This window comes from Equus quagga, chromosome 14 (genome assembly GCF_021613505.1).
Source record: "Equus quagga isolate Etosha38 chromosome 14, UCLA_HA_Equagga_1.0, whole genome shotgun sequence".
NCBI lineage: Eukaryota > Metazoa > Chordata > Mammalia > Perissodactyla > Equidae > Equus > Equus quagga.
In genome coordinates, this window is record NC_060280.1 from 91,078,894 (window position 1) to 91,149,282 (window position 70,389).

At 41.7% G+C, this 70,389-nt stretch overlaps 2 protein-coding genes across 2 annotated transcripts in view; one reads left to right on the forward strand and one right to left on the reverse strand.

Moving 5' to 3' along the window:
* The window catches only part of ZNF558 (zinc finger protein 558), an 18,619-nt gene extending 15,989 nt beyond the window's left edge, over positions 1-2,630 (reverse strand). Inside the window, exons 1-2 of the mRNA XM_046637733.1 lie at positions 2,510-2,630; positions 1,664-1,754 (exon numbers count right to left, since the gene is read on the reverse strand). The gene's annotated coding sequence lies outside the window, so the exon portion shown is untranslated. The remainder of the gene's footprint in view (positions 1-1,663; positions 1,755-2,509) is intronic.
* Positions 2,631-16,151: 13,521 nt separating this feature from the next.
* Positions 16,152-48,293, forward strand: LOC124225675 (adhesion G protein-coupled receptor E3-like). Its single transcript, XM_046638307.1, has 16 exons — positions 16,152-16,159; positions 16,952-17,145; positions 22,805-22,951; positions 25,458-25,598; positions 26,471-26,532; positions 28,391-28,568; positions 31,442-31,561; positions 34,298-34,506; positions 35,913-36,071; positions 36,821-37,015; positions 40,099-40,334; positions 41,890-41,956; positions 43,455-43,546; positions 45,238-45,418; positions 46,366-46,458; positions 48,264-48,293. Exons 1-16 carry the CDS (start codon positions 16,152-16,154, stop codon positions 48,291-48,293), a joined length of 2,112 nt encoding a protein of 703 aa, XP_046494263.1.
* Positions 48,294-70,389: the final 22,096 nt, after the last annotated feature.

Genomic DNA, 70,389 nt, shown 5'->3' on the forward strand with positions numbered 1-70,389 from the left:
AGCACAGTCAGTGCCCTGTGCCATCTGACAAATGCACCCATTAAAGTACTGTTACCTTCTCTCAGTGCTAAACGCCAAGGTCTTTTTTTTCTAGCTCTTTCCTACTCCACAGCCATCATCCAGGCCTAGGGAACAATCACTTTATTTCTAATCTTCTTCCCAACCCCTCCCATCTTGCCTCTTAAGTCTTCATTCTTAACCCTAAAGTCCATTTTAACCCACGTGCTTTGACCAAATGCTAGTCACGTCATCCTTCTGCTCCCCGCTCTCCAGCGTCTTCCCACTGGTCTTAGAGCAGAGTCCACGGCCATGCCTGATCTGGTCCTGCCTGCCCCCCTCGCCTGTCTGACTCACACCCCTCCCCTGTGTTGACTCCCTTCAATCATCCCTCTTCTCAGGGCATGGACACACCAGGCTCTCTGCTTCAGAGTTGTTGTCACATAGGTCCCTCTGCCTGAAAGGCTCTCTTGAACACACTTCCACACCCTCACTCCAGGCTAACCCTCCAACTACCTAAATCCAGTCCCAAATCTAGCTCTCAAGCCAAATGTCAGTCCTTCTCAAGAGGGCTTTTCTGTCCCCTCAGGCTGCGTCCTCTTGTGCCAAGCTCCACATCACCTGGCAGTTGGCCCAGGGCCTGGCTCATGGAGATGATGAGCCATCCTGGTTTGTCTAGGACTGTCCTGGTTTGAACACTAAATGTCCTGTGTCTCAGCAAACCCCTCAGTCCTGAATAAACGAGGACGGTTGGTCACCATAAATTGTGCACTCAAAGAATATCAATTACATGACAAGCACACATTCCCCTCAAGAATGTCCCAGGAAAGCTAGAATGAGAAAGACACACACACCCACACTCACAATTAGTAGAAGCCAACAATTAAATACAAAATTACTTAACATCATTCCCTGCAATGTCAATCACCAGACTGTCATTTCAGAAAAGTTTCAAGAAACAAAGTCAATTCCCTGTAGAAGGCAAGGTGCAGCGGACACTCTGTTTACAGACTAGTCCCGACCCTTCAATCTACAAGGTGTCGCTTAACATTCCTCCAGAAGATGCAAAATCTCACAAAGAATAAAAAACTACTTGCTCAAAATACATCTGGTTGCTGGGCAATTCCATTTTAAAGTTCTGTTACTAATATAAAGAAGTTAAAAATCATCTTTTTCCTCCGGTGCCCCTCTATTTTGAATCTTTGTGGAAGATTGAAAGGGCTTTAGAAGTCAAGCTGAATGAGCCTGAGGAATGCTGCTCAGTATTCCTGCCAATATTTAACGGGTTGTCTTGTAACACTACATAAACACAGAAAGCATTTACATATTTATATTACATATAAAATCCTGACATTTTGAATATGATGGAATGCAAGTACATCTATATTTCTCTACTGCACACGTATTTGCAGTTATTTGCATGTTTGTTTAACATGTTATCTGCATATAACTGTATTTTCTGAATTGTTGACACAGACAGAACCACACACACTTTACTATCTTTCCCCTGAATATGATCCATCAAACATCAAGAACTTTTCCTAAGACACCCTCCCTCTTAGTGACTCCTCGTGTTGACACCCCGAGCCCAGGAAAGCCCACAGGCAGCTCTTCTGCACAGCGGGGGCTGCTGGAACCTGCTGGAACGAGTCCACGCGGCGCTCACCTGTTCACACAGAAATCCACGATCAGCGAGGACAGGCGGACCTTGAGCCTGGTTTCAACTCAAACCTGAGCTCCATGGATGCTTTTCTTGTCTGAGGGGAAAAAGTACAAAGAGTGCTTTTGAGGCCTTTTATAGGGTGATGACAGTTGCTAGAGGGAGAGAACACCCCATTCACTTTTCGTGTTTGTATTTACTGATTTAACGGTAACTGTTGGCTGTGACTGGCTTTCCCTGACTCCTATCCAGCCCCATGCTCCCCCAGACGGCAGAAAGCAGCCCCGTGCTGTGTGCATTTCCCTTCTCACCTCACTAGGCTTGACAGAGAGTTTTTGGTGTCTCCAGACCCTTGAAACAAGCTTGTCACTTAGGGGCCCTGTAAGTGACTCGGCTGACTTGTGAACAGTTTTCACAGTTCGTTCACGGCTCGGGAGAGTCTAAGGCCCTGGGGCAGGGTTTCCCACCCTCGGCACTGCTGACATTTGGGCCAGATAATTCTGCGTCGTGGGCCGTCCTGTGCCGTGGAGGATGCGGAGCAGCATCCCCGGCCTCCGCCCTCCAGGTGCCAGGAGTCCCGATTTGTAACAACCCAAACAACGCCTCCAGACGAGGCTAAAAGCCCCCGGGGCAAATCCCACGGAGGACGGGGACGGGGACGGTGAGGAGGGGATGGTGGCGCCCGGAGGAAACAGCAGCTCCGGCGACCTGAGCGAACAGCCCGGGGGAAACGGGGCTCCGGGGCGACGGAGGACGCCGGGCCCTGACGGAGGCCGCCGGGCCCTGACGGGGCTGCCCCGGCCCAGACCCCTCCCTGGACCCCGATCAGAGCCCAGCCCGGCCGCCACTCACCGCGTCCCGCCCCTTATGCCGCACGTCCACGGGAATCCCGTCCGTGCCGAGAAAACGGCAGACACCGAGCAGAACCACCCGGGTCCTCCCACGGCTTCCGCTTCCGGTCTCGGGCGAGCGGCACTCCGCTTCAGGTTCCGGTCTCGGGCGGGCCTACCCGGGAGAGGCGTTTGGGGGTTCCGGGTTGAGGCGGCGGGGCGGGGCGGGACGGGGCTACGCACCGCAGCCTGGAGGCGGTGTCCAGTTTCCTTAGTGAGTGGAAGGGTCGGTCTCGGGCTAGGTCCGCACTAGTGACGGGGACCAGCTCTAGGGTCTGTGGGTGGAAACCAGCTCTGAGGGTGGGGATCATTGTATGGGCGACACCACGTCTGGAGGGCTGGGTTGTGGGAAGGGCTCAGTTCCATGGGCGGGGCTGTGGGAGAAGGGTAGCTTTAGGGGCGTGGCTGTGGGCGGGGACCCGGCTTGAGGGCGGGGCCTGCAGGTAGGCTGTGCTGTGGCGGGAGAATTGTGGCGGGGGTGGGACCGTGGGCGGAGATTCGGTCTAGGGGCAGGGCTGTGTGAGGGGACCTGTTTCGGGGCTGGGACTGTGGTCCTTACAGGGCCTGGGGGCGCGGCTAGAGTCGAACGGGAGACGGTGGGCGGAGACCAAGCCAGCGGCGGTGATAAGGCGGGGGTGGGGCTGGAATAGAGTATTGGGTGGGAGAGTGGGAGGGAATCAGCTCGAGGGCCGGGGCTGGAGGCGGGGCTTTCCGGGTACCCCCCCCCCCCCCCCCCCCCGCCAGACTGTACAGCGGGCAGGATGCTTAACAACTTTGCTTCAGTCTTTTCTCCGCGTTCACTCAGCCTGACACAGCCCAACAGAACCCCATGTCCATATTTGGAATTTTAAAATTTTTGTGCATGTTTGCTCTTCTTAATTTCTTTAAAAAATTGGTTCCATATATTCACATTTCTCTACCACTTGCTGACCCAAGCCAGTAAATAAGGATCTTACGCTATTTAATTTAAAAATTTTGGAGGGGAGGGGACTACATTATAGATAAAACATATAAGAAAACTTCAAAAAGTAATACAAAGTCAGCAAAATATTCTCACTCCCACCTCTGTCTCCTAGTCTTTTCCCCCAGAGATAAACACCCTTTTCGCCTCTAACCTCCTATATACAGTATGTATATGTATGCGTATATGTGTTCAAGCCCAAGAGGGGCGTCCCCAAGCAAAAACTGAAGCCAATAAATTGTCTCATGCATCTGAACATACTGAAAGATTTAAATTTATGGTGGAGAGGGATGAACCAGTGATGAATTGATAGGAAGAAAAGAAAGCAACAATGGATTTTACCATTTAAAAGGTCAAAAAAAGGTGAGAAAGAAAATTTATGCATAATATCCTATGTGGCACATCTCTGATAAGATTCATGTCATAAAATGGTAAACATTTATGTAATAAAACAATAGGCATTGAATTTTGATTTATCCTAATTCATTAAACAATTATATTGAATGAGGGATGATGTTTTAAGGTATGTAAGAGAACTATATGCTAATTCTTTCAGAAAAGAAAGTAATTAGAAAAAGTCAAAAGTTTCATAAGGAGTTAAGTTAGGAATATAGAGTTTCAACCAGAAAAAATAAAGAAGTTGTTTCTGAAAATCAGAGTAAATAGTGGAGAAGGTAGCTTTTCACTGTAAGGCTTGAAGTATTATTTGAGATATATGTGTATAGACACACAGACACAAGCCTGAATTTGTATTCCAAAGGGATCATCAAACGCTACAAAGAACTTATAAAAATCATCACTTTGCAACAATGGAATGTATTTTGAAAACTGCAGAGTTCAAGCATTAAAAAAATATATAATCATCCTGGTGGAAAAATGAATGGGGCGTTCCTTTCCAACCTACATGATGATAAGCATTTTACATACATTACTCTTGAGTATTTTCACAGGAACCCATACAGAAGATGCTATTATCTATCTCCATTTCACAGATGAGGAAACTGATCGCAGCATGTTGCTAAAACTTTCATATTTCATACAAGTTCTCAGTGGATATTTTATTTTAAAATTGTTTATTGAATTTTCTTTTCATTAATAAAATGTGTCATTCTAATAAATAAGCAAGGAGTATGTAAGAACAATTAAATAAAACGACAGTTTTCTTTTGATGTAGTTAAATATATCAATCACTTTATTATTTTTCTGTTCTCTGCCTCACATCTAGGAAGAGATTTCCTATCCTAAAAGTTTACTAGAAAACTCTACTAAATATTCAAGAATCAGGGGATCCTCATATTATGCAAGCTTCCTGAACACACACAAAAAGTCATTATGACAAAGCACTTGATGCAAAATTCTTACATTATTAATATACTGATATCAATACAATATGTAGTTAGACAAGGTTTATCTGTAGAGTGACAAATATTTAAATATCCTCCCTGTGTTGTTACATTGTCTTCCCTCTGTCCATGTCATGTGTCCAATTATCCTCCTCTTAGACATTTAGAAGGGTGATTTATCACATTTCAGTCTCACTAAGGGCCAGGAGAACATTTGAGAAAATGCATTGCAGCGTTATTCACAATAACTAAGAGGTGGAAATGATCTAAATGTGCACTGATGGATGATGGGATAAAGAAAAGGTGATACAGGCATACAATGGACTATTATTCAGCCTTAAAAAGGAAGGAAATCTTGTCATATGCTGCAACATGTATGAACCTTGAGGGTATTATGGTAAATGAAATAAACCAGTCACCAAAGGACAAATGCTGCACGATTCCACTGAAATCACGGATGTAAAGTAGTGAACCTCACAGAAGCCACGTAGAATAGTGGATCCCAAGGGCTGGGGGTCAGAGGAGGTGGGGAGTGGTTTGCTGTGTGTAGAGATTCAGTCATGCAGGATGGGGGCATCTGAGGATCTGTCGCACAACCATGTCCATGTGGTCAACACTGTTGTAATGTACACCTGGAAATTGTTGGCAGAGTGAATTTAATATTGTCAGTCTTTTTTCCACAATAAAAAAAATTGAGAAAATAGAATACTCATTTGTAATATATAACTCACAGAAGGGAAAGACCTCCCCTAACTTGGAAAACATTACAAGGGCATTAAACCCTGTATTAATTACGAGGGCTGCCATAACAAAGTACCACACAATGGATGGCTTAAACCACAGAATTTTTTTTCTCACAGTTCTAGAGGCTAGACATCTGAGCTCAAACTGTTGGCAGGGTTGGCTCCTTCTGAGAGGAAGGAAGGATCTGTTCCAGGCCTCTCTTTCTGGCTGGTAGGCGGCCATCTTCTTCCTGCGTTGTTAGATTGTCTTCCGTCTGTCCATGTCTGTGTCCAAATGACCTCTTCTTATAAGGACAGCAGTCTTATTGGATTAGGGTCTGCCCTAATTGACGCCATTTTAACTTAATCACCCTATAAAGACCTTGTCTTCAAATACTGAGCTATGGGGTTTAGGACTCCAACATATGAGGCTGAGTCCAGCTCTGACACCACCTTCCGCAGCTCTGCAGTCAGGCAGCTCTGAGCTCCCCCAGCCCAGGGAGCCTGGAGGGGGGATTATGCAGAGCCTTCATTCCCGCATCTCAAAGATGGGCCTGAGGCCCCAGCTCCCAGGGGCAACCATGAGGCTCTCTGGAGAGGAGCTTTTCCAAATGCTGAGAGCTCAGGACCCAGTGCGGGACTCTCGCCTCCCAAACCTCAGGATCCTGTTCCCTGTTCCCACCTCCATGCTCACGCTCCTTCAGATAATCCTCCATCTCAGTGTCCAGAAGCTGCAGGTAATCGAGGAGTGAGCCCAGGAAGGGGAGGACACCCTGTGCCAGCAGAATGGGAGTGATGATGAGTCCAGATTTTCAGATACCCCCATGGACCCTCCCCCAAAACCCCTCACCCCAGCCTCCTGCCCTCCCAGACTCCCACAAAAAGCAGCCCAGGACCCTCAGCAGTCTCCCCAAAGTAGCCCCCTCCAGGAACACCAATCTCCCCCGTCACCTCCCAGGGTCGGCTTTTGCCAAATCCCAGGGAATGTGGTCCCTGCTCCTCCCCACCCCAAGTCCCTCCTGGGCCCAGCCCTGCCAGGCCTCCTCCTGCTCACTTCCAATGCAGGCGTTTCAGGCTCTGTGGGGCCAGGAGCTGGGCCCAAGGAGGAGGGACCCCTCTCTGAGTGGAGGCCTCCAGCTGTGAGGGCGGAGCCCCCTCTCCTCTGACACATGGACCCTTCCCCACAGGCACACTTACCTGCTGCTGCTGCCTCACCTGGGCTCCCTAGGCATTTATGTCTAGGGTTTCCAACAAAGAGGTCGCTTCCTGCAGGGTCAAGGACAAGGTCAGGGAGGCCATGCTCCCTTCCACATGTCTCCCAGGCCCCTGATCCTGTACCCTGGACATCTGGTGTGTGTGGTTGCTCCCTTTTCCAGAGTGCTCTGATTCTCGATCAGTCCCAGCTCCAACACTCGCTCCTCTGTGGCCTCCGGCCTGCCCAGGCCCCTCAGCCTCTCTCCTCATCTGGAAAGTGTGAGGAGAACTCCACCTGCCTCCCAGGGCCTCCTGAGGACTCAGTGTCATCTGACTGTCATCACTGCTCTCCCCTCACCCCTCGAGGAGGAGGCAGCACACAGCTCCTGCACATTCCTCTCCTCCCCTCTCTTGGGGCCTGCACCACAGATCACCTCCCTCCCCGCCCCAGATGAGGACACCGAAGCTCACAGAGGGGCAGTGACTTGCTCAGAGGCCCACAGAGGAGAGACCCCTTCCCCTCCCAGCCAGAGGCCCTGTCCCCCTGCCTTCACCACACCTACAGACACACCTCTGAACGAGGTCACGTCCTCTGGACTCTCAGAGTATGAACAGGCCCTCAGCCAGGCTGAGTGATGTATGGGGAGGGGGGAAGGTTGTCGTGGGGGACCTGTCCAAGTGGCATCTACCTGTCCCAAGGCCTGGGATTCTCTGACCCCAGGATGTACCTGAGGCCATGCCAAAGGCCTCAGCTCCCTAGGATCCCCTCAGGACGTTCCCCTGAACGGAACTCTGTTTTTCATCCATTCAGGAAGGGGACCCGTAGTGCCACATCTGAGTGACAGTTATGGGGTGACCAGGCCACTGGGTGATGCTGACATTTGCTTCCGTTTGTTCTTGGAAACTTCTAACGTCCACTCAGGAAGGTCCATGAAGTATCTATTGGATCCCCCGATACTCTCACTGCCATCTGGGGCACGTGCCCTGCCAACACGGCACTAGGTGAGAATCCCACTGGGTGTGTCAGCAGTGACCACTATCAGGGCACAGTGGGGAGTCCCAGAGAGCACACAGTTCTGTCCCAGGTCCACCATTCATCCCAAGGCTGGGCAGCACCCACGTCCACCTGACCCATGAGACCCCGCAGTGCCCATCCCTGGGGCAGGCAGGGTGCCCTGTCCTTCGAGGTGCAGTGGTGACAGAAGGAGCAGCAGGAGCCTGGCTTCCTGAGGACAGACTGGGCTGCTTTAGGAAGAAAAGAGTCCCCACTCCCTCCATCCACCCACAGCCTGGAGAGAATCAAATGCTGGCTGATGGACCCGCATGGAAGCCAGAGACCTGCTCATCCTGCCGGCTCCTCGCCCTCCTGGAACAGTCCAGCCAGCACCCCTGGGCCCCCTGACCAAGGCCTCCTGTCCCTAACTGCCCCCACCTGCCGACACAGCTAACACCCCCTCTTCCTGTCATTCAGAACAATATTGATGGTTATTCCTCAGAGAAACTTTAAGGGAAAAGCTCAGCAAAGCACATCCTGCCTGCTCCCTCCTCCCATCACCCCTCCGCTCCTTCCAGATCTGCACCCTCCACTCACCTCCATGAGCAGCTTCCATGAGCAGAGAGGATGGCATGGAAAAGCTTCTCAGGCCTTGGCACTCCTAGGGAAGGGAAGAGAGTGAGCTGGTGAGGGGAGCTGGAGCCCTGCTGCCTCTGGCTTCTGTCCCCCAATGGACGTCTCCCGTCATCGATGAGACAGATGCTCAGGGAACCCGGGGAGGGCACCCCCGGGACCTGATGAGTAGCATTCCCAGGTTGGAGGATTTGAGCTCAACCCAAGTCAGGAGACCAGGAAGAAGTGAGCTTCCCACACTGGGCCCAGAGTCAAGGTCAGTGAGGCCCCAGCAGGAAGAGCCTAGGGACTGTGCAAGGGCTCAGACGACAGACTTCAATCCTGAGAGCTGAGAAAGGAGAAGGGGCAGTTTCCACGACTCCAGAGAGGGGCTCCCTGGGCCTCCCACAACTTACCTTGGCCACCTGGATCCAGAGCTCCACAACTCTGGCCCTGTCCTGGGCCATCATGCTTGGGTCTCCGAGGCAGGTGCTGATGACACAGTTTGCTACAGTGCTAAATTGGCTGATGGCGGCACAGATGGTAGGTGCCAGGTGCTCGTTGCCCCTGTTGTCCCACCAGGACTAGGTGGATTCCAGACAGTGGCTGGGTCTCACTTTCTTGAACAACTCCTGGTGAGGATGAGGATGGTCAGCAGGCCCTGCCATAGCCCAGCCCACCATCCCAGGCAGGGTCAGTGACCAGATCTGGAGCTCAGGAAGCTCAGAATGTGGCGTGGGGCTTGTGGGGGTCCCTGGGTTTTGTCTACGTCCACTGAGGGCACCCAGCACAGGACGACTCTGGACAAATACTGTGGGGAAGGAAAGTGCATTTGCTGCCAACCCAGTCTCACATTCTCCAAGCACCAGAATGCAGCTCACACCAGCCATTTTCAAGTGGCATCTTCCACACATTCTGATTACCCTGGGCTCCAATTCCCCATTCAGATGTACATTGCCCTAAGGCCTTGACAACCATGGGTTTTGTTTGTCTGTCTCCTATGTAGTCATGTACCTATGAGGTGCCTACTAAGTTCTGAGGCTATGAGGCCTCGTGGGCATATGTATGATCAACCCATGGACCCAGCAGCACTTCAGTGAGCTCCCCTTCCGCACCAAAGGACCAGACTCTTCCCAGCATCCTGTGTACTACTTCATTCATCTGCATAGCTACTCTGTGTTGCAGGTGCTCTCAGTGTCCATCTCTTTGTCCATGTGGGGACAGCAAAGGCCTGGGAGTTACAGAGGTTGCGCAGGTCACATGAGGGTAAGTGGGGAAGCTGGGCCTTGGACTAGGTCATGGGATTCCGAATCAGGAAAGGGCAGGTCTTGGACCTCTGATGGCACAGGGAAGGCCGGCCCCACCTGCCCTGAGAGCCCGGCTGCTCACCGCATCCATCAGTGTAAGTTGCTCTGCAATCAGCTGGGGAGGGAACCCCAGGAAGTCAGGCTTCTGCTCCCACAGCAGGCTCTTGGTGGTCACTGCACAGGGGCAGGTGGGCTCTGGGGCTGGATCCGGCTCTGATGTAATCTCTCCAGATGGAGGAAGTGTTCTCCCTGGAGACAAGGGTCCAGCGGGCTCCAGCTGGAGCTGGCCCTGGGGCTGGAGCTGATGTTGGCACTGGCTCTGGCCCTGGAAGGGCTGATGGAGGTGAGACTTGCTCCAGCTGTAGCACAGGTGGTGGAACTAGAGCTGGAGCTGGCCTGGGCCATGGAGCTGGCCCTTGCTGTGGCTCTGGAGCTGGTGGGAGCTCTGGAAATCGTACTGGAGCAGGATAAAGCAAAAGTATCATCAAGTAGCTGACTTCCCCTGTGTCTTTCCAAAGACAGCAAAGACCCCCACTGCCTTAAAGGAACCCAGCCCATGAACCCCCTGCAAATTGTCTTCCCAGACTGCAGGGCCCTCACCTTCCAGCTCTGCCTCCACGGGCTCTGGAGCCTCCAGCTGGACTGGGAGGAGGGAGGCGTGGCCCTCCAGCTCTGAGGCAGGCGAGCTCACATGCACATGGGCCAGCTTCATCCTGAAGTAGGGAAAGTGCAGGGGCTTCCAGAAATCCTGCACTGGGTCCAGGCAGGTTCCCACTGGAGTATAGACGGCACTGGGGAGAGGCAATTAGGCAGGAGAATGGGAGGCCTTGTCATTCCCGCCACACTCCCCTCCCAACGTACCCTTGTTTGGGTCTGGGCCCCTATGCCCGCCCATTCCCATCCAGAGGAGAGCCCCATTCCAGTTCCAACCCCTGTGTGGCTGTCCTGGTAGTGGCAGGACTGCTCACTGAGCAAGTTCAACACAGAGGCAGTGTAAGTCTGTTCTTCCCACTGACACTCTCCTCCCGAAGGCCCTGGACAAGGCCCACCCAGCCTTCCATGCACTTGTGCAACTGGACTAAGGACTGAGGCAGATTCATGAGCAGACTGCTCACACACCTCCTGTTCTGGACCTGGTGGTGGTTACCATAATTGGTGGATGCAACGAATGGGAGGCAGATTAAAATGGGAATGTAGTGGGGATGGATCTCTAGGGGCCAACTCAGCCCAGCCTCCCCTCTGGTTCACAGGGGTCCTGAGATCCCCTCCATGGCTCTTTGACTCCTGTCCTCCGGGATTGGAAGCCACCAGGCCTCAGCCTTCCCATGGGAATCAAAAGATGTGTGAGATGCAGGGTTCTGCCAGGCCCGCTCCCACTACTGCCCCCATCTTCTCCTCCACCCTGTTCTATAGAGACAGGAAGCCCTCCTTCTGGGCCCAAAGATCACTCACTTTTTTAGGTGGTCCTGTTAGAATATGAGAAGATGCCTCCAGATGTAAAGGAGGCTACGAGAGCATCACACGTAATGTACGTTGGAGGACAGGACCTACAAATGATGTCTAACGTCACTGTTTGACTCTCAGACTACAACTGAGTCCCAGAGGTTGTGTCTGCTTCATTCACTGAGTTGTGCTGTGTCTCCAAAAGTCCTTCATGGAGTAGGTGCTCAATATAAACGGCTGAATGAATGAAGTCCAACCAGAACCATCTCAGATATCTGAGTGGGCCTGGGGCCCCTCTGCCGTCCCAGGCATCCTTAATTGGCTCCACCAAGCCCAAGGACCAGGACCAACTGGATGGGATCTGAAACTCCTCAACAGGGTGATCCCCACGTGCTGAGTCCAAACTCAAAAGACCCCTTCACAGAGGTGGGTGAGGCAGACTGCTTTTCACAGGCAAGAACCAATACTAACCATGAACAACCAAAGCACGCCCCACAGCCCCATCTGCAGAGCCAGGCACCAGGTAAGCACCTCCCATGGCTGATCCCATTAGTCCCTATGAGAACCCCATGAAGTTTAATCTCTCCCACCCCACTTTTCAGAGGAGCAAGCTGAGGCTCAGAGAGATGTGGTGCATTCCCATGATGAACAGCTAGCAGTAGAGAGAGTCACCACTGTGCTGAGGAGGGGACAGGCACTCATCTAGTAAACAGCTGGTCCAAGACTTGGCGGGATGTATTGAAGGCTGAGTAGTTGAACATGAATGTGGTGACGGTGGAGATATTTCTACCCAGGAAGTCTGGTACCATGGACTCTGTCAGCTTCTCCATCATGCGTGCCTGTAAGGCATGCATCCTGCAGGGCTCATTTAATTTCACAGTGGGGTCATCTTCACACTGGGCAGGACAATGAGGAACGCATAGTCAGTGTCATCACCGTGAACCACCAGGAGGATGGAGGTGACTTTCTACCCTCTTACGTAGCTGGTGGGGAGGTGAGGAGGACCAAATTCCTTTGGGAGAGAGAATGTGGAAGACTCCAGTGGGAAAACCATGAGAAAGTCTCAGGGGAGTCTCAGATTTGAATGTGGATTCTGAGGCCACCTTGGATCCATCTCGGGATCCTGCTTATAGAGACCCCTCTGCACTCACTCTCCCTCACACCAGCTGTGGTCATTGTTGGTGGTGTGGTACACCTGCCCCCTGTCCAGGGAGATGGCATAGTTGAAACCATCTGCCAGCTCCTCAACCATCTCCTGGGTGCAGCTCTTTAAAGACAGTGTCTGGTCTTTGGGCCAAGAGGTATCAGGGGCCTGCCTGGACTTGGCCACAGGGGTAACCCCAACCACAGCTCAGGCACAGAGGAGCATCTGCATAGACCCCCAGCCAGGGAGGGAATGAGATGACACCTCAAGGGCTTGGGATTCACATAACAAAGGAGCTTGGTCCCCAGTATTCACCTTCCTATCCTGCCAGGCACGATCTGGGGTATGAACATGCCACCCTATCAGGCTTCTGACACCTAACAACATGCTCCTGCCCTGGAGTGGCCTGCCCTGTGTTACCTGAGGGTTCCTCCTGCCAAAAGGCCAGAGGCGTTGGAGGTGAGGGCTGAGCCAATATCTACAGTGACTGAAGAGGCTCTCAATCGCAGATTTCCAAGAGCCAAAGATTCAGAAAGTCGGGGTACAAAATGAGAACATCCTGCTGTGTTGAGTGTCTCCATTCCAATGAGGTGGACACGAGGCTGTGTCTAGAACATGTGTGCCTGGGAACCAGAGCTCTAAGTTCTGTTTGGGTCTGTCACCAAGGAAGTGAGGTCGCCTCTCCAAGATTCCATTACCTGGGCCCCTTCCTTCAATGAGACCTGCCAAAAGCCCCCTCTGGGCTGTTGACTGCTCTCCCTCTCTGCCCATGACATCTCCATAACTGTACACAAACATCCATCAGAGTCCTTCCCATAGCACCTTGGGAATGGAAACAAGGTCCCAGCTTTGAGGAGACACAACTGAGTTCAGACCTCTTTTTTCCTACCAGTTCTGTGTCCTGCAAAAGCCACTGTGCCTCTCAGGGCCTCCCCAGTCTCCCAACCTGCACAATGGAGATGGTGCTAAAACAGCTTCCTAGGGACATTGTCAGGTGTTTATGAGCTAATACTTACAATACTTGTGGGCTGCTGTCTCCTGTGTCTGATGCTGGCTCTCGCATCTATGTCAGTTCCATCTGTGCAGCCTCGACAAACTCCCACACCATACTTCTGGCCACGCATCGTTGGCCTGAACTTGGTCTGGTCACTCTTAGCTGCAAGAGAGGTTAGGAACTTTATCTTTGAGTTTGTTGAATTGCCACCCCAAATAAAACTGATTCTCTAATCTTAAGATTAAGGAAGAATGTGAAGTGTGGAAACTACCAGGGCTCTCTCCCTACACTAACCTCCTCCTGAGAGGAACAGATGATGTTCTTCTCAGATGAATCAAGTATTTGTTTACCTACCACAGCCTCTCTCTCTTGGTGTTTATTCATTCACGGAGAGAACAAAGTCTTGCTTCCAAACCAGAATGTATGAGAGGGATCCCTGCCCTCTTTTCCCAGCAGAATGACCAGAACCAATTTGTTGGCTTTTATCTGCCTGGACCTTGTAAGTAGATCTAAGAATATTCTTTCTATGTCCTTCATTGTGTGGGTCTGGGAGGGTCTGGGATTGTACAGAATTTTAGGCAGACAGTAGGCTCCTAAAAATCTGAGTCAAATTTGAGTCTTTGTAAATCAGCGAAGGAGAGTAATATCAGCATCACGGTGGAATAAGACATGTCTCGTTTTTCTCCTCCTCCACCAACAATAATTTGTCATTCATCCACAGATAAAAGTGTCTTTGTGGGAGAAGTGGGATCCAGCGCCATATGCCAAGGGACCCGGGAGGAGTCTCACCCACCCATGCATCTGATAATAGGCTGACAGACCTCGGTCCCATCTGTGGGCCCTGCAGTGGCCCATGAATCTGCTCAAGCCCCTTTCATCTGCTATATGGAAGCCCCTGGAAAACACTGTCTTAGACCAAGACACACAGATGAGAGGGGATTTGTGAAAGTCCAGGGTTCAAGAGAAGTTCCAGCACTCTCTCAGAACGCAAAAATGTGTTCTGATGGGTTGAAGAGTTCGGATGCACTGACAGGTGATTACTCGTGGAGGGCTTTAAAGGGATGTGGGTCCTCTAACTGCATTGAGGACTCCATCAAGAAGCCTTCCCATGAGTCACTGGGAATGCCTCATTCATGGATCTCCCCAACTGGCCCTTGGGCACCCCCACTGCTCCGTGTGCCTCACATACACACATGCCCCCGCTTTATGGCTTGTTCTTCGTGTGTGCTCCCAACAGTGGTGGTCAGAGTGAGCTCTGGAGGACAGCTACTGAGCATGTGCAGAAACTTGGTCCAAATCTGCAGGCCAGAGAGAGACCACAAGCTTAAGCTTTCACACAACCTCTGGAGAAACAAAAGGCAGGCTGTAAGCACCTGGCTTAGTACATTGCAGCATCAAGACAATGCGTAAAAGCTGGCAAATTCTGCCATTAATTAATAAAGTAAAACTGCTGAGATCATATTGGTATAACACATTTAAGAATAAATATATTTTTGTAAAAATAGAAAGTTTAAAAAAATGACATTTCAAATGTTGGAAAAATTAAGCTTGAGAAACCTTGTAGGTATTTGATAAATGTCTGTTCCTGCCTTCCTTCTCCAGAGCAGATATATATATACACACATATACATATATATATTCCCCCATAAGTGATATAGATACATACATATGTGCATACATACATGCATATATAATGTGTACATATGTATATTATATACATGTATGTATGCATGTTTGAATACACACATGCCCACGTATATCTCTACAATTTTACCTTCAGTAAGGCAAATTTCCAGTTTGTATCGACTATAAATAACTCTGTGCTTCAATCTGTTAGGTTTGTTTTGTTTCGTTTTTTTCCACAAACATTTTTGTTAGACCTCTGGGCACTTTTCAATTGAATAACCATTGTATTTTTCATTCATTCTTGCGCTTTCATGTTCTCTTTTTAATAAACATATTTGTTGGAATATGACATACAATCAGAATAGAGAATAGATCAGAAGTGTAAAGATGATGAATTATCAGAAAGTGTACATGTGTGTTAACACCACTCAGGCCAAGAAACGGAACACAGCCAGTTCTTTTTATAAAAGATTACATATAATATATATAATAGATAATAACAGAAGTTACTGGGATTATTATTTCTCCTTTTTCAGGAACTATTGCACTGAACTGCATTGCACAAACCAAATGGTATGGTCTCCTTATAAAATACAGCTAGATTTTGAATGTTAATTGTTTTTAGGAATGCATGAATTTAGTACAGGAAACAGTGACCTACAAATTTCCTTTCCTGTAATAACTCTGTTAGATTTTTGTAGCAAAGTTAAGCTATTCTCATAAAATGAAATGAAAAGTTTTCCCATTTTCCCTGTTCTCTGGTAGAGCTGGAGTAAATGCGTGTTATTCCTCTCTTGAATGTTTGGTAGAATTTATCAGCGAAGGTGTTAGCCACAATAAAATGCTGTTGGAATGTTTTAAACTATGGATTTGATTTCTTTCATAGATATGGGATTATTCAGATTTTTCATTTCTTTTTGAGACAGTTTTGGTAACTTTTATTTTCCTGGGAATTTGTGAATTTTACCTAAATTTTCGAATGTACTGACATGTGATTTATAATAACATTGGTGATTGTTTCTTAGCCAGTGCCAGGGCTCCAGGCTCTGCAGGCTCTTGAATCAGGGAGGGTCTGGCCTGAATCTCCTGGGGGCAAAAGTCAAGCTCAACTGACACGTCTCTGTGGCTTCAGGCACCTGGATGGCGTAGGGAGAGTTTGTTTCTTGTCAGAGGATGAGAGGCTACATGCTTTTCTTCTTGCCCTCTGCTCTTCACTCACACCAGCTCAGCAGACCTTGTACCTGGGCAAGTTGTCACCCACGCAATGGCCATGTAAATTCATCTAGGTCTGGTGGACATTTGGAATCTTATTTCTTAAATGCTCTCTTGAAACCATATAGCAACATTTGTATAATTTTCTCTATTTTATATTTGAGTCAGTTTTGGTAATCACATTTTCATGTTTTACACCTTACAAGGCTGTGTCTCTTAGATTCATGCATTTCCGCTCCCACGGCCCTTCATGCTTCTTCCACATGTTCCTGCCTTTTGATGTTTCCTCCCTTATTGGAACTCTCAAGTTCATCCTAGTTTCCTGGTTGTTGATGGTGGCAAATACTCAAGTGTGATGGGGCAGAAGCTTAGGCAATTTGATTGCCAGCCTTCTCCCACACCATTCTCAACCCACAGATATCATGCTTCTCTGCATGACTCGTACCCTTCAGTCGGAATTCCTCTTCCTTCCCAGGCCTATCTCCAATCTCCTGTTAATATTACTGCTGTTCTCCAAAGCATTTAATGATGTGTTCATATGAACAAACAGTTTGGATCCTGAAGCAAAGAACCACTTAGAAAACCCACTCTGAATGTGATCTGCTTTTTCATTCATTACAGTTTCCTCATAAACATAATCACTTCCCTCCATGTGAGTGGAATTCAGTAAGGATGTTCCAGAGCCCAGGCTACGTTATTTGATTTAACTATAAATTCTAAGGCTCCAGGAGAGCTGTTGCCACAGATACAATGAGTTGACTGGGCATTCCTCCTTAATTAAGTGCTTGCGTCAGATTTGATGATAATCGTGGTTTGAGTCTTTTCCCTAAGGATCCTTATCCCTCTCTGCAGGTTTCAGTACAAGAACTACCGGTATGTTCTGGCCTTCATTTTTGCCATTGAGGAAATCAACAGAAACCCTCATCTTTTACCCAACATTTCTCTAGGATTTGATCTCTATAATGCCCTGCACAGTGAACAGAGGACACTGGAGAGTTCCCTCATTTGGCTCTCAGGGCTGGAAAAGGATGTCCCACGTTTCACCTGTAGGAGAGAGAGCAAGTCTGCAGGCTATGTGGGATGGGGAGAGATGACATCATGTCTCCTTTGATGCCATCCTCAGGTGCCTGAAAAGGATAAAAGGAGGAGACTGTGTTTATGCATCTCTCAAAGAATGTAATCTCAAAGGATAAGTGTATAGAGTCCTGGTGGCGTATGCACATTTCCTTTATTTGTCAGTCCTAGGCGCTATGATTTCATCCACATCCATGGATAGCAAGGTTCCAGGGACCACCTCCTCTTGGCCAGTTTGAGTCCCAAGCCGGGGTCAACAAGCCATTTGCATGAACACCATTTGCAATGATGCAAATGAACTGCACTAGAGGATGCCATGTCAGGGGTAAAGTGAGAGGGTCAGAAAGGGCCCATGCCGGTCAGGTCTCAGACAAGAACACTCCAGCATCACAGCCTCCAAAATGCACGATAGGGAGGGACAGCCTCACACACCCAGGGCCCAGGGATGCCACAGAACTTTCCGTGTGTGACTCATGCAGGGCTGCATACCAATCACGTGTGCAGAATGCCACAAGGCCATGCGTCCCTGCCTGGGGAAGCAATAGTCATGCTGAATTTATAAAATTCTAAATCACTAACACAAGACCAATGCAGAAATAAAGTTGCATTTTTGCTTTTCTAAAAATTGACTTCCTCTCCTTTTCCTCAGTTCTTTTAACCATGTTAATCCCAGGACGAATTTGTTGTGATGATCCACTTCTACACCTTCAAGGTTGGTTTCCTGTATTATTTACGCTGTTGTGAGCACATGGGACTATATGGGAAATTCCTCCCTTTTCTCTCCCTAAAGAAGAGGGTACGAGCTGGAAGGAACCTCTATATTCCACATCACCCCAAACATCTATGACTATGACAAAGATCACACTTACAGACCTCCATGGCCCTGGAGCATAGGGGATTTCAGGGCAGTGAAGCTATTGTTCTCTATGGTTCTGCAATGGTGGATACATGTCATTATGCATTTGTCAAAGCCCACAGAATGTACAAGACAAAGAGTGAACTCTTAATGTAAACCATGGGCTTTCATTAATAATAATGTATCAATACGGGTTCATCAATTATAACAAATGTACAACACTAAAGTTAATAAGCTATAGTTAATAATGTTACAATAATAATATACAAATTATATAGATTACTAATAAGATGTTAATAGTAGGGAAATTGTGTGTTGGGAGGGATGAGGGAACATGTAGGAACTCTCTTTACTTTCCACTTAATTTTTCTGTAAACCTAAAACTGTTATAAGTAATAAAGTCCATTATTTTTCTAAAACTGCATTTTCCAATCTGGTAGCCAATAGCTATGTGTCATTACTGAACACTTAAAATGTGGCTAGTCCAAATTGAGATGTCTGTAAGTGTAAAATACACAATGGGTTTCAAAGCTTTTATATAAAAACATGAATGTCTAACACCTCAATAACAATTTTATATTGATTACATGTTGAGATGATAATTCTTTGGAGATGTTTGGTTAAAAAAAACATTATTAAGATAAAAAAATGAAAGACTTACATGGCTACTGACTTGGAAATTGCAAGACGCACCACTACGCACACACACACACACACACACACACACACACACGAGACTATGGCTGAGGCAGGGGGTTCTAGGATCTGCAACCACCACACAAACTTATGGCCTCCCACACTCAAACCCACCTCTTCTGACTTGGAGCAAGTCTATTGCTATGAGTTGAATTGTGTCCCAAAAAAGATATATTGATATTTAATCCCTGGTACCTGTGAATGTGACCTTATTTGGAAATAGGGTCTTTGCAGATGTGATCAAGTTAAGATGAGGCCATCAGTGTGGACTCTAATCCAATGTGACTGGTGTCCTTGTAAGAGGAAACATCATTTGATGACAGAGGCAGCAGTAAGCCAAGAAACACCAGGGATGGATGGCCACCACCATAAGCTGAAAGAGTCAAGGAAAGACCTGCTGAAACTTTGAAATCAGATTTCTAGGCTCCAGAATGGGAAAAAAATTAATTTCTTTTGTTTTAAACCACCCAGTTTGTGGCATTTTGTTACAGCAACCCTAGGATAGTCATACAAGTATAAATGGCAGAGCTCCTGTAACACAGGAAACAAACAGAAAACAGAGGCAGACAACAGGGGCTTTATTCTCTTCCTTCCAAGTTAGAGTGGTTTCCAGAAAAAGTGATTGCTGCAGTGAATGTTTCTGGTGTCTTTGTGGTTTTTCTGGGGCTGCCGGAACTGGTGAAGCCATTGAAGCATTTGAGGAGAAACAGATAATGGCATGTGAAGCTCTAACTGTTACGCTGGAAATGATGGAGATATTTGTGATTCAAGAATCCTAAACTGGGAGAAAAGGCCATCACAAGGTGACTGGGAATCAGGTGCAGCTGGTCCTTCTCCACTGATCTTTGAGAAAAATGGGACTTTATCCAATTCACGATGAACCCAAGACCTTCCCTGTAACCTTACTTATAATATTGAAAATTTTCCAAAATCCTATGTGTCTACTGATAGGATTCTAGTTAAAGCTATTATAAGAAACTACTCTAAAAATACTAATAAAATACTGTAGACATTAAAAATCATATCGGAGTCTATTTTTGAGCAAAAGCTAAGTCTAGTTATTATATAAGTGTTGTAAAATAATATATTCATGTTTATATACATAAGAGAAAAATCGACTAGAAGAGGATACGCCAAAATATTAATGGGGAATATCTCTGAAAAATGACAGTTGACTCAGTTTTCTCTTTTTTCCTCTCTTTGCTTACCTGATTTTTTAGTAAAATGATGACGTAATTTTGGTAATAAGGCAAATCGTGTATTGTTTTATAACACTAGATCATAAACCCTGAAGTTTCTGATAAAACAGGAGGGAGAAATAAGGGACCAGGTGTGTCCTTGAGTTTTGACAGGAAATAGCTCCCAAAACTATGGCTACACGGAAGTCTTCTTTTCTGGAGTAAGGGTTTAAACAGCTTATTCTCTCTCCAAACAGGAAATTATCTAACATGTAGTTCAAGCCTACAGATAAACTGCTGAACCCATAAGACAGCTGTCTTCATATTACTGTTACAAACTCCATCTTCTTTTAATCTCCTAAATTGCAGCAGAGCTTTATCATCCTACATTATCCGTGCACCCTTGTTGTTGGTGTTAGTGGTGGTGGTTGTGTGTGTGTATGTGTGTTGGGGTTGAGGGTATGAGGGGAGGGAAAAGGTCAAGGAAATAATAATGGCAAAAATTGCATCACAAAATTGAGACTTCACAAGTACTAGCCACCAGTCTTAATCTGACATTCAACTTAGAATCCTGTATCATTAAAATGTGACATTGGTGGCAGTCTCAACTAAATATGAATACAGCCTCTCTTGAGTTTGCATCCACCTTCTGCATTTCTTTTTTTTTTTTTTAGCAACCCCTTAGTTTCTAAAGGATGAGAACTCCTAGGAAACGGTTCTTTAATAAACATGGAATCTGATTCTCAAGTGCTGATTATCCACTCTTATAATGATCTCTCCATCATCCAAAATTTGAAAGGCCATTGGTTAGAGTGGAAATCTTGGAGTTACGCCAGTGGCACACTGCATTTGCCTAACTGAACTTCTACACCTCATTTGGGTGAAACTCAGAGACAGTACTGAAATCTGCAATGTGCAAGATGGCAAAAAATGCCAGCCCCGGGCAGACTCCAAGACCCAGAAGGCATTTGCGGATGCTAACAATTAACCTAAATTATCTTTTTTCTCTCTCAGGACTCTACTGCGTTCTTTCCTTCATTGAGACTCAGAAGTCTTCAACCCAAGGTTTGTTGAAGCTCATGAAGGAAGGTGGTTAGTACATCTTGCATTTCTACAGCAATGGGTTTTCAACACAGTCCATGTGTGTGATTTTATATTATCCTACAACCATTTGGAGGTAAGAAAGACAAACATTGTCCTCAACTTGTTTCAGACAGAGAAAGTGTGGCATAGAGATGGTAAGTGAACTTCTTAAGTAATGAAGAGAGTATCATACAGAGAATGGAGGCCAATGATATTTTATCTAGAGTCAGACAAATGTGAGTTTGAACCTCTGCTCCCATAGATGCCAACCCATAGATGGGTGAGTATAGAACCTCTCTATGTTGCTTCTTCCTCAAAACGAAATGGCAATGCTAATATTTACACATTATGGCTATTTTGAGGAAATGCAATAAAATAAGTAGAATATCTGCACAGCATTTTGTGGAATGACTTATATGTGGTAAATGCTTATTAATGGAGGGCATTATTTTAATCAAAGCTACACTTAACTAGATTCTTAACCGCAAAATGGGATGAGAGAAGGCAGAATGCTTCACTCCCTTATTAATAAATATCTTTATTTAAAAAATACAAAATTGCATTTTTATCAATTTTCCCACTTATATAAAAAGAATTACACTCTAAGTCCTTTCAAGACTCACTCATTATAACAATGAAGTAATAATCTCATTGTTTATTCACTTCCTGTGGCCATAGGGGGGCATCTAAAACAGGTAAAATTTTTGTAATATTCTTCAGAACATATATGGCTATTTTGTCTAGGTGAATACACCTCTTTTTTTTTCCCCCCCTAAAAATAACACCCTAATCAAATGAGCATGTATAGGTTTTCACTGGAATGTAAATCTACAATATTTGCATTTGGGTATTACATTATGCACTAAAATGGAAATTTTAAAGGTATGCAGCTGGTTTAGATTCAGAAAAGATATGGATTTATAGCTGTTAAGGAAGATGAGAGTGGAAAATTTTTGTATAAAATTACATGGAATATAAAGATCAGAATTGTCCATCAGAAATTTCTTCTGGGGAAAACCTAAAATGTGACCCCTATTATACCTCCGGGTTTGTATGCACAACGAGGCATGTGCACATTGAAGCAGTGTGCTATATTAGCCCCAAATGTAGATTTTTTCCCTAGTACACCTGCTCTATCCATCCTGTGATCTACTAGCTGGGAGACCGTGGACAAGTGTCTTCACTTTTTTGAATCTCATTTTCCTAGTCAGTAAAATGAGTTAATACACCTAAGAGACCTGCTTTAATGATTAAATAAGATAGCACCAGTAAACCGTCTATCTTAGTGCTTGCCAAAATAAGTGCACAATAACTGTTGTTTCTATTTCCTCCAACTCAAACACTGGTAACAATGTTGAAAATCTGATGTCTTCTCTGTTGCACAGAAGGTGGAAACTCCTGCTTAACATGGGATTACAACTGAAATGATGGGTATAGTCATTCAGTTGCCTAGGAGTTCACTAAAAAAGTGAAGCATTTTAACCACATTCCAAGAGTGAGTTTTAGGCACTTCTAGAGACATACTTTCTGTCTCATCACACCAGATTTCAAGAATTTGGCATCAATCAGCCCTAGTCCTGTATTTTTCCACCACTAGTTTCTATTATTAAGCATCTTTGGCTTCAGTGGAGTTCACCAAAATCTCAACACTTGTGTGCAGAGAAAAAATGTAATGGATCAGTGAGGCAGGAACTCGAAGCAAAAGTCTACTAAGAGAAAGACTGGTTCTGAAACCCCAGTAATGATGCACCCAGTTTTAAATTACTTACCTGAAAACTCTTCCCAGTGAAAGCCCCTACTAACTCCTTTATTTCACAGGTGCTAAATACTGTGGAGGAGAATTTGTCTGCCCTCCAACTTCAAACTGTGTGAATACTAATGTCAGCTATTACTGTGAGTGCCACCAGGGATATGTCACCAATGATGGAGACCACACCTTCAAGAGTCTGCAGAAGAAATGCATTAGTGAGTACAGGACCCGGGGCTTACACGGGGGCTCAGTGGATACAGATCATTTCAGCCTTTCCCCAGGTGATGGTCAAAATGAAATGTCAGAAAACATACAAAATAGTATTCAAATTGGTGTATCTTCTTCAGTTGAAGATGGTATGGCTTTCATTTCATTTCAAAAATGCCATTTGGGAGAAAAAATGAAAATGCGGTGAATTTTCTTGCCTTTCTCAATAATAGATTCTAAGGACAAAATGTATAAGATGAAGAGGGAGAGAAAAGGGAAGAAGACTAAAAAAAAGTGAAAAAAAGGAAGAGACAGGGATCCAAATATATTATAGGAAGTGACTTTATTCAAATAAGTACATAACATCCCAGATGAACAATTTGCATGTGGGTTTCGACACAATTTTTTTTAAAAAACTTTTATTTACTTTATCATATGTTAGAGGATAAATCTCTTTCTTTACAATTTTATCTCATTTGGATTAAATACAAAAAGTTTCAATATCAGAATTAATGAAATTAAAAGTAATTTAAAAAAGAAATCTCATACACAAAACCTGCCTCCTCAATCATGGTCATCTCCTTACAGACATGAAGAAATGATGCAAGACAGGATGATGGGTAAGGAGGTGTAAAAAGGAGTTGAATCTTGGAAAAGGGAAAGGAGATGGGGGAGATTGAGAGAGAAAACTTCATGAGGAGAGAGAAAATGAGTGACAGGTTTGGTGAAGTGATAAAAAGGAAAGAACTAGAAACAGAACTGGTTTTGAAAATGACCTGAAGTTTAGGAAGCTCAATACAATCCTGAGACTATTGATCGATAGAAAACCATGGCATAAAACAACAGTGGGCTGGCTCATGACACTTCTCTGAGTTCACACAAGAGAAAAGAATAAAGACCAAAAAATTCCAAGCCAGGTCTTACAAAAAAATTCTTAGGGTGTTCATCAGAGAAGTCTTTTATCCTACAAGCAGCCAAAATGCAGGGGTTCTCAACCCTGAGTGTGCATCACCATCCATCCTCTGGGGAGCTGGTTCAAAGAGATTCCTAGCGCAGGACCCAGATTCAGATTCAGCAGGGCTAGGGTGGAGCCAGGGAATTTGCATTTTTAAGAAACTCCCAGAGGATGCTGATGCTGCTGGTCCAGAGACCACACTTGGAGAACCACAGCTCACACCTTGAGTAGGACTGTCCAAGCGGATTGCTCCAAAGTTTCTCCAAAAGAGTTTTAATCAATCCCTACTGAAACATCTTTCTTTCTTCTAATAATTTAAGCTGGCAACACCAATCATGTTCACTGATCATCCACTGAACAAATGTTTACAAAGCGTGTACAACTTGCAAGACATCAAACTCAGCACGTAAAAGGATTCAAGTCACAAAGACTCAAGAGCAGGAAGTTGACTTGATGCAGCCCAGGGTCTAAACTGAGTTCCTATCCTCTCCTTCGCTCTGACAGTTGCTCTGGCATGTGACAATGTCTCCACTCCTTGTCCTCTAAATGCAATGTGCAATAACATTACAAAGGGTTATGAATCTACCAGTGATGCAGGACTTATATCAATTTCTGGAAAGCAGAATTTTACAAACAACATAGAAGATTGCAACAGTAAGTCCGAATAGAGTAACAGGCTTAAAAAATTAGAATGGATTAGGTGTAGCAAAAGTGAACCAGTTCCATACAACATGGGTTTGAGATTCTAGAGAAAAGCTACCCAGGTGAGCAAAGATGCCAGGAAGAAAACAGGTCATAGAACCGAAATGTGAAACTATGCCCATGACTGAATTTTCTCTTTTATTGGTTGTTTCAGAAAACAAAAAACAAAAACAAAACAGTGAATGTTCAAAGTATTCCACACCATAGAGTCTCTATTCATTCTGTGATAAGTTTAGCTACTAGACTAGAATCTTCCATCAAAACCCAAGGCCCATAATTGGAAATGTTACTAAGCAAACAGAGTAGCCTGAAAATTTTATTACGAAAAGGAAAAAACGGGAAACAAGTGGGAATCATAATAGCATAACAGGTGACTTTTTCCCATCTTTCCAGTTCCTGTCCTAGATATTGATATTGTATTAACAGCTTAGTCTTCTAATCCCATGTTGATTATCTCTATGATCCTGGAGAATTATCGCCTCTTTGCACAATAGGCTGTTACTTCTAAGAATTCTCCCAGAGAACAAACACTCAGATATTTTTTAAACTCTTAGTAACTTAGGAAAATCCCTTATGTCTTCAGGCAGCCATCCTTCTCAGTGGCTCCCGAACCTGTATGCTGAATGAAATCACCTGGGGTTTTTGTGAAAGCATCAGATTCCGAGTCCCACCACCTTGAAATTCTTTTTTAGCGGATCTGAGATTCATTTTGGGATTTGTATTTTCAACAAATACCTATAAATATTTCTGAAGCTATAGGTCTTTGGCACAGAAAAGTCTTTGGCACCACTGCCAATGGGTAGGTGGAATGTATGTGTTCAGCTGGCTCGATTATGAACTGTTTGACCACTCTGCAGATATGGATGAATGCCATAATAGCATTGCCCGTCGACCCTCAAAGACCAATACAACTGGAAGCTACCTTTGTACCTGTCAACCTGGTTTGGCTCTAAGTAATGGAAAGCCAAACTTCACACATGAGAAGGTAGAATGCACTGGTAAGTATTGATAAAGCCCAGTGCCTATACACCACCGGGAATGCATATGAAGTCCACATTGTCAGGTTTATTAACTTGCTACAACAAAGAAGTACACCTGCCATGAGGAAGCTTGGGTATCTCAGTAAAAAGATGCCAGAATGGGCTTAATGAAGAGTCTGGCCTTATGCCAGGTGGCTTCGAGGAGAGCTAAAGAAGCAGCAATTTCTTCTGTAAATGGTGCTGTCAGGAAATGAGAGCAATTTGATGATTGACTATCTTGACTTTCAGGTAGGCGATGAGACTAATGAAGCTGGGTAAGAGTTGACCTCGGTTTAGAAGCAGAAGCATCCATGTCAGCCAGGAGAGTGGAATGTTTAGGAATGTGGTAGGAATGTAAATTTTCAGGCTCCACCCTGGATCTACTGAATCTGTCTGTTTTAACAAGCTCTCCAGGCAGTGCTGATGCACACCAGAGTTTGAGAACCACTGTCTTAGGCCAACCTACATCAACACTCTAAAAATGGGACAGAGTACCCATAATAAAAATCCTATCAAGAATTCTTGTCCACAAATGCTGATGATAGGTTACACTGTTTTATAAAATAAAATGGCAGCCGTGGCTAGTGAATAAACTATAGAGATGATAATAAGGACTTGGAGAGAAATATTTAGGAATTTTTGAAGGCAAACATTCTTCAATAATGGTACTCTGTCTCCCTGGGTCTCCAAAATATATTATTTTTTTAAGAAAACTTGATCCTGTCTCACTTGTAGATACTTGATGCTACAGGAATCTGAGAAGAAACATTTTTGTCATCTTGTAAGGTCAAATATTTCCTGACCTTGAAGAAGTAACTCTCTCCAACCTCTCTTCTTCTTTTCATTCTTAGAAATCAATCCTAATTGTTCTCAACTTGGCAAAAATAAATTTTCCAGAGACTGTGAAGTCCAGGTGAGTTTCATGCCATCATCATCTTGTGTCTTGGGCATGAAAAGGGGCAGAGATAAAATATACTTAAGTTTCTTGTAACATTTTTTACTATATTGTGTGGTAGATTTTTTTTTCCAAATACAAAACCAAATGTACCAACCTTATTTATTCATTAGATATCCACTAATTTAAAATGCTACTTTTTAAAATGCAAGTTGATAACTAAAACATGGGAGGTGTGTATAGAAATTCTCTGTACTATTTTGCAAAGCTTTTGTAAATTGGGTGGGGAAGTGACAATTAGCCCTATTGTACCCCTGGAGTTGGGCAATCCCATATACACACTTCCTGGTCTCTTTGTTTCACCCATCAGGAACAAAATTTCTAATTAATGCATCTTTATGTATTTTAATAACTCATAGGGCAAGTCAATAAAAAATTTCCTTTTTTTCTGAATTTCAGTTAAGCATGCCTTTTGTTAATACTAAATACATTGCATGTCACCAAATATCACTTGAGTGCTCAATTCAGACATTAAATCTCTTACCACTGAGATTTTTTTACATATAGACTTGTCCTTAGAAGAATTATTGGAAAGCTGTACTAACCCTCTATAAATGTATAATTAGCCTTAAGTCAATTTCATGGCCACGTTAACTATCAGCCACTCAAAGTCTTGTATGCCCAAGTTCAATACACATATTTCTATGAAGCCCAGATCTCTGTGGTATAAAGAAAATGTTCAAATCACCTTTCTTGTGTGTTTTTTTCTAGCTGAATTCCACACATTATCGGCATAACAGTAGATGGATTTGCTCTGACCTAGTGAGGCTCTCACGTAGGTGTGAAAACGGAAATGCAACACTGTCTTTAAAGGTTTGAAATCCCTTCTAATATTTTCATATCTTTTCATGCTTGGTGATTCTCAAACTTAGCTATACATTAGAAAGACTAGGATGGCTATAAAAAAATGTACTGATACCTGGGTCTCAGTTGAACCAGAATCTCTGAGGGTAGAGTCCCATTGTCTGTATTTTTTAACTTACCAAACGATTCTAATGCACAAGGATGGTTGAGGACCATTACAAATGGCTCTCAGGGTTTCCTCCAAGTCCTCTGGATAGAAGGCTAGTCTACTGGAATCCCAGTTCATTTTCAGAGGAAAGGGGAGCACATACAGAATAAGTATCCAAATCACTAAGAGAGCAGGAGGTTCAGAGAGTTTTTCATAGTTAAAAAAATTTCCATAGCTGGTCCTGTGAGTCTCTACTAAGGATGGTATGCTTCTCTCTCACGCCATCCACCCCTTAAAAATTACTCAGTCCAGAAGCTCACAGACTTAAATGGATTGTGCTTAATTCAGTAGGCAAACAGGTGAAAACAAGTCTCATTTTCTGCCCCAATACATGAAGTCACTGGTGTTTCACGATATTGTTTTACCATAATGGCTAACTCTATTCATTTTAATATAGTTGTTGTTTTACTATATTGGCTACGATATGGATCTTTACAGGAAGAATATAGCAGACAGTAGAAGAGAGAGAAAGTGAACAAGAAAAGAATCACAAACAGAAAAAATGATGACAGAAAGGATAAAATATGGGACAGGAAGGCACAGCAGCATTTATCCACAGTTTTTCAAGAAGTGACCTGATCACAGCAGAACAGAGTGACTTCTACTAGATCTGAACAATTGCATTGATTTCCCAAACATTCTGCTTCAATGTGCCTGTCATCTCTATTTGTAGGAAGATGAGCATCCCCAAGGAAGGTGTTTCTTTAATTCCAAATGCTTTAGAGAAAGATTTTGGGCACAGAATGAGTAGTTTCAGGCATCTCTTTCCATTTCCTTAGTGACACTGTCTATATTTTACCACAGGGAATAGCTAATTCTTTTGATCTCCTCACCAACATTACTGCCCATGGAACCGCCAGAAACAAAGAAGAATTGGCTGCAGTGCTAACCCTGTATCTGCAGAGTGTTCAGTCAGCAGCATACAGTGAAGCTCAGAAACAAACCACAGAGGGCAAACGGAGGGTAGAGACACAGTTTATGGGTAAGCCCACACCAGTTGCTCTTTCTCACAAGGCGTCTGCTTGGATGTATGTGTTTCAAAATGGGTTGTTTCTGCAAAAAAAAATCATGGACTACAATTAAGACCCCTTCAGAACCTACACCGGTGAGGAATCATGAAGTATGCACAGAGCGTCATTGATAAAGTTACTTATGTTCTAGAATAATGAAATCATGGGTGGAAGGACTGCTCACTCTCAGTCTAACTACCTATTTAACATTCTTTTTGGGTATTTTCCAAGTTCGTATTTCAGTGGGCACCCTCAGTTGCTATACTGGGGGACGTATAACTTTTCTAGTGCATGGTTTCTTGACTTTGGCAATATTGATATTTGGTGCTGGATCATTCTTTGTTGTGGGGGCTGCCTTATGCACTATAAAATGTTTAGCAGCAAACCTGGTTTCTAGATGCCAGTACCAACCTTCTCCTCATCCCAACATCATGACAACCCAAAAAAATCTCCCGATATTACCAAATATTCCCTGAGGGGGAAAAACATCACCCCTGGTTCAGAGCCACTGATTTAGAGAAATAAGACATAAGTACATGAAATAGTAACCATACATAGCAGACATTATAATCAGTGTAAAACACTGTATATCCTAGGAGATGGAAAGCTTAATGTCAGGTAGAGTTGCCAAAGAAACACTTCAATGAGATCAGAATCAAGGATGTGGTTGAGGAGGGAGAGGAGAAGGAAATACCATAAAAAAATAAATTCACCCATCATCCAGTGATTGATGGATGGATAGAGGGATAGATAAGTGATGAAAGCAACATAGCAAAACGTTGGGAATTGCAGAATCTGGGTGATGGGTACTTGGCTGTTCAGTGTGCAATCTGCTTGACCATTTGTGATAAAATATTAGGAATACATTTTTTTAAATAAGGGAAAATATGAGTGAAACAAAGCCGATTGTAAAAATTACTGCCCTCCAGGAGTTTGTAATCTGATGACATATGAATGTAAAATAAGTACACAAATAACAACTCCTTGGCCACAAGACAAAACCATTTTAGAACTAGGAATATACCATTGCACCTTATTTCCAAGGTGAAACACATAGTTCAAAAGCTTTTACCAACTTTATCCCAATTTGGTCCTCATGACAGTCCAGCAGAGTGAGTAAGGAAGGTACTGCATTTTATAGATGATGGAATGGATTCAAAGAGGTTGAGATTTAATTACTATGCGATATATTAATAAAGAGGAAACGTTGGGACTCAGTCTCAGATGCTCTTGCTCTGGATCCAGGGCTCTTTCCACTTCTTATTCCCACAAGCCAGTTGCCATTATGACCTTTCCAGAGCAGAGAAAAGGCCATAATTTCAGGTGGCTACAGCTGTTGTCACCTAGGACTGAACCTCTTGATATTTCTGACGCCCGGACACTGGCAGCTTCCTTCATGGAGCATCTTTGGCACTCCTCTTGCCAAAGACCTGCAAGCATCCCAAGATGCCCCAAGACCCCTCCTCCAGCTGGCATCTTAGAACACTCCCCTCAGCCTCTGAGCTTCTAGAGCTGGATCCTGTCATCCTGCTGGTAGCTCTTGAGGAGGATTCCTTTTATCATGGGCTCCAGTCTAGCTCCAATTTGCAGATCTGAATCTCCTTTCCCAACACTCTGCACCCTTGAATCGTGATTCCACTGCAATACCCTTTATTCTTCTATCAGGCAAGGACATCTTCTGCTTCATCCAGGGAAGATTTTAGGCTTCTCCTGGTGAGAGTCAGACACCAAACTCTGCATTCTCCAATCTCCAGTAACAGACGGATGCTCCTTGCATAATACCCCTGAAACATTTCTCAGTTGACTTGACAGGAGGAGAAAGTACGTTCATTTACACCTTCAACTCTTTCCCATAGAATCCTATCTGTTTTCTCCAAGCTCTTATGGAGAGGGGGGATTGCAGGCAGCTGTCACCAATGCTGGTGAAACCTACTGTTGGATATTATGAGCGATGTCCAGTATAGTTGTTTGGCCCCTCATTTCTGGATATGGGAGACACACAAGTCCTACTACATTCTTCTTGGCCTTTGAGGCCACGTCAAACTGAGGCAGGTAGTGCCCCATTTCAAGTCCTGTTACCTTTATTTCCCTGCGCCTAGTAACAGGTGGGACACTGTGGTTAAATAATAAAATGAATGCATGAGTGAACGATAATGAAATGTGTAAAACAGATGAGAAACTTTCAAATGAAGCTCTATGTAGTGTACTTATCCTCAAGGATACAGGAGGACAGAGTTCAACACTGACAAAGACCAAAATGACATAAACTCACTATGTGTTCTTACCAGCACCTCCTTGTAAAGTTGCTTAAAATGTCTTTGTCTTTCACCAAAAGAGGTAAAATGGAGGAATGTAAAGACAAGTCTCTACAATTTTCCATCTGTATATCTTAAGAAAATGGAGAAAAATTGCTTCAAATACCACTTCTTGCATTGATTACAGAGTGGTGGGGTGTCACAAAGCCTCTTCCATTTCCTTCTCTTGAAATGACTACAGTCAAAATGACAAAGCATCAAGCTCAAAGTTGAGTCTGACTTCTTGCTTCTCATCTCACCCATACACATTCCCCATTTTATCTGCTTTGTTCCCTCAAGAATATTGTTTCTCCACATAAGACCAACAAACTCACTTACCACGAAAGATAATCACATTTCTATTTCAGCGGAATAAATTTCCTGTTTGAAGCCCCTTTGTAATTTTCTTTTACTTTACTTAGTGATTCTATTCCATTGTGGCAGTGGTGCCACACACAATGAAACTCATTCTATGTAATTGTAAACTGCTTTGAATTTTTAATATAAATAGATGTCAATCTTCATAAAAAAAAAAAATGTCTGGTTTCCAGCTATTGAAACTCTGGCCATTAAAGGAGGCTGCAAAGGGTCAAAAGAGACGTTCACCCTGAGGGCTGGAACAGAAGTGATGAGCATTCACTGCACGACCATTGCTGGGGAAGACAGTGGAGGTAACGGAAAACTGAGGCTCTAGAACTAAGGAAAATATTTTTCACTTAAATTGAGAAATCCGTCACTGCTTCTAAGTCCAACCACTGTGGCCTTTTTATAGACAATTTAAAAGTCAATCAAAGTCTCATTCATCATATATTATGAATTTGTCAAACAAATGTGGCCACATGAATTATAAACATCTAATATCTTTTATATCTATTTTGTATTTCATATTTGTTTCTCCCACCCCCTTTATTATTTTTGTGTGAATTTAAGTGAACACTTAACATAAGATCTACTCTCTTAGAAAATGTTAAGTACACAATGCAGTATCGTTTGCTGTAAGCACTATGCTGTGTAGTAGATCACGATATGAGATCACATATATATGTCATAATATATAAGATCATATAAGACTGACATATACTTTTAGATATATATGTATACATATAAGTGATTATATAAGATCACTAAATTAGATCACAGAGCTTATTTCTCTTGCATAACTGAAATATTGGATGCTTTGACCATCATCTCTCCAATTCTCCTTTCCACCAGCCCTCTAAATCAACATTCTATTTTGTTTCTATGAGTTTGACTATTTCAAATTGCACATATAAGTGAGATCATACAGTATTTGTCTTTCTGTGTTTGTCTTATTTCACTTAGCATAATGTCCTTCAGGTCCATCTATACTGTTGCAAAAAGCAGGATTTCTTTTTTTTTAAGGCTGAGTAGTATTCATTTATATGCATATACCACATTTTCTTTATGCATTCATTGATGGATGAACGTTTAGATTGTTTCCATATCTTGGCTATTGTGAATAAGGCCTCAGTGAACATAGGAGTACATATAACTCTTTGAGATCCTGATTTCGACTCCTTTGCATAAATAGCCAGGAGTGGCATTGCTGGATCACATAGTAGTTCCATTTCCATTTTTTTGAGAAACCTCCATACTGTTTTCCTAATGGCTGTATTAATTTACATTCCCACCAATAGTGCACAAGTGTTCCCTTTTCTCCACATCCTTGCCAACACTTGCTACCCATAAGGCTTTTTTCTTTTTTTTAAATAGTAGCCATCCTAACAGGTATGAAGAGATACCTCATTGTGGTTTTAAATTGCATTTCTCCAATGATTAGCAATATTGAGCACCTTTTCATGTACCTGTCCACCACTTGTATGTCTTCCTTTGAGAAATTTCGATCCAGGTCCTTTGCCCATTTTTAAAGTGGGGGATCATTTTTTTTTTTTGATATTGAGTTGTAGGAGTTTCTTATATATTTTGGATATTGACCCCTTATCAGATATATAGTTTGTAAATATTTTCTCCTGTACAGTAGGTTGCCTTTTTTATTTTGTTGATGGTTTACTATGATGTGCAGAGGCTTTTTAGTTTGAGATGGTCCCACCTGTTTATTTTTGCTTTTGTTGCCTGTGCCTTAGGTGTCATATCCAAAAAGTCATCTCCAAGACCAATGTCAAGGAAATTTTCCTATGTTTTCTTCTAGGAGTTTTTTGGTTTCTCCTCTTATGTTTAAGTCTTTATGCCATTTTGAATTGATTTGTGTTTATGGTTTAAGGGTCCAATTTCATTCTTTTGCATGTGGATTTCTAGTTTTCCCAACACCACTTATTGAATAGACTCTCCTTTGCCTGTTGTGTGTCATTGGTGACCTTGTCAAAGATTGGTTGGCCATATATGTGTGCGTTTATTCCTGGGCTCTCCTTTCTGTTCTGTTGGTCTCTATATACATTTTTATGCCATTGTCATACTCTTTTGATGACTATGGCTTTGTACTATAGTTTGAAATCAAGAAATGTGATGCCTCCAGCTTTGTTCTTTCTCAAGAGGACTTTGGCTATTTGGGGTCTTTTGTGGTTCCATAGGAGTTTTAGGGTTCTTTTATCTATTTCTATGAAAAATGCCATAGGAATTTTGATAGGGATTAAATGGAATCTGTAGATTGCTTTGGATAGTATGGAAATTTTAACAATATGCATCTTCCAACTCATGAACATGGGATATATTTCCATTTATATGTATCTTCTTCAATTTTTTCATCAATGTTTTATAGTTTTCATGTCCAGATCTTTCACCTCCTTGGGTCCATAGAGGCTTGCCTGGTACTGGGAGAGGTCTGAAGCCAACATCTTTGTGGCTCAGTCTTGTGTTGGGGACCACTGGTGCAGGCCTGAAGCCCAGGTCCACCGGTGACAGCCTGGCATTGGGGTTCACTGGGGCAGGCCTGGAGCCTAGATCCATAGTGAACTTGGATTCTCACTTGACTCTCTTTTCCCCAGGGAGAGCTCTGGGGTGAAGAGGCTCACTCTTTGCTATAGGGGCTTGGGCAATGGGTGACCCAGGTAGAATGGAACCATCCTTCCTACTGTCTCCAATGCATCTTTTCTTGTTTCTGTGCTCCACTCAAGTTCTGTAATCTCTCATCTGGAATCCAGAGCTGTCAGGAAGGTTTTTCATTCATTGTTGGTTTCTCATAGCAGTTTTCTGTGAGAGGACACTGGCTGGAACTTCTATCCCATCATCTTGCTGATGTCTCTGTTTGATACTTCACATGTTTTTGATCTCATGATCTTTGTTTTGTTTTTCTACACCTTGGTTCATCCCTTGATCACTAATAGTTTTATCTAATAAATTCTCTAATAATTGTCTAATTTTAGCTATGCTTTTTTTCTAAAAGGGTCTCTTTAGAGACCTCTTTAATCTGTCTGCTTCTTTCCAAACAGGAGCAGCTGCCTTTATTTCCTATAATTCCATTGGACTCATCATGAATAACACATTTATCTCCAAGGAACACCTAAATACTGACGAAGAGCTGGACAAATTCTATCTCAACTCCAAGGTAGTGAGTGGCACAATAGGATACGTGAAGAATGGGTCTCTGGCTGCTCCTATTAACTTCACTTTCCAACATATTCAGGTGGGCACAAAGCAGGTAGCTTTTAGTTCTTGGAATTTTCTGGTATCCACTCCAACCAACCCCATGATGGGTTTGTTAAATGGTGATGAACATGAGCATGGTCAGATTCTTGAAGACTAGTAACCAAGTAAACTATGCACCTGGTCTGATGCCATTTCCAAAAGACATTCTAACTACATGAATGCAGTTATCTTCTTAATAGTTAATGTATGGGAAGGGAATTAGAAATGTAGCAATATTTGTTGTAACGGATAAAAAAGAAACTTGTTCAAATTAGTCCTTTACTTCCTATGAAAGATATGGAAAACGAAAGAAATGGAAAGACTTTTCCATTTGAATTTCCTGAACTTTTTGGAATTACTGAACCCAATGTTTTCTTCAAGCCTCTCATGTCTCAGAAATAAATTTTAAATATTGTCACTGAACTTCAGATAATAAGAACATGTTTTATGAACCAAATATAAAAGCATCTTGCATATCCCACTAAGTATGGCTACTACCCATTTATTATTGCAAGAGCCGCTGGATCCAGGGGGTTCATAATAGATATTTTATGCAAAAAAATAAAAAGTCTAATAAAATAGCTTTGACAAAAGAAACACAAGGTCCATTTCTGACTCCTCCAGCAGTCTGACCTTAAGGCAGGTTTTTGGTGCTCTGTGAGATTTACTCTCCTTGTCAGGGCTGTTGTGGCATCTAAAATGAGATAACGTTGTTATGGTAAGTTTTCAACAAACATTAGTTCTTTTCCCCCCTTTGGATGGAAAGTTCTCCAGTTGGTCTAAAGTGGGTCAGTCATAGCTGGCAGGTTAAAATAGGGTTCAGCAAATTTTTTTAGTAAAAGACCAGACAGTAAATATTTTCAGCTTTGCTAACTATATAGTCTTTCCCAAAATTACTCAATGCTGCCACTGTAGTGCAACATCAGCTATGGACAGTACATAATAAATAGGCGTGTTCCAATAAATCTTTGCCTATGGACACTGAAATTTGAATTTTGTATAATTTTCAAGTGTCATTAAATATTATTCTTTTCTTTTTTTTCAACCATTTGAAACAGTAAAGAAGATTCTCAACTCACAGGCACATAAAAACAGGCAGTGGGCCAGATCTGGCTCATGGTTCATAGTTTTCCATTCCTTGGGCTAAAAGATCTCTTGAAGTCATTCATAAAAAGGTACTATTAGGGTTCATAGGACATAGTACTAGGCAAGGAGTAGTTAGAGATATGAGGGAGGAAGCAAATGTGAGAGGGATTATTCAATCAGCAATAGGGAGCAGCAAATATACCTGTGTTTTAACCTCAAATACACATAAATTGTAAATTCTAATAGATTTACATATATTGATACATATATGTACATTTACTGACTGGGGTGATTATAAAATACAATATAACAAGGATATTATTCTCTTTTCAGGTAAAAAATGAATTTGAAAGGCCTTTATGTGTCTACTGGCACAAAATGACTTGGTTCAATGATGGCTGTCATGTCATCTTTTATAATGTGACACAAACAGTTTGTTCCTGCAATCACCTCTCCAGTTTTGCAGTACTTATGGCATCCAGTGTGACGAAGGTATAGTCTTAAGTCTATTACTAACCAATTAGAGTCTGGTAATGAAATTTTTTATAAAACAAAGCTTATTTCAAATTTATATTCAGAGGAGAATTTAAAGATACATATAGATTTTATTTAATTAAGAAAAATGTATGCCTGCTGGTTTTAAAATGGAAAATATAGAAAATTACAAAGAACACGAAAAGATGCTACCATCCAGCAATGATGGAAATTAACTTAAAACATAAATTCTGTTATTTTATGCATGCATATATTTTTTCAAATGTGTGACCACACTCCATTTCAGTGGTTCTCAACTGGTGGTCAAATTTGCCCCCTACGGGACATATAGCAATGACTGCAGACATTTTTTTCTTGTCACTACTTGGTGGAGGAGTGCTACTGGCATCTAGTGGGTCCAGAGATGTTGCTAAACATCCTACAATGCAGAGGACAGCCCTCCACAACAGAGAATCATCCATCCCAGAATGCCAATAGTGCTGAGACTGAGAAACCCTAATCTACGTAGTATATATTCTGCTTTGTAAATCTGACATCGTCATGGACACTATCTACTATCCATAAGTAGTCAATTTAACATTGTCATTGATATTTTCTAATACCCATAAATGGTCTGAAAACATTTTTTTAAGGTCTGAGTGGTAATCCAGATCAACAATGTAAAATAACCAATATTACCTTCTTTACAATAGTAAATTTATCAAAGAAAATGGAAGTCTAAAATGAGTTTCTTTTGCTGGAACCAGGAGGACCCTGTGCTGACTGTGATCACCCACGTGGGGCTGGGTGTCTCTCTGCTGTGTCTCCTCCTGGCGGTCCTCACCTTCCTCCTGTGCCAATCCATCCAGAACACCAGCATCTCCCTCCACCTGCAGCTCTCACTCTGCCTCTTCCTGGCCCACCTGCTCTTCCTCACAGGCATCAAACAGACCAAGCCCAAGGTAGAAAAACTAACCAAAGTTCATTCTTGTTTATGGAGAGCTTGCCAATGAGGAGAAAGGAGGTGTATGGAGAAGCGATGTGACAGGAAATAATCGGATAGCAAACTTCAGTTATGATTGACTTGTTGATGCCATTTGCAAAATACTTTGTATAGGTCAAGCTCTATGATTTACATAATTTCATTCAATTAGCTGAATTTATTTGGTTTAATGAATATTTATTTAGGGCCAATTCTGAGCCTAGAACTTTGCTAGGAACTAAGAATACACAGTGCCCGTCCTCATCCAATTAAAAAGTAAAGAACTTGTTTTCACAGCAGAAGTAAACACACAGAGATTCAGACCCCATAGGTAAGACAGTTGCCAATGTCAAAAACAGGAAAGGCACCCTGAAGGAATTTGTGTCTGAACTGTGCCCTTAGATTAAGGGAAGAGGTTAGCCATTGGAAGAGAAAAATCACTAGAGAACTGATGAAGGTCTGGATGTGAGCTGGGTCTCAACTTATTTGGAAATCTTATGTAACTCAGTTTTCTTAGAATAACTATTCTCACACTTTCCTGTGCATTAGACTCATCTGGAAGGCTTTTGAAAAAGTGAGCCTTATTTCTAAATTTTATGATCTACTAGGTCCAGCATGGAGTCTGAGAATCTCCATTTATACCAAGTTCCCAGGTCATATTGATGCTGATGGTCCAGGGACCATACTTTGAGAGCCACTAACATGAAATATATACTGTGATTAGGGAAGAAGCAAGAGTTGGTCACTTTTTATACAGCCTTTCAGGGGATTTGGGCATTCTTTGGTATCTCAGACTTTAAAATTGAAATAAACAGAATGTAGAGCAAAGTTCAAGGTTGAAAACTGCTCCAAGTTGGTGCCAATGAAGAAGAAAGTTGAATAGGTTTGAGCGTGAGGAGGGATGGGGAATACACAGCACCTACTCACTGCTTGGATGTGGAGGATGAGGTTGGGGATGTTATCAGGGGTGACACCCAGAATGCAGGTTTGTCCCGTGGAATGGATGGATGATTGTCCTATTCACAGAATACAGTGTAAGGAGCTCTTTGGACTGGATCCCTTTGAGACATATTGAGGTTTCTCTGGTATATCCAAATTGAAGTGGTCAGAGGACAATTCCCTCTATAGACCTAGTGCTCGGGTGAGAATGCACATGGAAATAATTCGCACATCATCTGGAAGTACCGGAAACCACAGGAGAGGATGATAACTCTTGGGAATAAAGATGCAGAATAAGAAGGGGGTTGGGGATGAAATTCTGAAGGATGGGCACAGAAAAAGAAAAGAAAAGATAGAGGTAGCATAGCCAGGGAGGAAGAGCTTTAAGTGTCAAATGACACAATGATTCAAGGCAATAAAACTTGATCAGTTTCTATTGGATAAATCCAAAAGTGACCATTGGTGAATTTGGTGAAAGCTGTTTAAGAGGATTAGGGCAGAAGTCAGTGGGGGTACTGGGGAGGGCTGAGGACTGAATGGGTTGTAGGCAGGAAGAGGGAAAAGGAGAAAGCAGCACTCTTGAAGAGGGAGGAAGAGACCAGAAAGAACCTGGAGCAGAACTTGAGACGAGGGAGGTATTTGCTTTCAATAAAATGAAATAGCCTTGAGAGTACCTAAATGCACTTAAGAAGGTGCCCAGGAGAAGAACTATGACTAACGTCAGATGGGGGATCCGAAGCAAGACTAAGAGGACAGGATAGAGAGTTAAAAAGAGGTTTCTGCTTTGGAGGGTGCTGAGGAAATGTAGAAGAATTTCTACACAGTACTAACACAGTTTAGTTAGGGACCGTAGAAAACTATACAGTAGTTTAGTTCTTAGGCAGTATCTTAATTATAATAAAGAAGGCAGAAAGTGAGACTTACCTGGTAATAGAGTTTTACCAATTGAGTATCATAAAAGAATTAAAAAGGCAGGAGAGTCGAGTACAATCACAGATTGGTTGAAGCAACCTAGGTTCAGGTCTAGGATAGACAGGGAAGGAGATGAACGAAGGAAGGAATAGGCTAGTGTGGCGAAAGCGGAAGGATCAAGGAGCCTGGTGTCTTGGCAAAGTTTAAGAGCAGGGATGGCTGGAGTCATTGTGCTTTTAAAAACCTGGAAGGGTACGTCTAGAAAGAAGAATGCCTGAATTTAATGTCAAGGAGTACAGTGTGGACATAGAAACAGGTGTCCAAAGTGAAATGCAGATCATTGTAGGTAAGGGGTCAAGAAACTTAGAGGCCAAGGTATTGGATATTGAAGTTATCCAGGATGATGGTAGAAACTGGAGAAGCACTCAAATTTTAAAAGCATAACAGGAGTCACTCAGTACTTAGGAAGTGTCAAGGATAAGAACGGGTAAAGGATGACTTAGCTGGACCTGGATGTTTGGAGTCTCTGTAGGAATAACAGACAGCAAATCCCGTTAATGAAAATACAATACCAACCTCACCTTCTGCCTTCAAGATGCACAGCATACATAGAAGGGGCGTCTACTTAAGACAGACGTAAGGAAGCAGCATCTCCAAAGCAGAATCAGAGTTTAGGAAAATCAAGGAGCTGGAGGAGAGTTCAGTAAAGACGTGGAAAGGAATTCACAGGGACCAAGGACAGTTTTGGGGGAAGGGAAGCAATAAGAGTTTGGGTCTGGGCTGAGGAAACATGGCATCGTGTGGGAATGAAAGCACGGGAAATAATAAATGAAACATTTTGAACAATGATCAAGTGTGAAAGGAATGAGATACACAGTGGGGCTAGCTGGCCACTAGTTTTCTGGAATAATTGGTTTTCGTACACCTTTTTAGGTGGGGAAGGAATTAAGTCTTTCTGGAAGAAGATCAGATTCAATTCAGGCTCAGCTAAGGAGGCAGACAATGGGGATTATTTTAGTCCTTAAAACTCTCATACATGGAATAATTTTTGTCCTATGTCAGTATTTTATATTTAAAAAGATAAATTATGAGATTTATCTGTGAGTTTAATGTTTCTAAGTTTATATCTCTCTTCAAATGCAATGCTGTGTTGGGAATAAAATGGCATCCTCGTGCCAATCGAACACTCCGGTGCCTCTCCTCCCCCTCCAGGTGCTGTGCTCCATCATCGCAGGGCTGTTGCACTACCTCTACTTGGCCTCCTTCACCTGGATGCTCCTCGAAGGACTGCACCTCTTCCTTACCCTTAGGAACCTCAAAGTGGCCAACTACACCATCACCAAAAGACTCCAGAAGAGGTTCCTGTATCCTTTTGGCTACGGGATCCCAGTGGTGATTGTGGCTGTGTCTGCAGGGCTCAATCCCCATGGCTATGGCACACCTAGACAGTGAGTGTGATGCTGAACTCATGCTGGGGGGGAAATGTGTGCACACCTGTCTTCCTTGTAAAACCAAGGGAGAAACAACAGGAAACTATCTGTTTTGACAATCATCACTATAATTATTAATACTGACACCCATAATATTAACAGCAGTGATGGCAGCAGCTCTCACTTGCCATTTCCTTTGTCCAGGCTCTGTGCTAAACACTTTGTATATAATATTCCATTTGACACTCAGTACCTGCATTTGAAAAGTAGAGAATAGTCCTGTGTCCCCACGTAACAGGTGAGGACAGTGAGACTCAATGAGGTTGAAGGATTTTTCCAAGGTCATAGAATTAGTTGGGTATAAGATTGGCCCACGTCTGGATGCTAGTCTCACTCAAATAAATTATGTTGCATCTCTAAACCATTGTATTCACAACACAAAGCAACTTACTCATCTTCTTGGGCTTTTCCTCTTCTCATCAATATCAGAAAGTCAGGAGGAAATAGTTTGGTGTTTAAAATGTAGACAGATTGAGTGCTCTGAATTACCACTCAAGTCTATACTATCATACAGTTGGAATCATTAATTTCTGGGGTGTAAAGAGTCTTAGAGTGTTATTAGAATCTAATAACACTCATTCAGCCATCCTCCCACATTTTATACATGAAAAAAATAGCCTGAATAGTGGCTGAAAATGTAATCGTTTTGAAATGCAGAGAAAGAAAAAGCCCTGTCTCCATATAAGCAAAAATTATATAAATTTCAAGAGGTTTGTTACAGTGTCAGGAGGCCAATCAAGAAAGATGCCTCATCTCAAATCCTATCCACCCATAATCATGGTCACAGCATTCAGAATACATGATACTTGGTAAATGTTTTAAAGCTGAAAATTAAATTTTCTGATAAACAAGCATTTTTGTGTTGTTTTTAATCCCAAGTATACTGTTAAATACATAATGTGATGTGACAGTCTTTAGAAGCACTTGAAGTCCTCATCATTACTCTAAGCGTTCTTCCCACTCTGAGATTCTCCTCTAAAGTAGCAAAAATCTGTGGATTCCTATTTCTAACTGAATATGTTGATAAACACACTCCTCTATTCAGTGCTTCTGATTATGTTTGGGATTGTTTGTCTCCATTCTTGCACTCTCTAGCTAATCTATACCTTTGTTCTCTCTCCAGTTCTAATATATTCTGCATCCAGAATTTTCTTAATGTTTTACTGCACTATTCAAATTTTAAAACCAAAAAATGAACTAGGCCAAACTCACATCAAGTCAAACTGCCCATGACAATCTTTCCATGTCCTTCATAACCTGACCTCACTCCACTTACGCCAAAAATTTTCCCACTACGTTACTCCATTCCCGGGCTGCTACCTACCAGACATCATCCAACCACATTACTATTCCTCATGAACCTTGTGTGGCAAATTTAGTTTACCACTGAATGTATCTCATTATTTTTGATGGGAAACATACAGCATAAATTTTAGTATCCCTTAAACATCTTATATTTATCCCGGATAGTACTGAACAGTTGATATCTATTTACTGGTTCTTCTTTTTTCAGCTGCTGGCTCAACCTAAAAGGAGGGCTTATCTGGAGTTTCATAGGTCCAGTCTCTGTGATCATCTTGGTGGGTATATAATATATTTGTTTTCTACTTAAGGTAAGATCGAAATAGGTACCATACAACATGGGAAGCCACTACATTAGCATCATTTAAAATTGAAGCAGATGTTCCAGATACTTGAATCTACAAGTCCTCCTGAGCATTCAGATCTACTAAATGTAAAACAGTGGACTAGAGGTTATTGAAAGATGTATATTAAAATTTCTTATTATGAATGTGAATCCACCAATTTCTCCTGGAAATTATGTCGATTTTGCTGTATTGTTTTTTTCCAGGGTAATATTCACCCTGAGCTAACATCTGTTGCCAATCTTCCTCTTTTTACTTTTTGTCCTCCCCAAAGCCCCAGTGCATGGTTGTACATACTAGTTCTAAGTCCCTCTCGTTCTTCTATGTGAGCCACCACCACAGCACGGCCACTGACAGATGAGTGGGGTGGTTCTGAGACTGGGATACAAATCTGGGCCACTGTGAAGCAATGAGAGCCCTGAACTTTGGCCTCTAATCCTGCCCTTGTTTATTGTATCCCAACTCTGCACTCATGGTAGACTGTATGGTTTATAATTTTGAATTTGACTTCATCTTCAAAAAGGGTTTTAATTCTGTTGAAAACATATGCTTCCAGAGTGGTTCTGAATTTGATACTATCAGGTATCCCAGAGCCACTACTGACCTAGGATAAGTTGTTATGTAAATGGGTCTGTTTGGGCATTCCAAAGTAAAGTGATGATATAAATTTGGACCTCAAACTAGTGTGAGGAGAAATTGGTAACAAAAATCTCAAGAAATGCATTTGAACTTATGCTCAGAGCTCCTGACTAAGAAAATTAGCTTTTATTTGCCTTTTTTCCTGCACTGGTAGGAAGATGTTTTTCTACTAGACCACTTTAGTGAGAGAGTAGCCTTTCAAGGTTCTTGGCTTTATGCGGGTGGGTCTTAGTTCCAACTTGTCACTTCACAAGTCTTTGTCCCCTGCCCCAGCACATGTTGGAATCTCAAGTCCATAGTTAATTGAGACCATCTGTCACATCCATTCTAGGAAAGGGCAGTATCAACCTACACACTTGCAGATCAGGTTTGGAGTTCCATCCTTATTTCTGATCATCAATGATTTTCTTTAATTTCTTTTAACTCCACTATACATCAATTGATGTTTGCTATCTTTTATTCAGCAATTCTAGATGTTTCTTGGATGATCACAAGAAATATCTGGGGAGCACGTTAAATATACAGGTCCCATGGGCCTACCTCAGACTTACTAAATATGAATTTATGAGAATACAATGCAGAAATTTGTGTTTTAGTAAATACCCCAGGTAACTAATGATCAGCTAGTTTTGAGAATACGTAAGAACCCATGGGCTTAGCCAGTAGGTCTCAAAGCATCTTGAATATATCTTACAGCTTTTTACAATAGATTCCTAGCTCCTTTCCATTTTGCCAATATCTATAAGCCTTAAATGTCGATATTTGCTGATGGTATTTCATATCATTCCTACAGATAAATTTTATCTTTTATTTGACAATCCTATGGATTTTGAGAGACAGGCTTTCTTCCCTCAATAAAGAAGTGTCCACGATAAAAAACACAAGGTAAGGAGGGATCAGGCTTTTTTGGAAGGCCCAGGGAGATGAGCTCATTAAATGTTTCCATGAGATTTTTCTCTTGGGGTACACTTGAAGAAGTATATGATGGTCTTCCTTAGTAACCTGAGTATAAAAGTGGCCAAAAAAGAGGATAATATCATGTATTAAGCATTAACTCTTGTGTCCATCTCTGTGCTTGCCAAAAAGTTCTATGAGGTGAGTACTTTTATTCTTGTTTTACACTGATTATTATGAGCCAGACATTATGTTTTGTATGTATTATCTTATTTAACCCTTACTCCAGCACAAGGCGATAAGCACAACTATCAATCTCATCTTTCCAATGACTGGACTAAGGCTGAAAGGGTTAAGTAGCTTGCCTGATATAATACAGCTGAACCTATGTGTCAGACCTGAGATCCAATCTGTCTGATGCCTGAATATGCATCCTTAACCACAACTATCTCTTGCAAGGGATTCTGGAAAACTTGTCCAAAGATGTACCAGTAAGGAGAGGCTAGGCTGTGTTGTAGTAACAAATAGCACCCACATTTCAGTGGCTTAAATCAACAAATGATGAGTTCTTGTTCATACTGTGTGTTCATATGTGGATCAATTAGGGGCTCTGTTCTACAGTGCCCTAGCTCAGTGAGCCAGGAAATGGGGTAGCTACCATCTGGAATGTTGTCCATCACTACAGGAAAGGGTCTCCCTCAGGCAATTAAACACTTTGGCTGAGAAGTGCCACACATCACTTCTGCTCACAGTTCATTGACCACAAGGGACCAGGAAGTAAAATCCTAATAGGACCTCAGAAGGAAGGAAGCAAGATATACTAGATGAATAGGACTAATGACTAAAGCAAAATGTCAGTGAATAGTAGAGGCTAAAGGAATGCCTGCCTGACCTCATCCAATCCTTTTTTGCTATACTACATTGGCTGGTGAGTAATAAGAAAAGCTTTATCTTTTTGTAACAAAAATCCGGGCTGGGCAAATTCATATATTTAAAAGATGAGTATTTACAAATTACTTTTCCTTTAAGTAAAATTTCTTTAACAAATTCCCTTTAATCATAGCTTTCTTGTACATATTTAATTTCTAGACATCATAGTTAATATACATGCTCAGAGAGATTACCTACATGTACTGACTACCAAATTCAACTTAATGTGAAATTAAATTTAAGCAAGTATTATATTTTAATGCAATAATTCTCAATTTTAATGTGCATCAGCATCATCCAGAGAGCTTGTTAGAACACATGTTGCTGAGCCGCAGCCCCAGAGTTTCTGATTCAGTACATCTGGGTGGGAAGCGAGACTGCAGTTCTAATAAGTTCTCGGATGATGCCCATGCTGTTGTTCCAAAATCAAAATTTAAGAGCCACTGCCTTAAAGCTAATATGGAACACAAATCAAAAAATAAATACGTCCAAACTGTAGTTTATGTGCTGAAAATTTTAGCTGTGCTCTCTTCAGTTAAATTAACTACAGAGTAATTCACTCATTGTCTTGTAATCTTATTCTTAACTACATATTTCTCAATTTCATCCAGTCTTGAGAAAAACTCAACCTTTCCAATTGCTTAGTAAAAGAGAATAGGTTTTTTTAATGAAATACTTTAGGTAGAAGGAAAACTGCTGAGATTGAAAGTGAGAGGCAAAGAGAAGAGCGTGTTTCCATCTTGATTTGGCAGGACATTGACATTTAAAGCTACGGCTCAGCTCTTCCTCTTGGGCTGCTCCTGGGGCCTTGGCTTTTTTCTCGTTGAGCCCGTAAAGGAACCATTCAGATCAGTGAGTGCCTATGCTTTTACCATCATCAATGTCCTACAGGGAGTCTACATCTTCGTGATCCATTGTCTCCTCAATCGGCAGGTAATGTTACCATTCTTGTCCTATTCCCAGATCCAACGTACAGTCTGCCTTTGTCATAAGCATTGTCTGACCACTTGGATCATTTGCATTCTGCTTTGTTGTCTTCTTACTGGTACAACTCAGCAACAACCACTCCTTAATCCAAGTATCTGATTTGCTCCTATATCATTCAAAGTTGACTGCAGTGATGTCCGTCACATTACATATTCCATTTCAGTGGAAGCTGATCATGTTCCCCAGTAACACCATTATATTCCCTTGTATCTCTTAACTTCAAAACATCCTTGCATCTACTGTGTCATTCCATTCTGATAACCATTAAGAGAACGGAAAGGCACATATCACTTATATCAAAGGTCGGCAAACACTTCCCGTAAAGAACCAGATAATAATTATGTTTGGCTTTGTGGATCATATGATCTGTGCTGCAATTGCTCAATTCTGCTATTGTAGCCCCAAATCATGCAAGGACATCACTGACAAAATGGGTGTTCTATTTCTGAGTGAGATTATGTTCCAACAGAAATTTAAATTTCCTATCATTCTCATCTTCACAAAATATTCTTCTTTTTATTTTTCAACCATATAAAAATGCAAAAACCATTCTTAAATCACAAGTCCTAAGAAAAATATGAGGCATGCTAGATGTGAGCTGCAGACCATAGGTTGCCAATCACTGATTTATAAAAACCTATGTCCAGGAAACAGTATTTTTATAAAAATTCAAGTAACAAAATCATTCCTTAGTAATATAATGAGTTTGACTCTGCCCTAAGGAGTGAATGTAAGCATTTTATAATGGAGAAAGATGACCAAGGTCATACAGACAACCATTTAATGATATAGCCATTTCATACAATTTCCTTGGCTCCTAACTCCCACTTCAGTGTCTTCCATCAGTAACTAGCCACTTGTGGTAACAAATCTGTTTACTCCTTAATTTCCAGGTTCAAGAAGAATACAAGAAATATTTTATGATTATTAAAAAAATGGGAAGCAGTAGCTATGTGTTATCTGGCTCTACTACCCACAACCAAATGGTAAGAACTTCTTTTCTTGCTTGATGCACTCATCTAAGTCAATGCTTCTTAAAATTTAATGGGCCTACAAAGCCCAGTGTGATGTTTGTGAAAGTGTTGATTCTTATTCAATATGCCTTGGGTGAATCCTGGAAAATCTGCATTTCTAGCAAGCTACCAGATGGTGCTAAAGCTGATGGTGCATGGACCACACTTTGAGTAAAAAGAGTCTCAAACAAGGGCAAAATGGTACAAAAAGCACTGAAAGGAGGGACCGAAATCCTGAATCCAAGCAGGAAATTGTAATTTAGAAGAAATTTGAGCGCCTGCCATGTGGCAGCTACCCTTCAAGGCACTAGGGATGCACATTGAATAAGACAGACATGGCCCTGCCCCCATTGGGCTGACAGTCCTCTGGAGAAACAACAGGTAAATAAGTAAATCATTGCACAGGGAGGTGAATGTTCTGCAGGAAACCACAAGGGACTCAGATGTCAACATTAACAACAACTAATATTTACTGAACATTAATAGTGTATTGACTGTCCTCTTATCGCTTTACGTGCCTTTAATGTTTCATTCAACTCTCACCACAACCACATTGCTATTATTATCACCATTTTACAGAAGAAAAAACAAAGCACAGACATTGTCTGGTTTGACCACGGTCCCTCTGCTGCTAAGTTTGGTGCTGGGATTCAAATCCAGCCCACTGGGCTCCAGAGCCCACATTCCTAACCCCCCGGGTTATACAGACTAGAGAATCAAGGTGTGTGGGTGTGACGGCAGGGAGCTCCTTTATATAGGGTGGTAGGAGAAGGCCTTTCTGAGTGAGAGCAGTTCAGTAATCCAGGTGAGAGATGGTGACGTGGAGCCGGGAGTGAATGACAGGGAAATGGAGAACTGAATGCATCCAAAGTGTATTTGTGAGCCAGAATGAAGAGAATATATTGATGGATTGGGTGTGGGGTGATGGAAAAACAGTAGTTAAGGAGATAGTCTTTCAACAAATATTTATTGAGCACCTATCATGTGCCAAGGCCCAGTTCCAGGGCTTTAGCATGTACTGGCGAAAAACTCAGCTAAAGATCTCTCACCTAAGGAAACTTACATTCTACAGGACAAGACAGTCAACAAACAATAGTTGTAGCATTTAAGTAAACTCTACGTTATGTTGGACGGTAAGTGATTTGGGAAAAAATAAGAAGTGAAGTCCAACAAGGAGAATGAGAAAAAGTGTGAGTAGGGGTGGTCAGGTTCTAAGTTTTTTAAGTGTCATTGGCTATTTGTTGCACAATATTTTCTCTTTCATTAGCTTTATTAAGATTATCTTTTATAGAACTTAGTAGAGTTTTATGGTGAAATCTGAATAAGAGTTAATGGTTTGGGGCTGACCCAGTGGCGCAGTGGTTAAGTGCACACATTCTGCTTTGGTGGCCCGGGGTTCGCAGGTTCGGATCCCGGGTGCAGACATGGCACCACTTGGCAAGCCATGCTGTGGTAGGCGTCCCACATATAAAGTAGAGGAAGATGGGCACGGATGTTAGCTCAGGGCCAGCCTTCCTCCGCAAAAAAGAAAGATTGGCAGATGTTAGCTCAGGGCTAATCTTCCTCAAAAAAAAAAAAAAGAGTTAATGGTTCTATGCCAATGTCAAGTTGGGACCATTGGTGAAGACTAGGTAAAGGGTATATGGCACTTCTCTGTGCTATTATTGCAACTTCTGTAGACTATATATGATTACTTTGAAATAAAAGGTTAACTAAATTAATAGAATTAAATTTATGTTTTTTAAAACAGTTTTTAATTCTTCTATTATATTTTCCAGTTAGTAATTCCTGATGTAGAAGAATGCTAATGGGTTCTTTTCTTTACTGATCTTGTATTTGGGAACATCATTGTACTATCTCATTAATTCTGACAGACTTTTTCATTAATTCCCTTGAGATTTCTATATGCGAATGGCACACAAAATGCACAACTGGTCAGGATGAAAATTCAGCTTGTTTTGTTTTTGTTTATCTCCCGCTGTCCTTTTGAGCTTTATTCAGAAGAGTTACGCTTCGCTGCACTAGTTGGAAACCAGCTCAGGGCTCAACTTTTCTTGCTTGAAATAACCCTGGAGTTACTAAGTCACCAAACCAGTATCAATTCAGTAATTAGAATATCCCGTCCAAGATACTAATCAGAATGCCACACTTACTCTAATACTAAAATCTTCTCTACCTGCCTGCCCCTCGCTCATCTCAAATCTACTTGAGGCTGGAAGCGTGGGGTAGAAAAGGGGGTTTTACAGATCTATATTTTTCTGGCTGGGGTTTTCTCTCATTTCTCCATCAATAACATGTTGGCCAGTTTTTGACTCCACTAGGAACTAACAGATTAGGGAGGAGGGAGTGGTAAAGTGTTATGAAACGTCTTACTTGAACTCATATAGTCATAAACTAACATTCCTGGATTGTTTTAAACAGTACCAGTGCTTAAGGGAACTTTATTTAATATTTTGCCGTTAAGTACAATGTTTTCTCAAGAAAGACGTCTTCTATTCCTATTTTACTAAGGCTTTTTAGTGTAAAAACAGGTGTTGGTTTTTGTTAAACACTTTTCTGCATCTATATAGTTTTCTCCTTGCATTCCTTATTGTGGTGAATTACATTGATAGTTTTTATTCTTGGTATGAAATCCATGTGATTGTAAGGTTTTTTTCCTCTAATTTTAGTACATTTTCGGATTCTGCTAGCTAATATTTTTTTGGATACACACACATATACACACACATGTGTCTGCGTGTGTGAATGTGTGAAATTTGCTTATATTTTTCTTGTACTGTCTTCTGATTTGGCATTCAGGTTGCATAGAAAGAGCTGGGTGGCTTCCCTCTCTTTTCCTTTTTTCTGAAGCAAATAACCTGCAATCAGGATTATATGTTCCTTGAAAATTTAAAGAACTTTCTGGCAAAACTATCTAGGCCTAGTGCTTAAGATGATTTTGATAGCTATTAAAGAAATTGAAATAGCATTTCTCCCTTTCAGTTTTTATTTCTCTGTGTGCCAAGAAAAAGCAGGAGAGGAAGGAGATTTTAGTCAGAAGTAACAGTGTGAATGGCCAAGACACAGATGTGGAAAGAACATTAGGTGTTCAGGAAACATAAGTATTAATAGCTTATAGTGGCGGGAATGCTGGGCACCCAAAGGAGTTGTGGGAGAGTAAGTTGGAAAGGCAGTTTAGAATGAAGGTATGATGGAAATGTTCTCCATGTCATCCATGACATGCCATGAACCCTGCTTAGAACGGCACCTTGCATACAGTAAGTCCCATGTAAATCTTTGTTGAATCATGTATCAAATTAATCTTATTTTAATTTAATTTAAAAGTAATGAGGTTTAGCATATTTTCTTTTTTAACTACCAGTTTAATTTCCTCTCTTTTATTTTACCAGTTCATGCCATGTCTATTTTAAATCATGTTCTTAATTATTTTCCCTGTTGATTATAACATTTCTTAGTATATTAGGTATATTACGGCTATTTCTCTCATTTTGTTTTTCAATCTTGTTTGTGATGACTTTTACTAAAATGATTTGTTAAAGATGACTTGTTAAATTTAGTGTGTTTAGTTTCCTTTCACTTTATCTTTCCATATTCAATACAGCCAGAAAAGTCACCAAGGTTTGATAAGAAGAGAGGAGACACTTCTGTCTGAATCTTTCTTCTACCTGTCCCACGATCAGAACCCACCTGCTGGAGAACAGGAAGAACAAACAGAGCCTGTTTTGTGCTGTTACTCTATTGTCTTCCATTGTAAACAACTCTGACCCATTTCCCAAAGTCCCCTCGCCACCGCCACTTCCAGTTCATTCTTTAGCCTCTTTACTGGTTGTCTACTGTCTTCTGTTTAAGTAGTAGCATCTGAGTAATATTTTTCAAATTTTATCATTGCAACTGATATCCTTTTGGTTACATCATAGCTTTGTGTGCTAACCTGGTGCCTTGATTTGTAAGGGGATCAATGAAAGTCAATACACAAAAGTCTCCGTGTGACCTGAGAAGAGAGTGGGTGCTTTTAAATGACACTTGGTTTAACATCTGAGTGATGGTTGATGAATACATAAGAACTGAGAGCGCTGCCCAGATTGTACATATGGAATGACAAGAAGGCAACATGATGGAACCTTGGGGAACCCTTATCTGTGAAAGGTGAGAAGATAAAGAAGACCCCAACCTATCACTTGTCAACAAGTACCTTTGAGCAAACCATAGTAGCATCTTTGTATTTCAGATCCTTCATCTGTTAAAAAACAAAGTGCTCATAACAGCCCCAGCTTTATGGTGATTTTATAAGAATTAGTTGTGAAAATATATTAAAAGTTATATATTATATATATATATATCTATAAAATGTGTGAACACTATTATTATGTATAAGTATGTCTAAGTGATCAATTTTCATTCAACTGAGTAGGACTTTTAAAAAATATGCTTTCTACAGAAAAATATTATTGGAGAACTGATCCATGTTTGAAACCAGGAAGTCAATGCCCATGAATGCTGTTGGCCCCTCTCGAGAACCAGGCTGTCCTTGAGGACCCTAGGTGCTCATTGGCATTATCTAGGCAAGTTTACACATTTTCAGCTATACACAGAGGACAAGTTGCTATCATTTGATAGAAACTACATCTCTATGTCCCTCCATATAACCATTTTATACTTTAGTAGGCATTAATCTTTGAATCAAATCTTTGTATATATAGTGCCCTTTGGTAGGAGTCAGCCTTAAATTTAGCCACACACACACACACACACACAAATGTTTTAAAGGCAACACATAAGACTTTTGTTAAATCAGTGTAGCATACATTTAAAATTGCATATTCCCCAAAAGAAGTTAGAGAAATAGAAATTAAAATGCACTTAGACATTTTTTCTTGAGACATTAGTTAAATCAAGGCCTCTTTTCCTTCAGAAACACAGAAAAGACACCCAAGAGTAAATTCCACTGCTGTTAAGTTACAAATTGCCAGCCAGAAGAAAGTTACCTCTAAAGAAGAATGCATTTCCTTAGAAAAATTGCTATTTTATTGTATGTCATGATTTCTTTTTTTTTTTTATCTTACCTACACCAATTTTTAAAAAGAGGAAAACTACCCACAACTAAAATATATAACTATGTACTGCGGGGATTTGGGGGACAAAAACAGGAAAAAAAATTAAAAAATGTAAAAAAAATAAAAGGAGGAAAACTTATTTGAAAATGTCCCATCACATAGGCTATGGTTTACAGATATATCTCAATATTTCTCACTATTTTTATCTGAATTATAAAACAATAACTCCTCATAAGAGTGCTGAGGCTTTAGGAAAAGATTTAAAGTGTGATTAGTATGTGTCCATTGGGGTAGGAAATATCCACCGATCCATCCAGTGAGAGTGAGGCCTGACCACCGAAACACAAGTCTCCAAAGGTTGGTATCACTCCTCGTCTTAACATAGCAGGACTGGCCACTAAAATCCACTCAAACTAGAGGTTGGTGGTCCCCAGGCCTCAGAAATCCCCTCCACTCCCTCCTTACATCCATCCCACCACTCCAGTTTCCTGCCAACTGCTGGCACAGGCAACGAATTCTTCCATTCAAACCATGCTGCTCACCCCACAATGCTCTCTGCTTGGGAGCCATGTTCCACTTCCAAGGCACGCTCCTGTGTCCAACTTCTGGTGCTCACCTCAGTCCATTTCCAGTGCACACTTTGTTCACTTCCTGTGAGGCTCCATGTGCACTACTGACGTGCTGGCTTTGAACCCACGGCGAGTTGAGCATGTAGTCCATCTTCAAGTTTCTGGGACAGTCTCTGCCTCAGATAACATTCTGAGCACCGTCATCCCATCCCCTTGCACCGTTGGTCTGAAATCTAGTGCCTTCCTCCTCCACTCTTCCTCAGACTAGGAATGGAGGGTCGAGGGACTTTGTGAAGTTCCTCCAGATTGGGCAACAGCGGGATCCTGGGAATTACGGGGTCACTGGAATGACCCAAAAGTGTATCTCTTTAGGGGGTGGGGAGAGGTGGGAATTTGGTCTCCAGGAGCCCTTCCGACTGGGAATATCTTTGAACTACTCTGGGCTAGTTCTGTGTATCCTGATTCAGTAGATAGTGAGTGTTTTCCCCTCTGCATGTGTAGATGTGTTAGTTCTACGTGTGTTATGTTGCCAGCTTCCTCCTCAGGGCAGCCATGTTGAGTTTCTATCTAGACATTTATGTATAAAGATATTTTGAAACCAGGTATTCTCTCTTTGTATTCTTACAGACAAAATTCCTCTATCAAATATTTGCATACAAATTATAGTAACTGTTTTTATCCACCCCGTTCCTCAGGCAAAAAATATTAGGAGTCATCTTTGACTCCTTCCTTTCTCCTTCGCTTCACATCCAATCCATCAGCAAACCGCGACAACGTTTCCTAAACACACACTCTGAATTAGAATTGTTCTCCTGGATCATGTCATGAGCCTTGTGCTTCCTCTTTTGCTTCTGGCTCATTCGCCATTCGGCACCCAGACTGCAGTGTAAGACAGATCCACACTCTCCCGTGGAATCCTAAAACCCAGATCCTGGAGGAAGATTGCCAGGGGCCAGCTGTGTGACCTTGGATAATTATAACGCTCCTGAGTTTCCTCATCAGTAAAATAGGAGTTAATAGTGTTTGCTTCATAGGGTTGTTGTGGGAACTGGAGAATGAATATGTGTCAGATACTTAGAACGTGCCTGGCACATGATAAAGCAACACATAAATTGTAACTACAATTATAATCAAAGTTATTATTGTCATGACTCTTTAAGTTGAATCACATGAAATTGACACTATACAAAATTGCCACTATTTTGACCTACAAAAAGGGCAGCTATAGATGATTCAACCTAATAAAGGGCCTACATGATCTGCCTTCAGGCCACGTCTCCAAACTCATTTCCTTCAACTAGCCACTTCACTCACTGCGCTCAGTTACCTGGACACACATGTGTTGCTCCGCCTTGAAGATTTTGCACTTGCTGGGGTTTTTTCCTGGAATTTTCCCCAATGATACTGACTTAAGACAGCCCCTCAGTTCTCTTAGGTTTCTTACAAATATTACTGCATTAGAAGAAACATTGCTTATTCCTGTACGTAAAATAGTTATTCTCCTCCCACTCAGGGATTCTTGTGCCCATCACTCTGGTTTATTTTTCTCAGAATTTCATTCACGCACTGAACAAATATGTTTTGAGCCCTTCTTATGGACCAGATGATGTTCAAAGCACTTAGAATGTATCACCGAAGCAAATCATGCAAGAACTCCTGCCCTTGTGGGTCAAGACAGACAATAACAATAAAAATAATTTATTTAAAGTAAAAGATATAGTGTGTTAGAATATGTAAAAATGCTACGAATAAAGGATAAGGTGGTTGGAAAAGTGTCTGCAACATCATATAGAGTAGTTGGGTAGGGGCTCCTCATAGAACAAAGATCTAAAGAAGGTAAAGGTGCAGATATCTAGAGAAAGAGAGTTTGGGGAAGAGACAACAGCACATGCAAATGCCCTGCAGGAGGTGTGTGCCTGGCTTGTGTAAGGAACAATAAGGAGGCCAGAGCAGAGTGTATAAGGGAGACAGTGTTAAAAGAGTGAGGCAGAGAGATGGGGTGGGAGGAGGGAAGCAGATGGTGGAGGGCCATGTAGGCCATTGTAATGGCACCAGCTTTTACTCTAAGCAAAAGGAGGAACCAACGCAGAGTTTTGAGCACAGAAGTCACATGATCTGGCTTCATGTTTATAAGGAGCACTTGGGTTGCCATGTTGAGAACAGAATATAGAGGGAGAAGGGTGGAAGCAGACAGACCAGTTGAGCAGGTGCAGGAATTTACATGGGATAATGGCGGCTTGGACCAAGGAGTTAACATCAGATATGGTGAAAATGGTCAGATTCTGGAAATATTTTGAAGATGGTTCTGAGAGTATTTCCTAGATACGAGATGAGAAAACCATTTATTGGCTTACTTGCTTATCATGCTTTTTTCCTTACCAAGATATTGGCTCCATGAGAGCAGGGGTTTTGTTTAGCTCACTGTTATCTTCCCATCACATGTGGGGCTCAGTCAATATTTGTTGAATGGATGACTAGTTTAACTATCTCTTTCCTGAACTAAACTTTGAAATGTTGATCAGGAATGGTGTTTCATTCATCCTTGCACCTCCAGCACCTGGGACAATATCTAGCGCTTAGGCACTGCTCAGCCAACTGCACTGGCCTCATCTCATGCTGTGTCCCACCACCATCCCCATCTCTATGGTAGCCACAGTGGAATCTTTCAATTTCTTGAACAGACGGTATTACTTCCTGCCACTAGGACATGCTGTCCCATCTGCCTAGAAAGCTACTTCCTGGCTTTACAAAACTAACTCTTGCTCATAATTTAGGTATCAGTGCACACAGCATTTCCTCCTGGAAGCCCTCTCCATCCCCTCCCCAGGCTAACTCATTGTTTTTCCATTGTTATACTCATGAGGCTTGTGAATATTTGTTCACTGTCTTTCTCTCATACCAGATGTTCAACTACAAGAAGGCAGAGACCCTGTCTTTTTCACTAATAAACGCCAACCACATTGTCTGGCTCATAATAGGCACTTAATATTTATTAAATAAATGACAAAACTTAATCAAGCCAGATTACATAGTCTAAGACTGGGTGAGCGAAGATACTATTAGAAAAAAATAAGATAAAGAGGATTGCCTTGCAATTTACAAAGGACTTTCTCAAACATTGTTTCACTTAGTCCCTTTAGAACTCTTTTCAGGGTGTTTTTACTACTGACTCTGAAGGAGTAACTGACTTGCCCAGGATCACATCACATTAAAGGATACAACTAGGATTAAAACATTTTTTGAGTGTGAATCTCATGTGATATTTTGTTTTCCCTTCACAATATAATCTTTCCTCTCAAGAAAGTGATTAAACAATGTAGATCCACAGAAATCTAGTCTTCAAGAGACACTTTGCCTCTGCCCATAGTCTCAATCTCAGTAACCATATAATGCATTTTGTGAACTGTACACTCTCCGATAATAAAAACTATTGTTGCAAGAAGGAATTTTGGATTCACACTTTCTGAGTTTTCAAGTCCATGCTTAGAGCTCTGGGAACAACAAAAAGAGAAGGGTGAAGAAATACTCCAGAGTGAAGAAAAATTGATGCATAGGTAACTTTACTGACCACCCTCAAATTTCTCTTTTTATTTATGGTCTGTGTAATGTAAATGCTTGAGGGTAGCTCACTGCTGTCTTGAAGCAAGTGGTAAACACTGAATTAACATTTGCTTGAGGAATGAAAAGGGCCTGAAATAAATCAGCTCTTTACACACCAGAGGTCAGCCCCATACCAGGCAAATGGCATCATTAGCCAACTTTGATACATAATGTTTTTATTTGCTCATAACCATTGACTCAAGGCTCCCTTTTATTTCACACATTCTAAGTAAACAAGAATTGTGGTGTAACTCATTGGGGAATGATCCCACAGCCTCTCTAAAATGGACAACAACAGCTTTCGGCCCACTGATTGCTGGTTCCAGCAGGGCCCATCACTATACTTGTCTCTAAAGAATTAACTGTCAATTTGTTATCCCTATGAACAGCAATTTTATGTGGAACTTATTTTGATCAGTGTCATACAAAAGTAGACACACTAAATTTCTCTGATGATGTGGATAGTAACATTGATGGAGAAGAAGATAAGTAAAAATTCACTCTGTTGTTTATCAAGTGTATCTGGGTAAAGGGTACCTTGGAATCATAGGACTTTAGAACTCAAAAAGACTTTCCAACTCTTCATATCACAGGTGAAGAAACAGGTCTAAAATGGAAAGGATATTTGACCAACATTAATTTCTGAGACTAGAGTGAGATCCTCTCATTCTAAGTTGGCCAAATTGTCATAACATCTCTAGCATCAAGTAGCCAAGAGAGGGAAGTCTGTTGATTTCTGGGTAAAAATTATTCCTTTTCACATTTTTACTTTCTCTTAGACATCTGCTCTGTCCTAATAAGGAATAGATCTGGTGTTTATACTACACTGAAGAAGAGGAAAATGCTACTGGCAAACATTACTGTGATTCAGTCTGGCACTGGGTAGCCCAGCCATTAAAAAATGAGAATAGAAAGAAAAATAGGTAAATAATATTAGAGAAGAAGAGAAAACCTATTATTTTAGTGGGAAATAACTTATAAAGTATAGAACTAGTAAATAAGTTGAGTAATGTGAAAGGATACTAGATACCTATATGAAAAATCAAAATACCTTGACATGACTAGTTTAAAAATGTAAATAATTCTTTTATTCATAAAAGCAATGAATTTTTAAAAATATGCAGTAAAAATAACTGGAGCTATGTAATAATTATATGAATAAGATTATAAAGATATACCAAAAGATATGAAAGCTCTGATTAAATGGAGAGATATATTAAATTAATGTATGAAAAGAAAAAGTTTCAAAGATATCAGTTTTTAAAACATTATTCAGATTCAATGTACTTAAAATCAAATTTTAAATTGATGCAGTAATTGTTTTATAGACAATAAGATATCCATTTGCAAAATAAAACACCGGATCATCAACTAGTATTAGTCAAAAACAAAAACACTCCAAATTTATTACAGTGCTAAAATTGAAAGTAAAAATCCCCAGTGTATAACAGTGGTTGATGACATTGTGGGAGAATATCCATATTCTTAAAATTAGTAAAGGTATTCTTAGTATACATGATTAAAGACGTCTGGTTGAAAAGAGGAAGAAGAGAAAGAAAAGGCAAGATGATGTGGTCTCAAATTTTCTGTTAGAAACTAAATCTTGAGAGGAATATTTCTGTCTACAATATTGGATAAAGAAATGGAAATCTGCAGTAATTGCACAAAGAATGAAAGGACATATTTAAGTAATAGCATACAGCATCTCAGTTAGTTTCCACTGTGTAACAAACCATCCTAAAATTTAGTGGCTCAAAATAAGAATAATTTATTTTTCTCAAAATTCTGTGGGTCATCTGGACTGTTCTATGATCTGGGACTACTGGTGACCTGGCTGGGATCGGATGGTCCAGGATGGGCTTACTCACACATCTGACTGTTGACTTCAAGTCACCTGGAGGGATGGAGACGTGCAGTCTGTGTAGATTCAGTCACATATGGGGGGTCACAGGTTTTCCAAGAGCAGACAGAAAAGGACAAGTACCAGTGAGCAAGTGTTTTTCAAGTCTTTGCTTATGTCATTTGCTAATGTCTCATTGGCCAAAGCAAGTTAAAAAACCAACCCACACAGAGTCAAAATGGGATTGTACTATCAAAAGACACAGATGGAAGGACAAGACTAACGTGTGGTAATTTTTACAATCAACCACACATAATTTTAGAGGAAAACTAATCTGAGATATTTATTCATATTTCTGTATTTGCACACTTAAATGCCTTTGCATGGTACGATGATTACCATACAAAGCCAAAAGAAATGTAAAGCAATAAATTAATTGGAGATGTAAGGCACATTTAGTTCATACTTAAAATATGCCTGCAGAAATGGGGTAGTTTATTTTTCAGGTGTATGAAATTCTTGGGAGCCTTATGAAAATAGTACATTTTTATTATTTTCCCCCCAGATGTGTTATATTCCTTAACACTTTTGATGTGTTTCAATCTGGCTGTAGGAAGATAATGTAGTACTTAGGAACAAAGATGCAGCCTAACAGCCCTGCACTGGAGGCCAAGATGGAGAAGATCTCCACGGCCACCATGGTCTTGCCCTCGGTGCTGCGGTAGATGGGGTGGAAGGTGACCCAGACACTGCAGAACACCAGCATGCTGAACGTCAGGAACTTGGCTCCATTGAAGGTGTCAGGCAGGTTGCAGGCAAGGTAAGCCAAGGAGAAGCTGCCCAGGGCCAAGGAGCCCAGGCATCCCAGGACACAGTAGAAGGCGGTGACCGAGCCCTTGTTGCACATGATGATGATGTGGCCTTGTTCAGAGTGTGCATCTATGTCAATGAAGGGAGGAGAGGTCTGCAGCCAGACTCCACAGAGACTCAGTTGGATAAAGGAGCAGATAGGAATGATGAAGTTAGGTGCCCCTGACACCAACCACTGCCTCATCCTTCTCCCTGGAGCAGTGACCTTGGAGCCACAAGCACAGTAAGAGTGTTGGCCAAGACAGCAGAAAGAGCCACAGTAGAAACAACTCCAAATGCGATTTGTTGAGGAATGCAGGTGACGGAACTGGGATGACCGATGAAGAGTAAGGAGCAGAGGAAGCACAGGGTGAGAGAGACGAGCAGGATGTAGCTGAGAGTCCTATTATTGGCCTTGACTATGGGAGTGTCTAGGTGCTTCGCAAAGACCCCCAGGACCACAGCTGTGAGGCCAGAGAAAGAGAGAGCTGTGCAGGCCAGGGCCGTCCCCAAGGGGTCATCATAGCCAGAAAGGTCACAGCTTTTTGGAGGCAGCGGTCTCGCTCTCTGTTGGCATACTGATGATCCGGACACCTGACACACTGATCCATGTCTGGGGAGATGTGCAAAGTGGCATCCGTCCAGGTTCAGTAATTCTGTCATTCACAGGCCCCCAAGGAGGGGCAGTGGACAAGTTTACCCAAATTGTCCTCCTTTGTTGTTCTGCAGGGAATGACTCTCAGTTAATCCTGCCCATCTTCTTTACAGTAACTATCATGGTGGAAGGAGGAGGACAAACTAGCAGGAGGAGGAGGAGGACGGTACCCATAACATCTAAACCCTTTACTGAGGGCTTCCCAAGTGCCAGGTTCTGAGCTACGTGTTCTATGTAGCTGGTTTCATTTCATCTACATGATCTCCCTCAAGGCATGTGTGCATACATTATTATTATTTTACAGAAGAGGAAAGGAGCACAACATTTTTAATACAATTTGTACCCATTATGAGTCAGAAAGGGATGAAGCCAGGTTTGAATCTGGGCAGTCCGACTCCAGACACAAGACACCCAGCCATTTCCCATCCGTCACTCCAGGCAGAGACACTCTGCTCACAGGGCTCTTTCCCTCAGGAGCTCCTGGTGGGACACAGCCTCTGCTGTATCATCTATGAGAAGGTCAGCATAGATCACAAGTAGTGATGCCAGGAAGTTTCAGTACGTAACGCACCATGTAACGATGTTTCAGTCAATAGATGGCATATACGATGGTGGTTCCACAAGGTTATAATGGTTCTGAAAAATTCTTATCAGCTAGCGACACTGGAGCCATGGGAATGTTGTACCAAGAGAAAAGGAAGCTGCAGGAGAAGAAAGGAAGAAGAACCTCCAAGAAAATTCACAGCGAAGGGTTTAGCAGAAGTTTTTGCAGACCTCAATAAGCTCCTTAAAAAGTTTGAAAACACGGACCCAACACTGAAAAGTTTTTATTAATAGAGAGGAATGTTGATGACGTGTTACAAGCAAAGATAGGATACAAAAAAGAAACAAACCACCGTGGACATATTTCTGAAAAGAGTGACACCTCTTCAAGAAGTCTCAGGCAGGTCCTTCAGGAGGAATTCCAGAAGAAGCATTGTTATCATAGGAGATGACGGCTCCGTGTGTGTTATTGCCCCTGACGACCTTTCAGTGTGACAAGACGTGGAGGTGAAAGACAGTGATATTGATGACCCCGACCCTGTGTAGGTCTCAGCTAACGTGTGTGCTTGTGTCTTAATTTTTAACAGAAAAGTTTAAAAAGCAAAAACAAATTAAATTTTAAAAATAGAAAAAAGCTGATAGAATAAGGATATAAAGAAGGAAAGTATTTTTGTACAGCTGTTACAATTTGTGTTTTTTTATCTGTGTTATTACAAGAGTCAAAAAGTTTTTAAAAATGGAAAAGTTCATAAAGTAAAAAATTACCATCATCTAAGGTTAATTTATTATTGAAGAAAGAAAAGTGTTTTCTTTATGAATTTAGTGTAGCCTAAGTGTACAGTGTGTGTAAAATCTACAGTAGTTACAGCAATGTCCCAGGCCTTCATATTCACTCATTCCTTACTCACTGACTCACCCACAGCAACTCCCAGTCTTGCAAGCTCCAGCCACAGTAAGTGCCCTACGCAGATGTACCACTTTTTAATCTTTTACACTGTATTTTTAACTGTACCTTTTCTGTGTTTAGATATGTCTAGATGCACAAATACTTAACCTTGTGATATAATTGCCTACAGTATTCAGTGGAGTAACCTGCTGTACAGGTTTGTAGCCTAGGAGCCCATGCTACACCACACAGCCTAGGTGTGCAGTAGGCTATACCATCTCAATGATGTTCCCACAATGACAAAATCACCTGACGACGCATTTCTCAGAACATAGCTCCGTCATTAAATGACACAGGACTGGACTTTGTAATTCAGTGCAGATCCCTTTCAGGTTCTCAGTCTTGGCTTTTCCTGTAGCTGTTCACTTCTCCCTTCATTTGTGTCATCAGCCCACTCGGTCTCAAAAGGAGACATAAATTCAGGGGTTTGCGTTCCATTCCTATTCGGGAAATTGGAGATATTTTTAAATGTACCTCAGGTGTACCTGCGGCTAAGATCTCTGGCCCTCAGCTCAAAACCTTCTGAAGACCAGGAAACAATAAAGTTGAGTGCATGGGGCTCAGAGACTGACAATTTAATTTTTAATCTTTTTGGCTCTACTTATTATTAGTGTGACATGGGGCAAGTTCTTAGTATCTCTGAGACTCAGTATTGTCATCTGACTTGATTCCTAGTTGATACAACTCCACTGAGAAAGGATGAAACAGATCATGGATGCTCTCTATGTGATCCCTATGTGATGGATCCATTTGTGATAAAGTAAGGGCAAAATCAATTTTAGATATTATCTTTAATAATAACAAGGCTGATCCTTATGTTACTTGAATTAAATATCCTGTAACCTGAAATTACAGTTTCCTTGCATATCTGACAGGACATTTTATTTTTATCCTTATGCAAATAGCTACTTAGTGTATGGAGAGAAGCAGCTAGTCTCATTTATTTCAGATCCACCAGAGCCTATACCTTGTTGGCACAGAGGGGGCACTAAAAAACAAACAAAAAAATAAGTTAAATGCTGGAGAGACCCTTCAGCTGTTCAGAGAACAAAGGATAAGCAATATGGCTTCTACACCCTGGACCATTCACGCCTGTGTTTCATCTCTTTTTTAGGAACATGCCACAAGACTGGAGACAAGATAAAATAACACTGTTTGTACCTAGTCATAGACTTTCTATGGGACCTATTATTTTCCATTTAATTACATGCATAACATTCCACTATTGAAAAACCATTGCAGAGATTTTCGTGTTAAAAATATGAAGCAGAGGTGGAAGATCCAAGATGGCACCATGAGTAGTCCTCTTTGTCTCTCCCTCTTCGAGTCTACAATTATTTGGACACTCATCGCTTACCAAAGGATATCCAGATAGCATCTCAGGACGTCTGAGAGACCCACGCGACTATACATCAGAAGGCGGATGGACTTCCCTCCAGGAGGAAGGGGAGATAGGTGAAAACTCTCCAACCCCCACCGAACAGCCTAGTACCTGCAAGCGGCTTTCTTCCAATGGACGACCCCAGAAGATCAACACACACCTAGGGCAGGAGCGAGCACACACCAGAGGAGCGACGATGGAAACAGGTGACCAGAACCCTACCTAAACCCCCCGCAATTACTCCTAAACGCAGTAGGAAACTCTAGAGTTACACACTTGAGCCTGCGGGGAGAGTCTCGCCCCGCCATTGGCGGGGAGATCCCACCTGGTGTCCACGGCACCCAGAGGGTCCCAGAGAGAATCACAGAGGGTGTGGCGGCCCCCCCGGCTGCCACTGCCTGCACAGCCGGGCAAGGGATTGCCGGAGATCTCAGAGAGGACTGGGGCTGGGTGAAGCTCCAGAGGCCGGCTCCTTGCCCCAGAGGGGAAGCTCCAGAGTTCCGCCCGGGCAGCAGACAAAACTCTCTGTCTGCCATTAGCAGAGGGGCCATGCCCAGCATTCACAACTCTGGGAAAGTCTCAGAGAGAATCCCAGAGGGCGAGGCGACCTCCAGCTGCCGTTGCCCGCCAGCAGGGCAAGGGATTGCTGGAGATCCTGGAGAGGACTGGGGCTGGGTGGAGCTCCAGAGGCCGGCTCTGCACCCCGGAGGGGAAGCTCCAGAGTTCCACCTGGGCAGCAGACAAAACTCTCTGTCTGCCATTAGCAGAAGGCCCACACCCAGCATCCACAACACCGGGAGGGTCCCGGAGAGGAGAATATCAGGCAGGGCAGCAGCTGACCAGCTACCACTGAAATCAGGATCTCTGGCTATCCCCCAGTCAGGGCAAAGGGCTCCCCGAGTTCCTGGGGAACAGGACTGGGGCTGGGTGGAGTTCCAGTGACCCGGCTCCGTAGCCTAGGGGGAAACCCCACAGGCTCACAGCAGCCTCAGTGAAAGCCTCTGCACAGCACTAGTAGAGAGCACCCATCCGGCAGCCACTAGGCTGGTAGACCCCGGGACAAAAGTAGCATAGCTAGGTGAGCTAACCACAGACTGTAGAAGATGCCAATAGCTCTGCTGCGACCCACAGTGGACAAGAGAGATTTTGTGGGTGCCGACAGTGCCGGAGTGGCAAATATAAGTGATCCTACCCCTGGCCGCTGGAAAAGCCCATAACACCGTTGCTGACCCCAAGGAGGGAGCACGTCTAGGTGGGCTGCAACAGTAGGCACCAGCAGCCTGACGGCCCCCACGGCAGAAGAGGGAATCCAAAGGACCACTGTGACTACGAGGAGGGGCCCAGGCCCAGTTAGCAACTGTGGATAGGGTTCCTGGTTGGTGCAGTATAAACAGCTGCTCCCCCACCACACCAGCAGAAACAAGTGGAAGGAGCAACTAATCTCTATCTATATGCGGAGGCACAAATCTGCAACATCAAGAAATATGAAAAAATACATTAAATCTCCAGAACAGAAGGAAAACAACAAACACACAGACAACAATCCCAAAGAAAATGAAATATATAACCTAAATGATGATGACTTCAAAACAGCCATCATTAAAATACTCAATGAGTTAAGAGAGAATTCAGATAGACAATTCAATGACTTCAGGAGCTATGTCACAAAAGAGTTTGATACGATAAAGAAGAACCAAACAGAAATATTGGAAATGAAGAACACAATAGAGGAGATTAAGAAAAATCTAGATGCTCTGAACAGTAGGGCCGATAATATGGAGGAAAGAATTAGCAATTTGGAAGATGGGAATATAGAAATGCTGCAGGCAGAGGAGGAGAGAGAAGTAAGACTAAAAAGAAAAGAAACTCTCCGAGAATTATCAGACACAATTAGGAGATGCAACATAAGGATTATAGGTATACCAGAGGGAGAAGAGAAGGAGAAAGGGGCAGAAAGCCTATTCAAAGAAATAATGGCTGGGAACTTCCCAAATCTGGTGAGAGAGATGGATCTTCAGGTGACAGAAGCCAATAGATCTCCTAACTTTATCAATGCAAGAAGACCAACCCCACGGCATATAGTAGTGAAACTAGCAAAAGTCAACGACAAGGAGAAAATACTAAGGACAGCCAGGCAAAAGAAACTAACCTATAAAGGAACCCCCATCAGGCTATCAGCAGATTTCTCAGCAGAAACTTTACAGGCTAGAAGAGAGTGGAATGATATATTCAAAAATCTGAAGGACAAAAACCTGCAGCCGAGAATTCTCTACCCAGCGAAAATATCCTTCAAATATGATGGAGAAACAAAAACTTTCCCAGATAAACAAAAATTAAGGGAGTTCATTGCCACAAAACCTCCTCTTCAGGAAATCTTCAGGAAAACCCCCATTCCTGAAAAAACAAAAAAAGGAAAGGGGCTACAAAACCAAGAGCAGAGGAGATAAGTAGAAGGACAACAACAGAGAGTAGCAGCTCTTCATCAGAACAGATTAAACCATGGGACGAGAAACAAAGGAAATTGAAGAAAACCAGAAAACAAGACATAAAATGGTAGTGGTAGGCCCCCACATCTCAATAATCACTCTAAATGTAAATGGATTGAACTCCCCAATCAAGAGACACAGAGTGGCAGGATGGATCAAAGAACAGGACCCAACAATATGCTGCCTCCAGGAAACACACCTCAGCCCCAAAGACAAACACAGACTCAGAGTGAAGGGATGGAGAACAATACTCTAAGCTAATAATGAACAAAAGAAAGCAGGTGTCGCTATACTAATATCAGACAAGGTAGACTTCAAAGCAAAACAGATAAAGAAAGACAAAGAGGGACAATACATAACGATAAAAGGGACTCTCCACCAAGAAGACATAACACTTATAAATATATACGCACCCAACACAGGAGCACCAAAATTTGTAAAGCAACTCTTAACAGAACTAAAAGAAGACATCAACAACAATGCAATAATAGTAGGGGACCTCAACACACCATTAACACCAATGGACAGAACATCCAGACAGAAAATCAACAAGGAAATAATAGAATTAAATGAAAAATTAGACCAGATGGACTTAATAGATATATATAGAACACTTCATCCAAAAACAGTAGGTTACACATTCTTCTCAAGTGCACATGGAACATTCTCAAGGATTGACCATATTTTTGAAAACAAAGAAAACATCAACAAATACAAGAGAGTTAAAATAATATCAAGCATCTTTTCTGATCATAATGCTGTGAAACTAGAAATCAACTACAAGAAAAAAGCAGAGAAAGGTGCAAAAATGTGGAGACTAAACAACACGCTTCTGAACAATGGATTATTGAAGAAATTAAAGAAGAAATCAAATATTATCTGGAGACAAATGAAAATGAGAACACGACATACCAAATCATTTGGGATGCAGCAAAAGCAGTCCTAAGAGGGAAATTCATTGCAGTACAGGCTCACCTCACTAAACAAGAAAAAGCTCACATAAGCAACCTCAAACAACACCTAACAGAAGTAGAAAAAGAAGAACAAACAAAGCCCAGAGTCAGTAGAAGGAGGGAAATAATAAAAATAAGAGCAGAAATAAACGATATTGAAACAAAAAAGACAGTAGAAAGGATCAATGAAACAAAGAGTTGGTTCTTCGAAAAAATTAACAAAATCGACAAACCTTTAGCCAGACTCACCAAGAAAAGAAGAGAGAAATCTCAAATAAATAAAATTAGGAATGAGAGAGGAGAAATCACAACAGATACCAATGAAATTCAAGGGATCATAAGAGAATACTATGAAAAACTATATGCCAACAAATTGAACAACCTGGAAGAAATGGACAACTTCCTAGACTCCTACAACCTCCCCAAACTGAATCAGGAAGAAATGGAGAATCTGAATAGGCCAATCACAAGTAAGGAAATAGAAACAGTAATCAAAAACCTCCCCAAAAACAAGAGTCCAGGACCAGACGGCTTCTCTGGAGAATTCTACCAAACATTCAAAGAAGACTTAATACCTATTCTTCTCAAACTATTCCAGAAAATTGAGGAAGATGGAGTACTCCCTAACACATTCTATGAAGCCAACATCACTCTGATCCCCAACCCTGACAAGGACAACACAAAGAAGGAGAACTACAGGCCGATATCACTGATGAACATAGATGCAAAAATCCTCAACAAAATTCTGGCAAACCGAATACAGCAATACATCAAAAAGATTATACACCATGATCAAGTGGGATTCATACCAGGGACACACGGATGGTTCAACATCCGCAAGTCAATCAACGTGATACACTACATCAACAAAATGAAAAACAAAAACCACATGATCATCTCAATAGATGCAGAGAAAGCATTTGACAAGATCCAACACCCATTTATGATAAAAATCCTCAATAAAATGGGTACAGAAGGAAAGTACCTCAACATAATAAAGGCCATATATGAGAAACCCACAGCCAACATCATACTCAATGGACAAAAACTGAAAGCCATCCCTCCGAGGACAGGAACAAGACAAGGGTGCCCACTTTCACCACTCCTATTCAACATAGTACTGGAGGTGTTGGCCAGAGCAATTTGGCAGGAAAAAGAAATAAAAGGAATCCAAATATGTAACGAAGAAGTAAAACTCTTGCTGTTTGCAGACGACATGATCTTATATATAGAAAACCCCAAAGAATCCATAGAAAAACTATTAGAAATAATCAACTACAGCAAAGTAGCAGGGTATAAAATCAACATACATAAATCAGTAGCATTTCTATACACTAACAATGAACTAACAGAAAAAGAACTCAAGAACTCAATACCATTCACAATCGCAATGAAAATAATAAAATACCTTGGGATAAACTTAACCAAGGAAGTGAAGAATCTATACAATGAAAACTACAAGACTTTCTTGAAAGAAATTGACGACGACATAAAGAGATGGAAAGACATTCCATGCACATGGATTGGAAGAATATACATAGTTAAAATGTCCATACTACCTAAAGCAATCTACAGATTCAATGCTATCCCAATCAGAATCCCAAGAACATTCTTCACAGAAATTGAACAAAGAATCCTAAAATTCATATGGGGCAACAAAAGAGCACGAATTGCTAAAGCAATCCTGAGCAAGAAAAACAAAGCTGGCGGAATCACAATCCCCGATTTCAAAACATACTACAAAGCTACAGTGATCAAAACAGCATGGTACTGGTACAAAAACAGGTCCACAGATCAATGGAACAGAATTGAAAGCCCAGAGATAAAACCACACATCTATGGACAGCTAATCTTCGACAAAGGAGCAGAGGGCCTACAATGGAGAAAAGAAAGTCTCTTCAACAAATGGTGCTGGGAAAACTGGACAGCCACATGCAAAAGATTGAAAATTGACCATTCTTTTTCACCACACACCAAAAGAAACTCAAAATGGATCAAAGACCTAAAGATTAGGCCGGAAACAATAAGTCTTCTAGAAGAGAATATAGGCAGTACACTCTTTGACATCAGTTTCAAAAGAATCTTTTCGGACACTATAACTCCTCAGTTGAAGGAAACAATAGACAGAATAAACAAATGGGACTTCATCAGACTAAAGAGCTTCTTCAAGGCAAGGGAAAACAGGATTGAAACAAAAAAACAGCTCACTAATTGGGAAAAAATATTTACAAGCCACTTATCTGACAAAGGGTTAATCCCCATAATATACAAAGAACTCACACGGCTTAACAACAAAAAGACAAACAACCTGATCAAAAAAAGGGCAGAGGACATGAACAGACATTTCTCAAAAGAAGATATAAAGATGGCCAATAGACACATGAAAAGATGTTCATCATCGCTAATCATCAGGGAAATGCAAATCAAAACTACACTAAGATATCACCTTATACCCGTTAGATTGGCAAAAACATCCAAAACCAAGAGTGACAAATGTTGCAGAGGTTGTGGAGAAAAAGGAACCCTCATACACTGTTGGTGGGAATGCAAACTGGTACAGCCACTAAAGAAAACAGTATGGAGATTTCTCAAAAAGTTAAAAATAGAAATACCCTATGACCCAGCCATCCCATTACTGGGTATCTATCCTAAGAACCTGAAATCAGAGATCCCAAGAGCCCCTTGCACCCCTATGTTCATCGCAGCATTATTTACAATAGCCAAGACGTGGAACCAACCTACATGCCCAGAAACTGATGATTGGATAAAGAAGATATGGTATATATACATAATGGAATACTACTCAGCCATAAAAAAAGACAAAATTGGCCCATTCGCAGCAACACGGATGGACCTCGAGGGTATTATGTTAAGCGAAATAAGCCAGTCAGAGAAAGACGGACTCTATATGACTCCACTCATAGGTGGAAGTTAACATATTGACAATGACATCTGATCAGTGGTTACCAGGGAAAAGGGGGGGTGGGGGGGAGGGCACAAAGCGGGAAGAGGTGTACCCACAACATGACTAACAATAATGTACAACTGAAATCTCACAAGGTTGTAATCTATCATAACATTAATAAAAAAAATATGAAGCAGAAAGAGAAAGGGAGATAAATCTTATTGCACGGGCTTAGACACACTTTCAGATCTGAAGCCATCCCATGTTCCAGGGCCCTAAGACAAGGATGGCTTGGTCCGCCCTGCCACATATTCCATAAAAGATCACTAAATTTTTGGTATGATATGGAATTACTTAACACACTATCCCAATAACGATTGAAATTCTTGTTGAAAACAATGACAAAAGTTTTATTAAGTTCCAAATTTCCCTTAGGGGACACACAAGTCCTGGAGATGGGTTTTATTCTCCCCTTGGCAATAAGGAACACAAGGAGAGAATGCATGATATTTACACACACTCCACATATAAGGGATGAAAGATTCGGGACTCAGACACTGATCCCTTTATCTGTGCACCAGGGCTCTGTGTTCGCCACCACAGCTGATGAATGGTTCTCTTTTCAAACCTACTTTGGCCTCAGACATAAAATTGAGGTCAAAGAATTGATTTCTCCTCTGCGGGTTAGGGAGCTTCCCTGTGAATATGAGAGTGAGCCACTGGTTATAGGGGACACCATGGCACAGAAATTGTGGTTTATAGGGTTTTCTATGAATAGTCATGCATTTCACAATTCAGTTTGCAAATCTGAGATTTAAAATATTTGCTATAGAAGATGAAAATTTCACGTGTATTAAATATTAAATATGTATTAAATACAGATTAAATATATTTAAATGTATTAAATATATATTCAAAATATATTAATCTAAAATAATAGATGGAATAAAATGATGTCCCTCCCTCAGCTGACACATCAGTTAAAATATCTGAAGTACATGTGAATACCTCACGCAGAGATTTAAACACTATGTTATGATAAACAAGGACATTTTGAGGGTAACATGTGTAGCATACGGTTTAGATAAGCATTTCAGGAAACTGCTTATGCATACATAAATCAATTATTGAAACACTGAAGGAAAATGCACCACCAAATTCATGACTCTGGTTGCTTTTGGGGGTCAGGCACGCAGAGGAATAGTATTATGCAAAGATACTGAGAAAACTCAAATTTTAGCAGTAATATTCTTCATATAGAGAGATTCTAATTAAATCGCTTCTAGGCTAAAATGAGGGCATCAGTATACATGAAAAAATCCACAGATAAATATATTGATTTACTAGGAATGAGAAGCACGAGTCTAAGCAATTTAAATAATTTTTTAAAACTTTCTTACAACAATTTTATAAACTAGGTTCAATTTTCCCCCTATTTACAGTTGAGAAACCTGACCAGAGTTGTTTACCTTACTATCTTTACTTTTCTCCTTTGCAATTTTTTCCGATTAAACCATCGTGTGACTTGCCAAAATAATGAACCTGAGTTGCCTTCAGGCAGCCGAAGTAAGAGAATTGCAATCCTTGGATCACTAAGAATTGAGAGGAAAATTTGTTAACAAGGCATAAGAAGGGTGGCTCTTAAATATGGCTTTAATGTCTCTCCTGGCTCTAAACTCCTTAACCGTAAATAAGAGGGTTTACAATCACAAAAACAATCAATCAGTATTGCCAGGTACAACAGAGTGAAAAAAAAAAAGGTAAATAGTGGTCTCACACACCACTATTTGGGGTTGATGCAAACAATTTTATACAAAATTAAAAATTCAAGAGGTTTTCTCAAAATTTCATTATTGTCTCATCATTCACAGGTGCATTGAACAGTAATGTCATCATTGTGGTCAGCAGAGCTGTATGATTATATAGAGTTAGCCAATCCACATTTTATCAAATGTTGAGGTTTATGAAAGCCAAGGATAAGAGTTACATATTAAATGACTTTTAAAAGATGACCCACATATTTGAATGAGCACTTATTTCCAGGAAGAAGTGAAGTCAGAAAACCAAATAATGATGAAAACCCATGAAGGTAACTAGTACTTAAAAATGTTTTCTGAATATGT

What these genes read in the sequence shown, in the direction of transcription:
- LOC124225675 (XM_046638307.1), top strand. An exon ending in TGAGAAGGTAGAATGCACTG is followed by an intron (nt 25,599 to 26,470) that starts GTAAGTATTGAT and finishes TTTCATTCTTAG; the next exon opens with AAATCAATCCTAATTGTTCT. An exon ending in TGCTGGGGAAGACAGTGGAG is followed by an intron (nt 31,562 to 34,297) that starts GTAACGGAAAAC and finishes CTTTCCAAACAG; the next exon opens with GAGCAGCTGCCTTTATTTCC.